Raw genomic sequence first — 71,244 nt, 5'->3', positions numbered from 1 at the left:
CTGTACCTCGCAGACTCGCCATTCTCTCATCTCTATCGCACTCTATCTATACTGAAATATTTCAACATTTTAAAACAGCCGAATGAATGAATAAGTGAACGGTTAAATGTCTTTGTGTTCCAGACGATGCTCAGCCATCACGTGTGCAGGATTCTCAGCACACCTCCTGTCCACCGTTCTGACGAGGACATCAGGCATGGGACCTCTTCGGGAAGAAAGTTGGGTCCCTAGCGGGTTTTGGAAGAGGGACCCTAAGGGGACCTTGTAGGGAATTCCCACGTGTTCCCATGTTTTCCCACGAAAGACCCATCCACCTTCCCACGAAAACACCATTGCATACCCACCGATCGCCCATGAAAAGTCGTGTTTTCCCATCAACTTCCCCACTCCCACACCCCTCTTGCTGCATCCCTCACCGTATCTCACTTTTACTTACACTGGTACACAGGCTTGCACACCATGAAGAAAACATTCAACAGCTTTTCAAAATCTCGTTTCCTCACAACCCACAAATAGTAGGCAAGAAATATCATTAAACAATTTTATTATTTACAACAAGAAACATTTTTAACAGTTTACATTATTTAAAGCATTAAAGTTGTTTTTGAACATAAGCATTCATCCAATTATTTACATAAAAATTGCAGTCAATAATTTTTACCCCATGAAAGTTATTTTTGAAATAATTATTTATAACATAAAGTCAAACAATTTACATAAAAGATAGAAAAATATGACACCAAAAATCGATCCATGAGTGGTGGAATCCCTATAGAAGAAAAGAAAAAAGTTACAATGTATTTACATATTTTGATTTTTGCTATGTAAGTAGAACTAACCTCTCACATAGATGAAAGCTTTACTCTTTCTTTATGCACTCAACACGGGTGGCCGATTTTTCCCCGCTCACTTGTTACACAGTATTCACATTGGGCTGATGCATTGTTGTATTATGCAAAGTCACTGAACTGGGGATGAGAAGGGACTACGAAGACAACGAGTTACGTGGAATGGTCAGATGCCTCCCAGCACTTGCCTATGTATGTGAGGAAGACATTGTTGATTCCTTCGAATTGCTTGCAGAGTCAATGCCACAACATGATCGCATGCCGGAACTTCTATCCTACTTCGAGCATAAGTATATACTGTATATATTGTTAAAGAACATTAAATTTACTAGCTTATATAAACTTTAACTAATGTTGTAGATGCTCAAATGACGTTGAAGTTAAAAGCATGATTTGAATTTGAATTTCAATTAAATTTTTCGCTGACTTCATAATTTTTTTAGTTAAGGACTTAGTTTAGGGATTAAGTGTCTGGGGATTAAGTGCTTAGGGATTAAAAGTCTAGGGGATGAAGTGTTGGGGATTAAATGTCGGGGATGAAGTGTCTGGGGATTAAGTGACTGGTAACCATGGCCGCTCACTTGTTACGCAGTATACACATAGGGCTGATGCATTGTTGTAATTTTTTTAGGCCATTACAGCTTGTGGTTTAAAAGAAAAACTTAATAAATAAGATAGTTTAGGCCTTTATGAACACAATTATCTCCCTTACATGACGAAGGATGTATGTTTGAACGAAAGTCTCGCCGATATTCTACACTACCTGTCCTTTTCGATGGTACACATTGTGAACATCATGCATCTGAAACGTCGAATAACATCCCAGAGAATATTCCTGCTTCAGATGAAGGAGAATTTGACCACGAATGGTGTAAAAATGGTTTTCATCTGCTCCCGAATTTTTTGTTTGAAATGTGTAAAAAAAAAAATTTTCCAAACTTCACATAATATACTTAATTTTGGTTGGATTATCATAAAAGTGAGTTCACAAGCAAGATTAAGGTAAATTGTTCCACTTCGACACATTTTGATCTGTCATAATCAATTTAAATTGCTGTTCTATCTTGTTTAGTTATTTTTTAATAATTTTTGGAAAAAGGGTAAATTCATGCGTACAGGGGATTTCACCGCCTTTAGCCTTGCATAAAGAAAGAGTTAAAGCTTTCATAAATCTACTAATTACTAGTGACATTACAAGAACTTGAACAAGAGTCGAATAAAAAGATTTTTAAACGGTAATGTCTTGATGGCCATTTGTGTGTATAAGAAGTTTTGGATAATATCTGAAAGTAACAAATTAATCTTTAGTACAAAAAGTAATGTAAATAGGCCTACTGAATAAATCCACAAAGAATAAAACAATGCTCACATTAATAATTTTAACTTGACAAACTCATTTGTAATTCCACTCACCATTACATGGCATCACCCTTCGAATCATTCCTCAATCCATGTCTCTTGGACTGCGGCTGTGCACAAATAGAAATTGTAAGGTAGACTTAAATGCTATTGTACACAATAATAAATTTGTAAATGTAGAGAAAATAATACTTAGATTCACTATTTTTTATAATTGTTCGGAAACTTTGTCCTTTTAAGTTCATATTGATGTACACCTCAAAGAAATCAAAACCAAACAAAAACTAAGCACCAATTAATGTACTTCTCAGCTGAAGTGACTGGAAACTTTTTCCCCTTTGGTTCCACTGAGCCAACTCTGAAGAAAGCAGCCGTTTTAAAATTCTCCGTGCACGAGAGGTGCTGAGCCTGTTAAAAAAAATCTTTAGTTCTTTCCACCATGTAAAATATTACAATACAAATACACAATAAATTAATTCACTGGATTGGGTAAGTTTAAGATATAATGCTGAACCCTACTCCACTGATGAGGGATCAATGGTTGCATGATGAATATAGCTACAAACCAGACCCAGTCTCTTAAATAAACCCTAGTGGGACTTCAGAGAAAATAATGGCATTAAGTGACTCAAATCACCAAGTTAATTAAGAGTTTAATCAAAGCTATTCTTTATGAAAGTAGAACAATTTTAGTGGTCATAGTTAATAGACACACAGACTGCTCATTTTGACACCATGAAAAGCAAGTGACAGAATTATTTTATAAATAAAATCTATGCATATAAAATACTACATTATTTTGTACTTCATAAAATGTGTATTATTTGTTAATACAAATATTATACTGACCACACATTCTTGTCAGGAGAGTTAACCTGTAAGCCGATGCTACGCCTGCCTGTTTGTTAAATGGTTTATCAAGACTGTAAAGCATAACATATATATATTAACTGATATATTAGCTAAAGCTAAAGGTAACATTTAAAAAAGTCTCTAGTACTAACACATGATACTTAAATGACATACTACTTTTGTTCTAGATCCTTTCTTCATCAGCTCCTCTTTTCCCATATTTTGAAGAAGCAGGGTGACCTGATTCAGTTTGTGAACTACATTCTGTAGTGCTTTGGTCTGCTCATCAACTTTGCTGAGAACTCTGTTCAAAAATGTATTTGAAATCAAAATATTACTTTTAGTCTTTAAAGTAATGACAAAACAAAACTATAGATGTAAGTCTCTTGACAATTTTTTTAATTAACAAAAAATGTTTAGATGGATATAATAAGGATGTGCATGTAGACCACTAAAAACACAAAACCTGTGCTTGTATAGTGATCCTCATGAAATCAAAGAAGGAGAGCAAATAAACTTACTGGTAAAATTCACTGAGCCAGACCTACAGTCAGTGTGATCTGCAATTAAAGATTGTTATAATTAGTTCTTTTTGTAAATCATGTAAAATAAAATGAAAAAATGGCATGCAGCATTTTAAGAGAATAGAAAATATATGTGATCACATACGTGATTGTTAGAAAAATGACAGTCTTTGACAAAGTTCATTGCATAGCATTGGATTTCATACATTTTGTTTTAATTTTAAAGTGTATAAGTACAAAAATAAAATTCTTTCTTCTGCTTTGCAATAATTTTCCAAAATTTTAGTTGTTCAGAAAGCAATGTGATTGTCTTGTTGCTTTCCCCTAGAATGCACCAAGACGTTTGGTAATCGCAGCACCACTGTTATTGAGAAAGCAGACGACGAATTTCAAGCATGACTCAATGAGTTCATGTCATAACCCATCATGCACTGTCACCTTGCTTCCGCCAATCGTATTCGCGCTCAACATTTCATTTCTGTAATTAGTAAATAAGTGCAATTAGTAGGCAAGAGATACGATTAAGCAATTTGATTATTTACAACAAGAAGGATATGGTTAAACCATTTAAATTATTTACAGCACATATAGAAGACAGCGTCATGTAAAAGCGACTTGCTAGCGATGTATGTGTGAGACCTGCCGGGTACAACACGTGAAACATTTCACAAAAAGCACTACAATACTTATATATGATCATAAATTATTCATGACTATCCACTGTTATAAAGTACAGTTGTTTTAATGGCATCTTTCACTTAACTTTATTAAGACTTACTTAATGTCTGCGCGCAGGTCAAAGCGAGGCCGGCCGGTGTGACGTCGCAGCTACACGCGGGGAGGGGGAACAGAGGGGGGGGAGGGAAACAGCGGGTGGAGGGATGCGACACGATCACGTGGCTACCAAATCGAGCTCGGCTGAAGCAAAAAAGCGTGATGGACGCGTCATGCAGTTTAGGATCGAATTACACGCTTCCCTCCTAAAAGTCTCACTTCCCTATAGGGGCCGTTCAAATACCCAAAGCCCTTGCACGCTGGGTTGCTTCCTTCAAACTGTAATCTGTATTTGTTGCTGTTCACGTGCATTGAGCTCATTGCCAAGTGGGGGTAAACCCTGGTTGTTATTGTATTTGCAATTAGATTAATCAACCACATAGTTTCTTTCAGTAAGACTTGGATAGTCTCTATCAGCTGTAAGTAATTCTGATTGGTCAAAGCTAAGGGGCCCTGTTTAGGTTTCATTTCCTTCCCATTCATGTGGCTCTTGATTGAGAGTCCATGAGGCAACACTTGAATTCCTAACTCTGTGTGTGTGTAACCAAGCACGTGCTGATGTGTGAGGTCTGCATGACTTCTGATCCATTATGTCGAGATAATGTTTCCTGTCTCACGCCCGCGGACGTAACTGCAGTCGGCGCCATCGAAAGAAACCATCGCAATTCCCTTCCGTGAGAAAGTCGCGGGGAAACTTCTCACGGCGCTGCCCACGTCAACAACATCTTCACCTCTCTGTTAACCCCTCGGAAAGTATTCCAAGCCCAGCGCCCTCGTTTTGGGTGAAAGGTGCGCGACATTCCAGAGAGTCCGTCTCCACCAGTGACGGTTACTGTGTTCCCGGGAGGACAACATGTGACGTCACAGCGCTTCCTGCGCCATGGTGACGTTCGTCGCAGTTTTGACCAAAACAATGTCACGAAGGTCACCCAGCAATGTTTCGAGTCTGTTTTATCATTCATTGGAAGACGTGTAAAGGAAAACATCTTAGAATGTGTAATGTTCCACAGAAAGAAAAAATATCGAGAGAAAAAAAAATCAACATTCGTTATGGTTGGTTGTCCGGAGTTCAGATCTCATCTCGGGCACGCTGTTCTTTCTCTGGATGTGTCATCTGTTTACAAGGAAGTGAACATCCTAGCAGTGCCAGTGTGTCTGTTCTACATTCAATCATCGTTATAAAAATATAATTTTCTGAAAAACCGAAGACAGACATATGTACTGACAAATTTGTTTGGCTTAACCATCTTGCTGACAAAACATTGCATTTATTTAAGCAAATAGAAAAGACTTTGTAATGTTGTAAAGGTTTTTAATTTATAGACATAATTTAGAAATGTGTCATAGCACAATAAATAATAATGAGGACATGTGATTTACTGTGACAGTCATACACTCAGCTAAAGACATAAACACGAAAAGTAGAAGCTGTAATGTAACCCTAACCCTGTAATGTCGTTACTGGTTCTCTCACACTCTCTCTCTCCCCTCCTTTTATTTCCCTACTTTTCTTTTTTTCTGTGTGCTCAATGAAGGTGCCTCAAGACCTCAATTTGTTTTGAATGAATGTGTCAATAATGAGAGGTCAGTATTGAATGAATGTATGTAAAGAATGAAAGACGATTCAAGTGTCACATAAACTGTATTGTCTGCAGTGAATAAAAAGACTTCGTTACAGGTAAGCAAAACTTTATTGCAAAGCGCGATACACCGCGACATCAGCACAGTAAGTGTCACAGGGAGGCCACGCTCGCGGTCTTGTCACGTGACAGACGTGTCCAATCACGGCTGTGTGCCAGCAGCAGTGGCTGTGCAGTGGTCTGGGATGACAGTCGAGATATAGTCCTTGTCTTCTGCATCCAACCTGTCCCACGGAGTGTTTTGATCGCAAAGTCCGGTCCAGAATATTCCATCGTAGCCGTAGACTGCAATGAGAATGTCAAAGCAGTGACCGGCATGCACCTTGACCCTGCTGAGTTCTCATTCTTCATATTTCTCTACATTTAAATAACAAAGGACAAGACGACTTTCGGTCGGTGAAGAATGACATGTCTATCTGAACACTTCTTACTATGGCATTGCGGCAAAGCAGACTATTTTATTCTTCAAAAAATCTTAAAGACAGACGGACTGACAGATAAGGGGAGGACAACTCACCAAAGAAGACATAGGGAATATCGAGTGCAAAGCGAATGCCGCACAGACTTTCGGCAACAGCTGTCTTGACTGTTATTGTTGTCAAGTTCGCGAATTCCTGTTTGGCCTGCAAAAGAGTGTCATCGCCAAACTTCACGAACAAATAAATACAAAATTCTGCTGCGAACGAAACTTCTACAAACTTCTCTCTGCATCCAAAGTAAAAGAATGGGAGGAACGTGTAAAAAGCATTAAAAGAATTGATTGGTTGATTAATTGATTGATTATTTGGTTGGTTAGTTGGTAAAGACAACTAGAATACTATATTAAGAAGAAAATATCATTGTACCCAGAAGACTTGGTCCACTTGTATGGTGTAAATCCAGTCAGAAAACTGATCCAACACAAAGGAGTCTGCTATATCTGTTGTCGGACCTTCCTTGAATTCTGACACGGCTGTTCCTTTAATTACTGAAAATACAACAAAAACAGATTAGTCTGCACTTGCATGGTTCAAACATTTCAACAGACAGTTCCCCCGCGGCGTCCGTGCTGATGCGCATATCCAGCTTTTGCAGATCCAACCCGACTACCTACTACTTAGAAAAACCTATCGTAATACCCATTCAGCCAAGAATGTTCACATTAAGAAACTGAAATGTTCAAGCTCATGAGACACAAGTGAACTATGGGGCGGGACATCTCCAGTAGAGTCACCGCTGTACACAGCCCTGACGAAAGATAGGTTTGTGACAGAAATTTAAATAAATTGATTATAAAAATTGATTATATTATATATAAAATATAGATAAAATATACTTTATATATATATATATAAATATACTTTATTGATTATATTATACATAAAAATATATATTTAAATTCAACTGACTCTACTCGGGTGTTTGTTTCGTAAACGTTTCACCACTCTAGTTACCTGATGATGCGATCGTGAATTATCTAAGTGCTCTCTGGCTCAAAGTTCCTAAGTTACTAAGATGAGCACAAAACATTTGATATAACCAAATGAAGTCAGTGTTGTTGTCCCTGCACTTTGCTGAAGTTTTCTTTGTGCACAAGTGCGGAAATTTTTCAGACTTCAGGAAAGAGGAGGAAAGGTGAGGCCGACAGGTGTTCCCGTCCATCCAGGTGTCCGCCACGACCAGCCCCCTAACGCCCCTCATCCCCGCCCTCCATCACTTCGCTGGTTAGTTTGTCACGTGACATCTTAACGCCCTCAGATGATGTAATACATGTGACACATTCACTGAGAAACTCGAGTGGTCAAGTCAACCTAAAAGCAGAGGAATGGTCAGATACTCACTCATGTCTTTCTGGCAATACATGTGGAGAGGAACCTCTGAGATACAGCTGCAGCCATCGCTGATGGTCACCGAGGCCCACAGAACGACCACCACAGAGACCAGCACTCTAGTCATGGCTGCTTGTCCAGCTGCTGTCTCCCACTCTGTGAAAGCAATGTAAGGAGAGATGAGATAACAAAGGCAACGGTTTGTCAGTAAAAAATATTTTCGCTTGGTGGATGCTGTGGAAAGGCTCAGACCCAGGCTGGCGACAGCTGCAGGTTATATAGCATCGGATGTCCGGGGAGCCTCCTTCTGGTGCTACAGACTAATTACTTTCGTGTAATTGTCACTCGTGTTGATGTGAGTTTGTGGGGGAGAGCAGAGTAAAACAATTTTCTCCCCCGTTCCCTTCGCCGTAAAGGGCAACAATCAGCAAAGTAAGAGTTATCTCCCGCAGAGATCTTTAGGGACCTCAGCATCCTACACGTGGGTGTACATGTATAACACTGTTACGTGGGGAGGCTACGTTGGACGTACACAGTAGATAAGTCACGTGATACTTTTACGTTTTGGGCTTCAGGGGGATTTGATAAACAGAAGGAAAGGAGAAGAGATGAGAGGACAGGGATGAGAGAGGCTGTGAACACTGGTGAGCGCCGTGTAGGCTGCCAAGACTTGTTGTTATGACCTTTGACGTGTGTTGTGACCCTATGCACTCAAGAAATATTGCTTTCTCTTCCATCCCATCATGTGTGCACCAGACTTAAAGATTCTTGTCTTTGTCATTGATTTTGTTTTTGTCACCCGTTTCGCGTCTGTCAAATAAAAAAAAAAAAATCCATGTTGTTACTGTTCCATGCTTATGAAGAAAATGTTTACCTGCTGTAGAAGTGAGCCTATTTTTGTCTTGTAAGTGTGTGTGCGTGCGTGCGTGCGTGCGTTAGAGAGAGAGAGATTGCGTCACGACTTGCTGTCTGCGGCAATCATACGTCGTGAGTTCGTTTCCTGTCTCACGCATCTAGACATAACGAGACTTCGCGTACAGGAAGAAGCTCGTACATTTGTCTTTCGTGAGAAATTCGTCAACAACAAAGCATCGGTCTGCACACACCCACGGACAATCTCACCAACAGACATTTCATGCCCTTCCCCACCTTGCGAGGTGTGTGGCCTACCGTGGCAAAGGGAGGAGGCGGCTGTAAGGCGGGGGGAGAAGGGACAAGTAGTGTTTGGTTTGTAGCCCGATGAAGTTGGTGGCATGTCGTGCGGGATGGTTGCTGTTCGAATCCTCGCAAACACGCCGGCTGTGTAAGTATTCTGCTGTTTCTTTCACATTTCTTGGTCTATGGAATACTTATGTCACAACGTCCATCGTAAACAGTAGTGACTGAGTATGACTAAAACATCTCGTATATTTTTCGTGTTTACAAGAGAGTGGTAGACACTAATACCCACTTTACCACAAGTCTCTCACGTTCAAACGAGTGTTAATTATTCTAATCATTTTACATTAGTATATAAACTCAGATATCTATCTTTCAAGCAGCATTACCAATCATTAGTCGATTAATTCTATTTGTAGAAGATAATAACCCTAGTGATAGTTAACCGTGGTGTACTGTAAGAAAGGTCAAAGTTATTATGCTTGGCATGTCCTGTTATGTCTCTCCTGAGCTTGAAAATGCAGGCTTGTATTTCAATATAGCAACAGAAAAGTCATATTTTATGATTTAATATGAATGTTAACTGACATTACCGTGAACATCGTTAATAAATACCTCTCGTGCTCTAGAGAGCTGATAAAGTCAGGACACGATTAGTCTTTGATAATGAATGCGACCCTCCCACCACCTTTAACCTCTGCGTGCCGAGCTTGACGTAATTGCCATGGTGACATTACAGAGCGCAATGGGCGGCAAAAGATCATCCTCGGGAAATCAACTCCAAGTTGTTCGCAGTGGAGTGTACCGACGGGCAACCCACACTGAGCGGACATTTACAAGCGTGACATTCAGCCTCAGTAGTTCCGTCCTCAGAGACAGACAAGTCGCAGGATCCGGTTTGGCAGGAAGTGCGCAGAACGTCGAGATCCTGGTCGCGTAGGGCAATATTTGTATTTCTAACTTTTGAGAAAGGATTCGATGGCGTCTAAAAAAAAAAAAAAAAAAACAACAAAAAAAAAAAAAATACCGCATCTGATACAATTGTCATTGGTCACGTGGTTTTAAAAAGTAAGAGGTTGGTCTTTACGCCCATTGTTACTCGTTATTTCGTACACTGCTCAGCTCTCTAAGTTGAGCAATCAGTTCCATTTGTATGAACTGAGCGAGAGAGGGGTGTCTGTGAGATGGGAGGGAGGTAAAATGTACAAATGGAACTTTATTAGTCATGATGAAAAAAAAACCAAAAAGAAAACAAGGAGCGTGGAGTAAAAGTGGTTGAACTGGATGGTTGAAAGTTTGGGTTGGATTGTTGGCTGGACGGCTGATCAGACAATTGGACTGTTGATTGAACGATTGGATGGTCGATTTGATAACTGGATGGCTAACTGGATATTTGGATGGCTGGTTAGATTGTTGTGTGGTTTATTGAATAAATAAATAGAAAGCACAACAAATTCGAGAAGGTTAGGATGCGTCCCTCTTAAGAATAGCCAGTTAATACAATCCTATTTATTTCAGAAATTCTTCTTTGACGTAAACAAACAAATAAATAAACAAACACACCATCAACCGTCTGCAATGTCTCTGTTCCCTTTACAAAGAACAAAAACGGAAATATGTGTAAAGTGTCTTTTAATCAAACTGCAGTGTAACCGTTTATTCAGACAGCAGCGGAAGCTCACAGCAGCCCTCGTGCGTACATGCGTGACGTCACACGAGGTACGAAGACGTCACGAGTTCTTGATACCGTTTCAGGCACGTGACGTCAGGACGCCGACTTTGCATCCTAGTTGCCATGGCTACTAATGTTTATCTCGAGGCTGTGTACGCCCCGGGCGAGATTTCCAACACTTCCCGCTGCCGCACTCATCGTTGAGTATTCCGAAGATGACCTTAAAAAGAGAAACGCCGGCACCCGCACATCACACCGTGAACACCACGAAGAAAAAGAAAAATCTTGTGTCATTGCTGACACTCGAAAGGGTAAGAACAGAGAGTCTGTCTGTCTGTCTGTCTGTCTGTCTGTCTGTCTGTCTGTCTGTCTGTCTGTCTGTCTGTCTGTCTGCCTGTCTGCCTGTCTGTCTCTCTGCCTGCCTGCCTGCCTGCCTGTCTGTCTGTCTGTCTGCCTGCCTGTCTGTCTGTTGAAGTTTCCGTCTGTTAAGAACGATCCACAGTGAAAGTTTCTTGTCCTCTGTGTTCAGGTCAAGCGCCGCTGGCAAAAGGCTGTACAGGTCGTCATCACAGTTCAAAGGGTGGCCGGGATTGCAGAGGCGTTGAGGTAACAACATGTCTTTTAACCTGCCTGTCATTATGTTCACTTGTTTATCTCATAATGGTTCTATTGTTTCTGCAGATTTATCTCATCATCATTAATTAATTAACAGAGCGCACAGAACCTTTATTCACCCGGGGTAGACATTGCTGATGGTCCGCCGCCATTTTCTAAGTTTTCTTTCCCGGTAAAATAAGTATACTTAAAGATGCCTGTGACAGGTGCGTGTGTGGAGGATGAATATACTTTTATAAGGCTTTCCTGAACTGATGTTCCTCTCGTTTTCCTCTTTCTTACTCCTCTTCTACCTTTTTGGTTGTCGTTTTTAAACTGTCTGCTGCTAAGAAAGTGTTCCTTGTAACTAAACAGACATCCGGACCATGCCAAAACATTCATCGACATCACGGAAGAGGAGTACTCCCGGTACAGACAAACTGTCATGGGCACCGCATTCTCTAGTGGTTTGACCCTGAAAGAGGTACATCATCATCATCATCGTCGTCGCCATCGTCATTGTTGTTGTTCTTCTTTATCCTCTTCTTATCCTTCTACAATGTTTTCTTCTTTAATCACCATCTCTTTTTCTTGAAAGTGTCGCTTAGTCTTTACTAGAGTCAATTTGTCTGACTGTACCTCGCTGACTCGCCTTTCTCTCATCTCTATCGCACTCTCTACTCAAATATTTTAACTTTTTAAAACAGCCCAATGAATGAATAAGTGAACGGTTAAATGTCTTTGTGTTCCAGACGATGCTCAGCCATCACGTGTGCAGGATCCTCAGCACACCTCCTGTCCACCGTTCTGACGAGGACATCAGGAAGGTGAGTCCTCGCCCTGCAGTCGCCCCTGGAACTCATCGCAGTCTTGCTGCTGCCTCAGTAAACCAAACAGACTCCAGAGAGAGCTGAAAAGACTTACTGCAGCCTTTGTAATAAGTTTCCAACATTTCCATGAACTTGGTGACGGTAGCCCAGGTGACCAATTACAAACTAAGACGACAGTGACGATGAACTGCTCACAATAATTTTTCCTCTAAAATAATTCTAAATAATAAGGTCAGTATCAAGCGGCAGTACATCACAGAATAGTTTATATATATATATATGTTTCTCTCCTCTTTCCTTGTAATAATCCTTAGACATGGTAGAAAAGAAGTCTTCAGCCCACATCCTGGTCACGAAGGATCAAATGAAATCTTCACATTTTTGAAGGCGGCCTACGAGCCTCATTCAACCAGCGCTGTTTTGTTTTTTTTTTTTTTTTTGCTAAGGTGTAGGATGTTCGCTGCCGATTGCGTGGGTTGTTGTTGTTGTTGTTGTTTCAGAAGGTATGCAGTCGTGCTTTTGAAGAGGTGAACATTTTGCATGTCATGAACTTTTCTTTCAGGTGGTGAACGGTTTACGTTTCATCCGGGAATTCACTGCCTATCCTCCACACGTGCAGACACAGCTGGCCAGAATTGGCTGGTACTGCAAGTAAGCCTCACTGTTCATCAAAGCCTTTACCATCTCATTTCTAGCTTTGTCCTTCCTTTTTTATACCTCTTACACCTTTCGTCTCTTATTTTACACGTCAGCTTTTTTATTGTCTTTCTGTGTGTGTGTGTGTGTGTCTCGCATAACTCGTTTCATAGTTTTATTATTGAATTATACATAATTGTGTTTATATCGCAGTGTTCTCAAGTGCCTGTCACGTGCACTTACAAACGAACTATCGCACCAGAGAATCCTCCTTCTCATCTTTGTCGTTAACAAAAATATTTCTTTGAAAAAAAAAAAAACTGGTAACTACGTTCATTTTTCTGTTGTTCTGTTTTTCGAGTTTCGGCAAAATATAAACGAATAAAGAGTAGAATACGACTACAGAGAGGGAATCATCAAAAAGAACAGATAAATCATGCAACACTAAGCTTGTCTTGTTCACTTGTTGGCAGAGTGCAGCCAAACAGGATTATTATTCGCCAAGGACAACCACCCGATGCTTGCTACTTCATCCTTGGAGGGCAAGGTAGGCTATGTTATTACACACACACATACACACTTTGTACGAAGTACGGTTGCCACACTCGCAGGACACTAGGAACCCTGCTTACAACAGTCAAACACAGTCAGCTGGTGTGGTTTGGCCACGTGACTCTGCACGACACTTTGTCCAAGACTGTCGTCCTTCGAGGTTGAAGCAAGGGTAACCTGAGAAAGAGCGGACTAACGAACGTGGGGTAGACAGGTAGTCCTGTGTAGGACCTCCTCCCTATCGACCAAGACCAAAACCGGTACGAGCAGCGAGCCTTGTCGGGTGGCTAATCTATCCGTGTGGTCCGCACCCTCACAGACGCACATACACACCCGCGCACCCACACACACCCGCATTCATCAGAAAATTCTTACTCCTCTTTACATAGACAGATGCGCACTCACACACACAGAACACATACAAAGACGTATAGGTATATTAAACGAAGAGAAACTGTAAACAACAAGTTTTAAGTATGAAAACATTTCTGTGTGTGACTGTGAAAAACATCCTGGACGCCACGTTCTTTCCTGGCCAGCCCTGGTCAAGAAGATGAAGCGGGACTCCACTGCTCGAGTGGAGACCATCCTGCACCAAGGAGCTTGCTTTGGGGTATGAACCAAGCACGAATGTACCATACACAGACAGCCAGACAGACATCCAGACAGACAGCGATATCTCTCTTCCACTTGTCTGCCCTTTAGATGCTCTCTTTCTCGTGACTGAGCTTTGTTCTTTACCCTTGTTCGTTGTGTCGTGCGAGTTCCGATGGTGCCATGCGGTGCTGTCGCAGGAGCTGGCTCTGCTGTACAACAGTCGGCGGGCACGCACTGTGGCGTCGAGAACAACGGTCCACATGTTGTGGGTACTTGGCGAGGACTTCCTCGACATCTTCCGGGGCCCCAGGACAGTTCACAACACCATCCCAGACCATATCAAGTATCTGGGGTACTGTTTCTGAACCGATAAAGATTGTAAAATCTCTAGTGTTCAATACATCATTGCATTGATAAAGACTGTTTCAGCTTAACTAAATGTTTTATAAAGAAATATCAAAAATTGCGCAGCATTGTGCTTGTATTTGTGCTTAATTATTTTTACTTAACATTATACTATCCTTCATAAAATGAGTTTTCCCCCTCCTGACTTTCCCTTATCTGTAACTTTTTGAAAGAAGTGGCCAGAAAATAAACAAAGTTAAAAACGAGAGAAATATTAAGGTTGTGTAGCTTTGAGATGTCTTGACAGTGATAAACTTTTGCCCAAATCACTCCCATTTAGCTCTTGAATTGCAAGTAATGAGTAATGAGCAAGTAGTGAGCTTATTGAACTTCAACAGTCTGCGTCGAGTGATTCGCCCTACTGTTGTCATGCTGCAGGAAGTTGACCTGATGAAAGGTTGGCCCATGTCTGAACTTTACGACAATCCTAGCTACTGTCGGACACTTTACTTCCGGTATGCTAGGTTATTCTAATAAGGAATATCCTAATTACAGTGTTCCTCTCAATTCATCAAAAAGCATGCTATTCGAATGTGAAACTATTAGAAATATTTTGTGAGGCGTAAACTGTGATATTTTTATTTTAAATAAATAAATGTTTGTGATGCTGTACTCTTAGAAAAACTTTACTCGGTAAGCTTTCGTTTTTAACTTAAGAATTGATTTATTAATTATCCTTATTTGATTCCCGTTCAAAACATTTGCCCTTCATGAAAATTTGAGGAGTTGCGACAAGACAAAAAGACATTTTTGAAATTTTGTGTATGCGGGCTTTTATGATGCCATGATATTGTCAAAAAAAAAAAAAAAACAAGTCTTACTAAACAATTTGACACTATTTAACAAGGTAATACTGAACGATTTTTTTTTACAATAAGAAGGTATTATCTCCTGGGAATTGAACTAATGTGAGCTCTGTGTTCAGTAAACGACCGTCCAGTGTTCAAATCCTCTCATCTCCAGGAACGATACGGTTATCGTAAGAGACAGCAACAGACTCCCAGTGGCTCTACATCGTTGCGGTCGGTGGGTTATCTATCCTGTTGTTCTCATGGTCACATCCATAATACCTCATTCTTCTCAGCTAATCTTGGTTTCATCGCTTCATCTCTGCCTTTGTCCAGTGTTGTTACAGTATATCAAACATGCGAACTCTTGATGAGTAGATAGAACATTTCTGTTAACCAGAACAAGAGTATTTTATTTGTTTATTTTATTTACTTGCCAGGAACGTGCGATTGGTCGCAATGCTCGTGCCACAAATGAAGCTCACCGAAAGAGATTTCTATCGCGCGCTTAGACAGATGAGAAGGTTGAGCGAGACAACGAGCTGCAGGATCCTTGCTTTGACTGGGAATAGGAAGTGGACGGGTGAGCAAGTCTGCTATAATTAACACATTATAAAAATTATAACCTGTATAACAAATTGATACATACCAACAATTCTTCTGATAACCTAACACCTTTAAACCATTCACAAGAGCAAGACCGAGAGAGAAAGAGAGAGAAGTGTGTTGTATGTGTGAAAGACGAGAGAATGTTATTATTTATTTGCGAGGCTGATTGGACAAATGGTTTGCTGTACTTCTTTATGAGAAATTCGAAAAGTGTGCTGAACTATATGACTGCTATGGTAAAAAGAGAAACAGTCAAAATAACACAATGATTTATCTTTTATTAAACGAGAATAGTTCAATCAACAGAGAGAGAGAGAGAGAAGCAACAGGAGACAAGTGGAAAACAACCAGAAAATGTGTTGTAGACACTTGTGTGTCGCTAGTGGAATCATACGTACGTGTTGTACATCCGGAGTGGGGTAGACGGTTTAGACGTGAAACTTACTTAACATGTTGTGCGCGTGGTGCATCCTCGTGTTCCTGTTTCTGACAGACACCCAGAGTGAGTTCGTGCAGTCAGCCACGACATGCGAGCGGTAGGAGAGGGTCTGGCAGACTAGGTGAGGTCCCGCGACATCAGAGAACCAACTGAAAGTCAGTCACGGAGCTACTTCGCCGAAGGGTGAGCCTACCTCCGTCAGTAACATAATGTCTTTGTGGGCAGAGTAGCGCCCTTTTTGTCAGTTGTATTTTAATGCATGGATAGTGCTGGTGATGATAGACGATGGCGACGATGATGAACATTCAGTGATGACGAAATAGTAATGATGTTAAACGAATGTGTAATAATCATTACCATCAGAAATAATAAAGAAATCGATTTAATTTTTATTACCGCGTGGAACATACTGCTAGTAGAGTAACTCCGTGCTGTAACTAACATCTGGTTTAATTAGCATATCTCTATGAAAACGCGGTAATTGTAATCTTTATTCTACATTGTAATTATTTATCAGCTGTCCTTTGTTCTTTTTTTACAGAAATCAATTTCCATGGCACAAAAGAACAACCATTGTTTTCGAACCCGAACGTGATCCCTCCCTCCTTCATACAAACTGCTGTGCACCAGTGTCCGACAGTTGTCTCTCCTCGAACGACCTCTTCACAGCCTGCCTCCTATTGCTACCCAATCGTTTGTGAAAGAAGGTCACGGACTATGCAGCTTCTTATTAAAGGCTTTGTGACTGATCGAATTTTTAATGGTTTTCTTAATCTTTGACGGACTTTGAAGACTATAATAAGGACGTCCGCACTGTCCACAAGCATATATTTTCAGCCAATCAGAAAATTGCACTTAATTTAATCTTGTGTCTTACAACTCTTTAATGTAGGTGTGTGTGTGTGCGCTAGGGGGGTCGGGTGGGATAGGTGGTCGCCCATACACCTCTTTACCAACAAGAAAAAATGCACTTCTTGTTTCCTCAGCCTAAAGATGATAAAGACAAATTTACTGTTCTCTAAAACAAAGGACTACATTGACATCACTTCGAGCTTTTGGAATCACATGTTTTTGGACATCACATTTTTCGAATTATTATTTTTAAACGAGTTTACAGATCTTGAAGAAAAAAATACACTCGGGTAAACTTCCCTTTAACGGAAATTCCCGCTCTATGGTGGTCGGTTAGGTAACTGCACCTCCTCTTTGCCTCATGATTCGGTAGTTAGTTTGTCTTTCGGAGGGATAAACTTAACCAACTGTTCCGTATCCAAGTTAGACAACATTATCGGAGGGTAAACTGCCCCAGTCAATGAATATGAGCACAGATGGAAAAGGGTGATAGCTTGCTTTAGAGTAACATCTCTATAATGGCGGAACCAAACGGAACCCTCATTGAGGTACTTGAACTGTCCATGCTTAGATTAAATCTTGACTTCAAGTGCTCCAGAAGTCTCATGCTTGCATGCCAGATTGCATTTTATTAAATTGTAATGCTGAAGTGAATCTGATTTTCTTACTTAGCACTTCCACGCTTCCTCACCGGGTGCCCCCGAAGAGACAAAACGCATTCTCCGCCGGTGGCATAAGGTGGTTTCCATGCGCCGCAAATCGTGGCATTCTCGGAACATGGACAAAACAGAAACAGCACGTTTGTCATCTAATGACAGACAGCAACCTCCAGTCGTCCCTACCTGGCTCCACACCACACACTTCCGAAGTCAAGATGTCCTGTTAGACACCCATCCACTCTTCCTGCGATATTCAAACTGCATCCATCGCGGCAAGAACGTTTAAGTCAGAACATTTATGCGTCAAATGTCAACAGAAAGCATTCAACACCCATTTCACGTGAGCCTTGTATGAAGCCATCACCCTGCAAGACCCGCAGTCGCAGTCTGTGTCCTAACCGTCGTACCCCAGTGTCTGTGAAACCCGCTATCCACTCATCTCTTTTCAGTCCCCCGAGTCTGTCCCACCCAGTTCGCCAGTCCTGACAATGACCAGATGCATTAGCGATTTCGACTCTAGTATGTCACTGGTCAGCCATCCGGAAACCGTCAAAACCCGACAAAGTCTTTCATTTTCTTCTTCGATTGACTTCAAGACCGACGAATTCAGTACGTGTCGCTGCAGGAACTACACAGGGGGACGTCTTGTGATAACATGCATAAATTTCAAGGCTATTCGGTTTTTAGTATAATTACACCTGTTATGCAGTTTTGAGGTTAAAATAATTATTTTTGTGTCAAATGCAGAGTTTTTGATGTAACGATCGATTAACAATTCTTGACGAACTCCCGCTCCCTCTCTCTTTCTTTTTTGAAAAGCATTTATAGAGTAATAAAACATCGAGTGGCGGCCTCTAGTTTTGATATGCGAGACATTTTGCAGTCGATACTTTGCTTTGCAATTCTCAGAGATTCAGATACTCACATTATATGTCACGCTCATGTCAGGTCATGTATCTATGAAAGGGTGCCTCTTCAAATTATATCACCTTGACAAGTTACATGGACTTGTTCTTGATTTGATACTTCATGTTTTCTTTACTGCGCTATAAGTACAAATATGTTACCCAACAGCACTTACAATACTCTATTTTTAAAAACTGTGACTATCATTTTTCCTTTTATCCCCTTTAGTTCATTTGAAATTCTTGGTTATAGAGAGGAGAGTGGCTTGCTAACAAACCCCACTATTTCAAACAGTCGAACTGAAATGTGTGCGGTCAAGTTGGTTGTCCAAACTGTTTACAGGATTAGACAGATGCCACTACCCTTATATCTGGGGGCACCCGTCATTTCTCCCAGCACCTGCCTCGTGAGTATTGGTAATTGTCTCCCAGAGACACTTCATTCAACCTCCCGTTATGGTCAGATATAACGATTAGTTTACTGATATACAACCGTGTATGTCACGTGTAGGAAGTTACACATGTCGTGGGTGGGTTCATTGCCGTCTGTCCTTCCTGATAAGCAAAGTATCACCGGTGTCAAGTTAAAGTAACAGCTCGCTTGACATGCAAAAGCCTCTTTTACTCGATCTTAACTGCAAAATACATATTGGTCCTCCTCATAATAAAATTTAAATGATTTACTTGCCTTTCGGAGACGAATTTATTACACGATCGTCACTAGAGGTATGTTTGATGAGCTCAAGCCAGCTTGAATGGACATGCTTCCACTCAAGCGAAGAAACCATCAGACCAGAACCAGCCTCGGCTGCAAGAGGTGTAACGGGATGAAACTTCCTCGCAGGACTAAACTTCTCAGTATAGTCTGCGCATGCGCATGAAGCGAAAGTTCACTTCGTTATCACTGCATAGCCATTTTTTTTTTTTCTTCGCCGAGTTAATAAGTAAAATAGTAAAAGTAAAAATGTTATAGTAAATCGGCGAAGAAAAGAAAAGAAAAAAATGGCTACGCAACGATAACGAAGTGAACTTTCGCTTCATGCGCATGCGCAGACTATACTGAGAAGTTTAGTCCTGCTAGGAAGTTTCATCCCGTTACAGAGGTAGGCTACTGATAACTCGGTGTGAGATTTTCTCCTGGCGCTTTTGTCATCAACCGTCGTGCATGCGCGCCATATTCTCCACGAGGCCAAATACTAGACGAAAGTTCTCATGAGAGTAGGAGAAATTTTACTAAAAATGATCTCAACAGATGCTCAACTGTATAACAGCATTACATTAGCATAAGTCTATGTAAGCCGCGTCCCTGTACCTCAGCTGGTTCAAGTCCCTCTGAACGCGACATTTTTTGTATTACAATACAACTTTATTAATCCACAAGGGTACTTACAATGGTTATCATGGTTTTTTTTTTTGTTTTTTTTTTTTGAACCATCTGGTTATGTTCCCATTCGTGTTATCAGATCAGCAGGGGTGCGGAGTGCGTGTTGATGCACAAGTCATTCTACGCGGAGCACGCACCCGATCTCCTGCGTGCACAGCTGGCCTCCAACAGTTTTGAATACCCGCACCCCGAGCTGGTTGCGCATTACCTACACCAAGCTCAGTTCAACAGGCTCGTCCTAAAGGACCTGCTGCACAGGATGTGCTACAAGAATGGATTTGCTCGTCGACGATGATAGTGAGACTTGTGGCAAGGGAGATTAAACGTGCTACACAGGCGTCCACTGAGATGCTGTAGCTGCTGCCCTGTTTCTCCTCACAACCCAGTGTCTGGTCAGCATTACACTTGGAATTGAACCTTCCTACCTTTGAACCTCCCAAAACCAAATGCTGACGTTTTCATCGATTTTCACTAGTTAGGAGGCTGATGATAATAGTAAATAATAATGAATCATCTCCCTTTAAACAACAATTATAAAGTCGCACAACCTACTGCAATCCAACCCTCGGATTTTAAATATATTGATGTTTTGTTTAGTATTGTCCCTTTGCTTGTGTTTTTGTTGTTGTTTTCGTATGGTTGGTTGGTGTCGATTGACTTTTGTGAGCAGCACACTGAGCGTGTATACACACAAAGAAATTAATGCGCTTCACAAATTTTGTTATTATTAGTATTCCTTCTCCGTCAGAACCATTCATTAATCCCTAAGCTGGTACCAATGGACAAACGATTGCGCTGTACCGCCGGAGCTGGTCGCCATGGAAAACAACTAAACAGACACGACTGACAAATCCTCTAATTTTGTACCGGTCTTAATGAACGTGTGGCATGGAATGACTCCATGTCTTCAAGCAAGCTCTACATGTCTCAGCGCCCACAGTGTCCTAAGCCGGATCACCTAGCATCATCATTGCTTCTGCTTCCTCGTCGTTTCAGGAAATAATCCGGAAATGTCTGCTCTGATATCTTCGTTCCCGATGGCTCGTAATTAGCATCGTTGCAAAAGCTGAATGACATCAACCGACACACTGAAATTGCAGCGTTTAGCAGAAAACTAAGATTGGACATTCAGCGAAATGGAATTTAAAGAAGAAATCACCCACTAAAAATTGGTCAACTAGTTAGAGGATCGGACTTTCTAGATTTTTTCGTGTTAAAAATAGAAAATTCGTAGGGGTCTCTGGTGGCGACTGTAGTCAGGGCCGGCGCTAGGCTGTGTTGCGCCCTAGGCGAAAGAAAAATTCTGCGCCCCCCCCCCCCCCACCTCACAAAAAGTGAACCATGTTATATCATTCATTTTGCAATTTATTTAGTCCTGGTCATTGAAATTGATGCTTAAAACCTCATTTTTCTTGCTTTTTGCTGTGCAAAACGAGTTATCATTCCTTCAGATTGAGTGCATTTGCCAAGTCAATGCTCAATAGATATGTTGCCAGCCCAGTCAGTCTCTCTTGCAATATTGTTGATCTCATATGGTTTTTAATTAATTTAATTTGAGAAACTCCCTCTGCACTGCAACAGAAATTGGAAGGATCAATAAAATTCTGAGAGACACTACAAACATTCGGCACAATATCAAATAGCTTATGTTGGATTATGAATGTTAAGACTTCTTTGGGGTTCATTTAGGTTTTAGAAGTCTTCTAGCCACAACCTGTCATTCAGAACAGAGTTCCTCCGCGTCGATGTCTTTGCTGTCTCTGTGCATTAGTGCCTTTGCCAAGACCTCGCAAGATAGTAGAATGTCCTTCGTTGGTTTTTCAGAAATGCTTTGGATATCATAAAGAAATCCAAATAATGCACTGTGCTCCTGAATCTGTTTAAATCTGTCTTCAATGGACGCAGTTCAAACAAGAAAGCTAGGCTTAAATATCACCAGTAATGACTGCGGCGATCTGTCTCAGAACTCAACGCGACTGTGATGTGCTAAAGACCACCAGACTGTCACGGACCCTTTTGTGCAATGAACAGTTTTGCAAAAAGTTACACCAGCGCTATCGCAACCCGTTGCATCCACACAATCAAAATAAGCACTATAAGAAATAAGGAAATGAAATTAATGTGAAGAAAGACAAAAATCGTGTTAATAAACTATATACAGCTATGTCACAGTGTATAAAATTCATGCGAACTTATCTGTACAAACTTTCGTGAAGTGGCTGTAGACAGCAGCACTGTTCAGTCTGGCACGGCTAAATGCAGTTCACAACCTTTACTGATTCAACTGTGGAAGGATGATCGCTCCAAAACAGACGATTACAAAGTAAATTCAAACAGCAGCACGAGATATCAGCAGCCGCTCAGAAAAGTGAGGTTTTGACATCGTCCTGTGGGTTTTAAGTTCAAAGTTACAACTACCTCTTCCCCACTCGGCTGTCCAGCCCTGGTAATGTGATCTGACTTTCTTTACAGTGGTAGAGATTTATCTCTTCCCTTCTCCACTAAGCCACCCCACTGAGGTCCTTTCAGTCTTTCTCTCTCCTCTTTTTCTCATCTCACGGACAACTATCAAGTAACATCGCACCACCTTCTTTGTCCAGTCTTCTAGTCTGATCCGACTGGTCATTAACTGTGACAGATTTATCGCTACCTGTGGGCCTGTCCACCTAAAACCTCCATCGGCAAGTCCTTTCAATGGTTCTCTTCTTTCTCATCTTACAGATGAACTAACAAGTAACACCGAACTGACTACATGTTTGCTGCTTAAAAATAGTAGAAAAGTGGTTTTCTACAAGAACTCATTACGACCAGAGGCGTTTAACCCAGAGTGTCAAAGAATGGCTTATTAAAATTAAATCTTTTTCGAGAATTTGCTGTCAGATTTGATTAATAACTTTATAAGTAAGAACTACTTTTTGTCAAGAAAAAGTACGTCTGTTTTTCAATTGCAGGCGTGCATCATACACACATGGATGCTTGCATGCCTCCCAATCAGACCTCCACTTATGAGTAGGGGATTTCAAACACTCGTGTAAAAGGTTTTATGGAGTGCACACTGATGGATGACAAGAAATGTGTAGCACCTTGCCCTCTGCCGTCTTATTTTGCTGTGTGGTCTAAAACTCAAGCTATCACAGCTTCCAGCCTCTAGACCACCCTGATAGCAGCTACTTGTTTCCCATCCAAGTCACACCTCACAGGGTCGGAGTCCGGGCAATGAAAAGAGTCTGTCAAGAGAGAGTTTTCTGAGACAGCTAACAATGCAAAGTTGTAAATCATGGTGTCAGGCAGCTCCCCACACAGTCCAGTTGATCAACACTGCGTGGTGTCCAGCATAGGTTTTGTTGAAAACAAGAGAAGTATATAGACTGTAGGTCTTAGTACGCATTATCTCTTAATAACCAATTTTCAAATATTCTGTCAATGGAGCATAAACAACAAGCTAGCCATTCAAACTGTAGACAAACAGATGCACTCTTAGATAATAAAAATAAACATTACAAGTTGACAACTAAATTAAGCGTAATACACCAATCGAACAGAAATTTAATAATTAATAAGAAAGTTAAATATTCACGACCATGAGTCACAACAGTAAGTACAAGACTATAGGACATCAGTGTCAGTAAATAGATATGCTATAAACTTCAAACGGCTCTACCTTGATGTTTGTCTGCTAAAGACTTTAATACTCTTATTAACTAAGAAAGCGTTGGTGACATTAGCTAAGTTCCTTCGGGTTGAAAGTTCGTAAGTGTAAACAATATTGAGCATAAAAACAGTTGTCATAACACAGAGAAACTCGCGTAGCAAACTCAAGTCTATTTTGTGTTGTTGTCCCTGATATCAGCTGCAGTGTTTTCAATGCATAAGTGTGGAACCTCTTCAATAGTAAGATAGAGGAAAGAAAGGTGAGCTTGTATTAGTGGAATGTTGGTCCACTCCATCGTAGGGGTCCGCACTGACCAGGCCCCATCCACAACCGCCCTCCGCTGTCTATTCTCCGAGCCCTCCGCCCTCTTCTTCCCGCTGGTTAGCTGGTCACTTCAAGTGCGGCCAGTAATAATGGGTTTTCCTGTACTACATCACTACATGAACTGAGAAACTCGGTGGTGAAGTCAACCTACAAGCAGAGGAAAAAGGTGCCTTCCACCAACGCCGCCCTTCCCCGCCCTCTCCCGCCCTCACTTGCCTGCTGGTTAGCTGTGGTCACTGCAGGTGCGCCCTGGGATAATGCGATAGTGGGGTTTTCCTGTCATACATGTACTGAGAAACTAGCGTCGATGGTCAGTCTACAAGCAGATGGAAAGTGTCCTGCTAATATCATTTTGTGAAAATGACATTTTTCCCTAAAATTATTCATTAAAAAAAAAAAAAAGCAGGCCATTTTTTCCGCCCCCCTCGGTCGCTGCGCCCTAGGCGATTGCCTAGTTCGCCTAATAGGTAGAACCGGGCCTGACTGTAGTAAAGGTTTGGCGTTTTTGTAGGCCGGGACTTTCTCACCCCTCCCATTGTTCTACCCAGTCTGAGTGCTGCGATCCTAATGCCGTCACCGGTGCTTTTACGGGGAAAACCTTTGCCAAGTGATGGATAACATGGGTTCCCTTCATGGTTCTCTTAGCCAGTCCCAGTATTATCCACTGAAACACTTGATAGGTACATCAAGGCGCGCCTCCTCTGTAGTTATAAGCAGTGTCGAGACTAGCTTGACATGTTAAATCAGTGGCAGATCCGTTGGGCAACAAAATGTCCGAACTAATGTCTTCGTGATACAGCGACTTGCTTGGAGTCCACTAAAATAATATGCATAACATCAGCACTTAATGAAGTGCTTGAAAAATATATAGACCACATGCACGTTTATTTGTAACTAAGCAAAGCCAGCAGCATTCAAAATTGACAAAGAACGCTTAAATATTTCAGTGCATGGCTCATCTGGGTGTGTATGTTGCAAATGTTTCACTACTATATGACCAAATATCGCAGGCTAATTTTTAAACTGTACCACCAGCAAAAGTTTAGAAGCAATATGATAATTCCACTTAATAAGTAGCAGCGAGCTTATTAAAAAAAAAAGAAAAAAAAATGCATGCTAGAAAAGCAAGCAACCACATCCACGCAACAAATGAAACGAAAAGTAATTTGTGAAATTTTACTATTTTTTTCAGTCTATTTTTGAACATTTTTTAAAAGTCTTCATTTCCCGAGTCTTATCATAACAACGTTGAAAAGATGGTGCAACTTTTGTGTCAACTATACCACTCCAGCAGATAGTAAAATCCAAGTATTTGTTGCTTAACACATCTAAAGTTTTAATAGGTACTTACTTTCAGCTTTTATTATTTTTTGAGTAATTATTTTTAAAGGAACACTTTTCTGTTTTTTTTGGGGCAGCAAGTTTCCTCCAGAATAAAAGATATTCCTAAACAGTTCATGAACGTACAATGTATATACAATACACATAGGTCAATAAGTAAAATACTAAAGAACACAATAAAAGCATATAACCTAGCTTACAAAAAATGCTACAATCCAAATGTACATAATGCTATCAGCAATGTTACAGATGTTGCCTAGTACAGCTGAAGGTATCATGTAAACCCTACACCAACCTAGACTTTAAAAAAAAAAATAAAACCTCAAATTAGTACGTAAACAAAATGATAAGTACAAATGTCTAAATGAAATTGTTAAAAAGAACAAAATAGGTATTGCTGTCTTTAATTTTTTTCTTTTTTTTTTTTTTTTTGTTGATGAAAAGTGGGAAGTACTGGATGGAGGCGAGACAGAACCCCCTAATGGAGCCACAGTTACTCCCCAATATGCCACAACTGAGATGGTAAAAGACCCTGCCAAGCATGGAAACCCCCACAAAAAATGACAGAGCAAGCATGGCATAAAAAACCAAATGCATTGAGTACACTTTGCACGTGCAGCTCAAGAGCGCAAGCAAACAACACATCTATTGAGACAAAGTTATGTCTTTTCTAGGTTGGCCCCCACAGCTACAAATGACATTATGAAGAAATATCTTTTCTTCCATGTCTTTGAACTGCAAGAGGTGAAGGACCAAAGTAATGCGCAAGTCCACACTGAACCAACGCAGATGAAGCAAGAATTAAAAGCAGTGCCTCCTGGTGTGCAGTCACCAGCGACGTAGTTTACTCCTTCTTAGCTGCAGCTGCAGCCTGGCGGCAGCCGCTGCTTCCTTAGCTTGGTGAGCCTGCAGCACAGCAACCGCCTCCTCCACCTTAGCCTTGAGTGACTCATGAGACTCCAACATGTGAAGCACTCCGAGTTGTCAATTTCAAGCAGCTACCTGTAATCTTGCCTGCCATATCTGGATACATGCGCTGGATCAGAGGAACAAACGCTCGCCCAGCATCTGTTAATGAAAAAATTAATGCAATAATACAAAATACACTATACCAACAATAGCCTGAAATGACATGAAAACATGATGGGATGAAACTATGAAAATCACTGAAAACTGATGAAGCTTTAAGTTTCTGTAGAAACCTTCCACTAGCTTACCTGTTTCTGCTCCTGTGGAGGGGCAGCAGCAAGCATAGTGGCAGTCAGTGGCTCCTGGCCAGGTATGACTACTGACTGTGGAGGAGCTTGCATTACATTTCCCTGGACTGCAGCCTGAGGGTTTCTAATCTGACCCGTGAACTTAAATCGGTTCTGAAACAGCATAACATAAACAATGTCAGTAATACCTAAAACATTTGATAAAAAATCAAGATGATATATTTGAACATGTACTAATTTCTCATACAATCAATGAAATGCATTTACTCTTCAAAAGAAATCCAAAATCTTCTGCATATTTTTTTTTAGACAGGGTAACACCGATTCTTGCATAAAAAAATAAAAAAAAAAAGACCAAAGCTCAAGCCTTATCTTATGACATATAGCTGTACCTGTGTTTGCATGGTTGGACCTGGACGACCGACACCACCTGGACCAAGTGGGGCACGAGGTCCAGTAGGCGCTCCAGCAGCAACAGCAGGCTGACCAGTAATAGGCCGTGCACTGACCGCTGATCGGGCGGCACCTGGCTGGTTACCACCAGCAGGACCTCTTGGCCGCACCTGAGCAGGGGGAACACCTTGGAAGCCTGTTGCCTGTTGAGTTGGAGCAACCTAGTGGCAAAGTGATAAAAAAATGTTAGCAAAAAGCTATTGAACATCACACATCTTACTAACTACTCAAGTCGGTTCAATAAATGCCCCTGGTATTTGCACCTGAAACAGATGAGCTGATCCAACACCTTTGGCCCTTAAACAGAACCAGCATGAAAGCAAAAAACTCGCCACTGATGAAAGAAATATACTGAATTATCCCTTTCACTATAAAGATGCAGACTATTGCTTTAAAGCAAATAAACAAAACTTATAGGATTCTTTGAATCACGACTACCCTTTCCAGTTGGGCTTGTATTCATGGACCAACGGCACTAATACACTGCCTGCCTATAAACCTAGACAACATCTGCAAAGAAGAGGGTGGCATGGCCTGTTCTCTCCCAAAATAAAGGACTTGATCTATAGCTCTACAACAAGAATTATACTTTGAAGATAAAGAAAAAGAAGCAAAACTTTTTGAAAATATCTTCCAAAACCAGTACTATTTGCCTGTAGGAAAATTCTGGCGATAAACAGAACACTCATAAGTACTTACATGTTGTGTCTGCCACCGTGGGTTTGCACGCATCTGGGGCATCTGGGTTGGTGCAAAGAACCGCTGCTGAGCCTGGGGTAAGGCAGGCAAGTAGAAGCCAGCCCCAGCACCTGGCTGAAACATCTGACTGAACTGGGCTGTCTGTTGTTGACGCATTGTTGCCATATGCTGCATGTAACGTGAAGCAAGTTGAGCACGCCTATCTTCCTTGCGCTGAGCAAGAGCAACGTAAAGTGGTTTGGCCACGATGATGCGCCCATTCATTTCTGTGACAGCCTTTGTAGCCTCTTCTGGCGAGCTTTAGTAAAAAAACAAACCCATCAATATACTTAAGTCAGTAAAAATGTAAAAAGCTGATGGGATGACATTTTAACAATTGGAAAAAAAAAATCAATGCAATGAGCCCTAAACCCTCAAAATACAGCCATTAAAAAATATTTGTGCTCAAAATGGTTACATCATAACCAGAAATTAAAAGACTTTAAATCTCTAAAATTTTGCCATTAACAAGAGGCTCTCACCTGAAGCAGACAAAGCCGAAACCTTTGGAACGACCACCTTCTGTCATGACTTTAGCACTTGTGATGGTGCCAAACTGAGAAAATTCCTTACGAAGACGCTCATCATCTACTGTGTCATCCAGATTTTTTACATACAGGTTGACACCCTGGTATCGGTTGATGCGTTCCATTTTAATCTTCTCAAATCTCTCCTTTAGTTCAGCCTGGCGCTCAGCCCTCTTTTGAGCTCGTCCGCAATAGACTGTGCGGCCCCCAACATCGCTGCCATTTATGGTATCCACAGCCTTTTCTGCACCTTCGGGCTCTTCAAAGCTGACAAAACCAAACCCTTTAGACTTTCCATTTTTTGTCCGTCATCACTTTAGCAGAAATTATTTTACCATAGGGTGCAAACAGGTCCCGAAGTTTGTCATCATCAAGCTCTTCACCAAAATTCTTGACATACACATTATTGAAACGTTTCAGCTTGTCTCCCATCATCAATATCCGTTCCTTGCGGGGATAAATCTGCCTACATACACCTGCACATACAACATACAAGTGCAAGACTGGGAAAAAATCGACATGAGAAAATATAACCCACAATGCTCAACAAATTCCCCCTTAGCACAGAACTCCTGCTAACTGTCCCTTAAAGGCTGGTTAATTTTACGCAGCAAATAAGGCCACAATAATAGAATCCCTTAAGGGTACTTCTCACAACATAGCTAACAACTCACCTTCTTGCCATTAAGCAACATCCATTAACTTTGTCAATGGCTTGCTTGGCTGCTTCCTCTGTTTCAAAATGAACAAAGCCATATCCTTTTGATCCATGTTCATCACAAGCAATTTTGCAGGACAAAATGTTGCCAAAAGCAGAGAATGTGTCATACAAGGCCTTGTTGTCGATGCTTTTGTCAAGATTTTTAATGAAGACATTTCCCACGCCAGATTTTCTTACGAGGGATCACGCTGGGACCACATAATTCTGATAGGGCGCCCTTAAACAAACAAAAATTTAAAAAAAAAATCAAAATTATGTGCTAAGTTGCAACCTTTAAATTGTTAAATAAACCATGACTACAAAGTGACTGAGAATGAAGCATTTTCTTTAAAAAAAAAAAGAAAAAAAAAAAGGCAGGCATAAACATTACTTTGAAAGACCACAATATATTACAGCATTTTCTAATATTAAGTGCACAGACTGAAACCGAAGGAGAAAAGCTGCATACCTTTAACGGCATCAAAATTCATAGTGTCGAGGGCACGTTCTGCATCAGCTGGTTGCTGAAAGTTCACATAGGCATAACCCAGAGAACGGCGTGTGATCATATCACGACAGACACGGATGGACAAAACAGGTCCAGCAGTTGAAAACTTCTCAAAAAGCATGGCTTCTGTGACATCAGGATGCAGATCCCCCACATACAGGGAGGCCATAGGATAGGATGGTGTGGCATTCATCTTGATTTCTTTAACTGCAATGGTAAGGTAGAAAGAAATATATAATACTCTATACATAATGATAATCTACAAATACCAATTGATTTGGGTTGTGGGAAATTAATGTTTAACACTCAGCCAGCTATTAAAGCTATAACATGGCAAGGTAGCGAGGCGGCGGGGGGGGGGGGGGGGGAATATTAGTGTTTTACGCCGTGTCAGCAACTAAGACTATATTACGGCAAGCAGCCGGCCCTGTAAACAGATGCCACGTGCAGAGAAACAGCGTGCCCCAGCTGAACCCATGACAGTCCAACCTCACACTGCACTGGCAAGGGGTTCTAACCATTGCGTCTCCGGACCATCCTAATAAAGGAGCCCATATACAAAAGTGCATCAACCTGTACTATGTATGTAACTGTCACGGACCACTCCATGCCTCTGTGTTTTTTAGACTATTTAACCCTTTCGTGGCTCATGGACTAAAATATATGTTGAATGTATAAAAACATTACATAGCAAAGGGTTTACTGAGACAGAAAGTGTTTGGTGAAGACAGTTCACCAGCAGGTTTTGTCGGTAACGAGCTGTGGAAATATACTCAGGACCGGGATACCAAGAGATGTGCCCGAGTCATAAGTTGTAAATCTCCCTAGTTGAGTATTGTTGATCGACGCGGAATGCGGCGCGGTACTGACCTGTTGTAGGATTAACCTCGCATGTACGACATTTTTTTCTGTTATTTCTTGTGAAATTGAAATAAAACTTTTGTAGAACTTAGAACTTTTGTATGTACGTTACTGGATTCTAGTTGGCAGGACATGTGGTGAGCGACAACCCTAGGAGGAACGAGGAACTGTTTGTAACGTACTCAACAATTGCTAGAGTGGTCATAAGTGAGAAAACAGAACTAGAACCTTGTTACTGGAAGAGAGTGCGGGGAGTGTAATATTCATACTGGGATTGTATGATTGGACTATGTTGTGAATGATTGGGGAAGTACCCCAGATGTAAACATTGCATCCATCATTAGACGATGTCGCCTTTAGGGTATAGTGTTGTGGCGAGATGTTATTAATGTGTACATGTCTTGCAGTCTGTAAAGCCCTGAGCCATTCAACAACGAAATTAAAATGATTAAGGCGGCCTCAGGTAATCGTTTTGTTTTCAAAGAATGCGAATTTGTCTGGTGCAAGGGTGTTGTTAGGCCACCCATGCCGTGACAGTAACATTCACTTAGTTTGATGACACCAATAAGCCTACAATCAAAACCAGACGAATTCTAACCATAAAGTGGAAATGTAGAAACTGAATGTTTGAAAATGTGGCATTTTTTTGTGTCCCAGGTGCTATTTTAGGTTGAAGACATAGTCAACAACCCTCGTTTCTTCCTGTATCAGTGTTGCAACACTCGTCATCCCAACAGGCACATAGCCATATTGGGATAATTTTAATGTTGCAAGAGTTTCCCTTAATGCAATCCATGCATTATATGAAGCACGTATTAAGAGGACTAGTCAGAAACTAAGGTTATGTCAAAGAACAGCGAAATGCTAATGGCAAATAAATTTAGTCCTTGTTACTCCTCGAGGAGCATAGGGTTGCTATGGCAATCCCAAGTGCTTCACACAGTGTGCGTGCGCAGGGGTCACAGGTAACATATACGCAGACATTTTATTATGATCTTGTTAACATAAACTGCACAAGCTTTAATTTGCATTTGTAGCTATGCAATGCAATACCCATTTTCTTTGTCAAGTCAAATATACAAGTGTGTGCGTGTGCGCGCATGTTACATGTGACCCATACGCACTAAAACTTTATGCAGGAAAAACTTTTGGGAGCAGTGACGTAAAAAGATAACAAGTATCGACTGCATCTATCATATCCATTAAGCATATTAACCCAGCTTGGACAGGGTAAATTGGCTAAATGTGGAAAGCAACCAGAACCACATTTATAGACTTGGTCCAGGCCCACCCAAATCAATGTACAGGTGGTCCTCGACTTACGTCGTTCCATTCCTACGTTGCATCATAAACTGATTGTCGCTGTAAGTCAGAACATATGCACATACTGTACGTAAATAACATACTTTAAGCACTTATCCTAACATAGTAATTATCAAAAAACATTATAAAATATGCTTAATGATGAAATGAAATGTCACCAAACAAAGTAAGCATTACAAAGTAAAACCACTGAAGTCTAAACAAGGGTTTATACAGTGAATGGAGATTGGGGGGGGGGGGCATTGGTATTTTACGCCGTGCCAGCAACTAAGGCTATATTACGGCAAGCAGTCAGCCCTGTAAACAGATGCCACGTGCAGAGAAAGAACAGCGTGCCCGAGACAAGAAATGAACTCTGGGCAGCCAACCTTCACTGTATTGGTGACAGGCGCTAACAGCGCTAACCGTTGCGCCACCGGGCCGCTTGAATGGGAGATGTGTCGTAACCACACAACATCGTAACTCTGCTGATGTAACCCGAGGACCGCCTGTAATAAATATCCAGTGAGTTATAGGATTAATTTTTCATTAGCACCTTGCTCTCACGTATAGTAAATATAGCAGAGATCATTAAATCAACATGTGAGTATAGGATCAGCAAATTCCTACTGTTGGCCATGACATAATATGACTCAGGAACTTGCATGCCCATTAGTATAACTAGCTAGCCCCCTACTACAGCCATGGAAATAAAAGCCTTGCTGTCGCCGATCACTATTCAATGCATGTAGCTAGTTGTGATCAAACTGCATACAGAAGATTTGTAACATATTTTAAGCTTTGACCAATTTCTATAAGGGGAGGAAAAAAAAAAAAAAGAAAAAACCAAACAAATCACAGAAATAACGTCTCACAAGGGTATTACTATTCCAATGTAAGTTATACTATTTGTTTTAAAGTTCGGTTCACTGGATCGTCTATAGATTGATAATTCTAGCCACAAATGGTAAAAACCCTATAATACTGGTAACTGGTTTGCCAAAAACACAAAACTGGATGCAGAAAATACAATGAAAGGGAAAATTTACTAAAAGTTTTCATGCCTATAGCCACGTTAAAATGGACGGTGCACATTCATAAAACGCACCTGTCTAGCACACACGTGTTTAGGCAACAGAATGACCAAAAGATTTGATACTGACACTATGGCCTTGCAGATACAATTTTCTACTACTCTTTACAATGAAACCACAACAGACAAAATTTAACGATAGACTACAGCATATTTTGAGTCATCTACTACTCACGTGACTGCGCTAAACTAGGTATTACTCAGGCACCAAGGAACAACCAGACCGCAATTAAAACTTAATCATCATATAGTTGAAATATGTATAGATAACTTAAAGCCAACAATGTCTTATGTGAACAGAAAGACAAAACGATTAATATTAAGTAAAGGGATATGAAATGATCCATATGCAAAAATCCTTCAGCTCACCTTAGAACGTGGAAATGGCGGTGCTTCGTCGGATTGCTCTGCTCAATAGGCGTTTACGTCTCTTTTTTTGAGAGATTTTAAGTTATTTTGCGATTTTTACAAAGTTTTTATCGTTATTTAAAAGCTTGGACGTTAAAACCTAGACTCTGAGAGAGGATATTGCCACAAAAAAATTATATGTTGCAACCTCTCTCACACGTGCTGTTATGGCAATGCGAGCTCGGGTGAAGAGAATTCGGGAAGGCGCATGCGTGTCACGGAAGCGATTGCGCATTCCCTTTCCCTCGGATATGATTGGACAGAATTGATGTGACGTTTACTAAAGTTATTTTTTTTCCCTCCAAGAGACGAGAAGTACGGTGGTGCAGTGCAGCGTTAGTCGAAATCATAAAATATATTATATAGTTTCTATAATAATGATTCAGAGACATCCAAGAAAACTAGAAGTATGTAATAAATGAATAAATGACGTGGAGCTTTTTGCATTAAATAAACCAACAATCGAGTCGCCTGGGACTTTATTAGAGTTTACCGACCGTTTGAGCAAGACGACAAGAACATTGGTCTACGTCATTTTTCGGGAACTAAAATTTAAAATTAGGAAGACATAAGCTGCGCTGATGTTTAAAATCACAGTCGGGTGAAGTATTTTTGACGAGTTTTAAACAATTACAGGCTGACTGTACAGGGCATCTCGATCGTCAGTCTTTGCACTTTTTCTCCTGTTGAATCAATTAAAGTGAAAATGAAATTGCATTAACATTCGTAATCATTTAGCAGGGTAGAACACAAACACCGGCCTCTTTTAGTGCGTGTGTGTGTGTACATCCAATTGTGGCCTCATGCAGTGAAATAGGAGCCTAGCTCTTTGATGCAGTTAGCCGGGTTACTTAGAAACGGGGGAAACCAGTTCTGTTAGCATCGATGCCTTGTGATTGTAGTAATGCCATCATGAACGTGTATTTAAGTTAAAATCGCATCACTGAAAAAAAAGGAAATTAACAATTTACATCGGTGATTGAGCAATTTTATACCCAAGAGTTCATACCATGAAGAGATGCGAAAAAAAAACCTCCGCCCCAACAACGAAATTCAGTTCTATCCAGTTATCTTTTCCGTATAAACTCTCCTTTACGCACACATTGTTACTAAGCAGGTCTGGGGAAAAAATGAAACAAATGATCAGTGTAGGTTGATTTTTTGAAAAAAAGGGTAAAGTTTGATCTGATCACAAACTATTATCATGAACGTGTGTTATTATCTATCCATGATCTGATGCAGCTGCAGCTCCAGTATTTCAGCCAATCGGAGAAGACCTATATGTTTGTGCGGGTCTGTAACATGCCATAACCCATAGCATGACGGACATGTAGAGCGTTATGTTGACATAGACTCTAACTGCTTATGTGGGCAGAAGAGCAAATGGGCCTTTGAATTTTTTTTTTCAGTGACTCTTTCGCCGGTGCTACCAAACAAGAAAATACACCATGCCGGTAGGCATAATTTATTTTGACTTGTGTTCGTTAAGCTTTGATATTGTTTCTGGTATTTTTTAGTTTTAATTGCAAACACATTGATATACTCGACTGTAATTTCTGCGATTATGTCAACATATTCGTTTCTGTAACAGCAAGGCCGCTGCAGCAATATTAATATGTTTTTATTTCAGGAAAACAAAAGTATGAAAGAGACGGACAATGTCCGTGTTGCTGTCCGTTGCCGACCTTTAAATGACAAGGAGGGTACACAGGGATGCAAGGAAGTGGTAAAGGTAAGTGATTTTCAACAAAATCTCAGACATAGGACAAACTTTGCTCCTACGTGCGCACACCCCCAACAGAGGCTTTCTCCCACACTCTCTCCTCAACACATGCATGTGTGTGTTTTCATGCATATAAGAATGATGTGGGGTCTTGAGTGTTACTTATTCAAGGCTGTATACTGACTTATCACCTTTCCCTTCACTGTTTTATTTTGTTGTGTTTCAAATATATTGCTGCTGCTTATCTGAATATATATATAAGGATGACTCTATGAATACTTACTGTTATTTGTGTTGGTATATTAATTATCTTCAACTGGATTTATTTTGGTCAGACACATTGGCACTTCTGATATATGCATTGCTGTAATGTCAGTGGATTAGATAGGTTTCATCAGTGTTATTATGTTCAGGTGGACCAGATGAGAGGTACTCTTACAGTCAACAACCCAAATGGTACATCAGGGGAACCTCCAAAGACATTCACATTTGACATTGTTTATGGGTCAGACTGCAAGCAGCTTGATGTTTACAATGAAATTGCCAGGCCTGTGGTAGACTGCGTCCTTGAAGGATACAATGGTTGGTTCAATTCACTCTTGCACATGCACAAAATGCTGAACGTGCCAAAGAGCTGTTCCATGCATATTTGCATGGTAGAAACCATCATATGGTGTGAGATTGTATGTCCTCCTAAGGGAGGAAACCCCAATATCCTTCAGGAATTATTTTGTCATGAATTTTCCATTCAGCAATATTTGTTTTAAATGTTATGCCTCTTGAGCCATTTTCCCCTTAAATTCATGACTGCAGAGTTTAAATTATTCGTTTACACTAACCTACCCAGATTGATTACAAGAAAACAAAGGAAAAAGATTTATGGAGATGTCATACTTCCAGAAATGCTTTTTTATTTGGTGTTTTAATTTAAGTAGTGTTAATTGATTTATTGTAAGTTTATAGTTGTTTTTTTTTTGTCTTTGTAAAGATTTTTTTCATTAAAGCTGTTCCATTTTGAGGTAAGATGGCTTATCAATCCATTAGTCTTTATTGTCTGCATAAAGACACAAGCCTAGAACAAAAGTTAGTCTTTGGCTTAAACAAGAACATTTACAAAGAAAGACAACTAGTCACATTTATTATACATATAATCACACACACATCTGCACATATGATGATGTTGCAAAAGGATTAATTCATCTGAAAGTAGCACATTTGAGCTATCTTTCTACTGTTGTGTTCTAACCTCAATACTTGCAGTTTACTCTTGCCTGTATTACAAACCATTCTAAAGTCAAAAGAAAGTATCAATATATAATATAGTTTAAGTTTTTTAGAGTATGTTTCGATATATTCTTTCAGCAAGGTAGATGATACTGAAACATATTGATTAGGTGATAAATTGGAGAGTGCATATCAATATAAAAAAAAAAAGTTTAAAAAAATGGAGGTATGTGTTGACCTAGCAGTAAAGCTTGCCTTGAGTGCCTTTGATATTTATTTATTTGTATTTGCTTTGATGTGGTGTTTAGACTGTTCTATAATGTTGTCTTTGGCAGGCACAATTTTTGCCTATGGTCAAACAGGCACAGGTAAAACATTTACCATGGAGGGGATCCGATCCATTCCAGAAAAGCGAGGTATCATCCCAAACTCATTTGCCCATGTATTTGGCCACATTGCAAAAGCTGAAGAAGATATAAGGTGAGTCAACTTATAAACAGGTCTTTCATAAGGGGCTTTAATAAGTTGTTTAGATGTCTTCTTAAAGATCTCCGTCAGAAGTTAAAAATCTCAATGAGACAATCTTATGAAACCTAGTATGTAGATATAAAACTGTATCACTGTTTGCGTCATCAAGACTTGTTCTCTTTTCAGATTTCTTGTGCGAGTTTCCTATTTAGAGATTTACAATGAAGAAGTACGGGACCTTCTGGGCAAAGATCAGACGCAGCATCTAGAGGTCAGCAGTATTTACCATGGGGAAGTACTGAAAGATCAAATAGTGCAATACATTTTTTTAAAGTTTAGTTTCTTGTGATGTGTTTGTTAAAGGCCAATATTAACACATTAGCTTAATATACGAAGTTAAGTAAACATATATTTACTGACTATTGGGGATATAGTGTCATTTATCATTAGTAAAGTTGTTATCATTTAAACGGACTTTGAGCGTGAAATGCTGATTTAAAAAAAATTGATCAGCATCACTATTCCGGATTGCTTTTGGCACAGTGAAAGGGGGTGATGCAGACATATAACTTGCAGTGCAGAATGCTGAATGTGCTGATTTGCTATACAGGGCACTTTTGTTTTTTTTTGCTTTACAGGTCAAAGAGAGACCGGATGTTGGTGTCTATGTTAAAGATCTATCAGCATTTGTTGTAAACAATGCTGATGATATGGATCGCATAATGACATTGGGAAATAAGAATAGTGAGTCCTTTGTGCATATAATCTTGATATAAACTGTTCTACTATGGAGGGAAAGGGGATCACGATAGTAAAAGAATGATAAAATGTGTGAATGTGTCATTTTGTATGTCCTATACAGAAAGGGAATAAGAGCGAAGAATTAGGTGGGTCATGAGCAGGAGAGAGAGAACATGTAGTAAGCAGGAAAAAGAGAAAGGTGTGAAGAGGAAAGATTCATTCTTAAAGCTTTGTGTACATTCTCTTTTTGAAAAAGATGATGTATAAAAAATGCATTACCAAGAATGGTTAATAATTATCTCACCTAATATTCAGTAGTATAAAACTTGCACATCAACATCATTTGACGATAGTCTGATAATAACTGAGAACAGGGATTGTGTGTGTAGGGGGTGGGAGAATAGGACTACCTGCGGGACAGCAATTATGTAGATGCAGAGTTTTAGAGGAAATAATAAATTGGACAAATGGTTCCAAATGTTACCTTCCTGCTGCAGGGTCTGTAGGGGCAACAAACATGAACCTTCACAGCTCAAGATCTCATGCTATATTTACTCTGACCATAGAGTGTAGCGAAAAAGGAGCAGATGGACAACAACATGTCCGCGTTGGCAAGCTGCATCTTGTTGATTTGGCAGTATGTCTCTTTTTCATCAGGCATTAAGTGAAGAGAGAACTTTTTTTGGTTCATTATTATTGAAACTGGCATAATAAGGGAGAAAAATGAAAAATTCAGGGAAGTATTAAATATACATTCAATTGTTTGCATTTTGGAAACTGATGTTAATAGTCTTCCTCAATATGGAAGTTCAAAATAACCTTTTTTGCTAGTTTTTTTTAAATGTAGTATTAAAAAAAGAAAACTCTTGTGTTTATGAAGGGTTCTGAACGGCAAGCCAAGACAGGCGCAACAGGTCAGAGGCTGAAGGAGGCAACCAAGATCAACCTGTCTCTCTCTACATTGGGCAATGTAATCTCCTCTTTGGTGGATGGCAAAAGCACGCACATTCCTTATCGTAATTCCAAACTGACACGACTTTTGCAGGATTCATTAGGTGGAAATTCCAAAACCTGCATGGTAGGTGCTTAATATTATTCCAGATAAATTGTTACCATTCTTAGAAGAATAGTAAAGATTCACTGTGAACATGATGAATTTTATATGAATATGAATTAAGATGAAGTGTAACCATTCTTGGTGGAATAATACGAATTTCTCCTAAATATGACACTCTGTGTGAGCAAAAAAGCTGCTAGATAAATTTAGTAGTCTTGTTTTCTTAATTTAAGACATGGTTGCAAGAAACAGTATTCAGGTTTCCATTTGGATTGTCACTTGATGTTTGTCTTGTACATATATATATATTGTATATGTTCATGGTGTAAAAAGATGTATGCTTGTCCACATTAATTACTCTTATCAGACGTAGACCTTAAATGTGAACCATTTGTAAAGTTGTGAACTTAGGAACAACTAATTACAGTAATCCCTTGCTATATTGCGGCTTCACTGTAGCAAAGGTTTGTTGTTTTTTTTTTTGTTTTTTTTAAAAACTAATTCTGTATCAGGGAACTTTTGCTATATCACAGGATTTTCAGGTTTTTATATAATAGTTATGAATCATTCAACTTGTAATATACTTCACTGGTTAATACCCATATAGAATTTTATATGTTGTTAAAATTATGTAGGTTTAAGTGCAGAAAGTGCATATGAAGTGTTTATAAGAGTGTGTGAGTGTGGGAAGGGTTTATAAAGCCTTAAAATATATATATATAAAATTAACATAATGCTGCTACTTCTCAGATTTTCACCTATTTCTGGAAGTTATAAAACCCCATGATAGGTGAGGGATTACTGTATTTACCATATGTTTGTCAAGATTTTCCTTTTCTGTATTTTTTTCTACAGATAGCCAACGTCGGACCAGCTGACTACAACTATGATGAGACCATTAGCACACTGCGCTATGCCAACCGTGCTAAGAACATAAAGAACAAAGCTAAGATTAATGAAGACCCTAAGGATGCCCTTCTGCGACAATTTCAGAAGGAAATTGAGGATCTTCGTAAGCAGCTTGAGGAGGGTAAGTGCATTATTGGGTCCTGTGTGAGAGTTTAAACTTCATGAAAGTTTATTAATCATTTTTACAATGATTCTTGAGTCTTAAGACTTGTTATATGCTTTAGGATATTTTTCCCTTTGGTGTTAACAAAAATAATATAGAGACTTGAAGGTGAATGAGACTTTTACCTGCTTCACTCTTATTTGAATAAAGACACAGCCTTTGAACAAAAGAAAAAAACTGGCACATGATAAATAGCAAATAGAGATCAAATGACTATCCTTTTAAAAATCCACAAAGGAGAGTATTCTTTAGAGATCTTTCACAATACAGAAAGTATTCACAATGAGTGCATGCATCTAGTCATAGAAATCTGTTAAGCAGTGCATTTAAAGAATGGTTAGAAAGAGATGTCCCTTCACCTTACTGGCTAGACGGTGGCTGCTTTTCTTCACTTTCATATTTGCCGGTTGATCTGCGTGAAGTTTTGTGTCAAATGTTCATCAGCACATCTGTTACGATATTTACTATGTTCCTGTGAGGATTTGTGTGTTTTCTGGATGGGTAGTCAGTGCAGAAAATGAAGGAGAAGAGTGACAGGGCTCTGTTTCATAGCTGTAAGCACCAGACGTGCAGCAGAGCTCAGTACTTTGTGAAGTTTATGGAGAAGGTATGGGGGCAGCCTGCAACCAATGCACAGAGACATCTGCATAAATAGCTATGTAGGAAGTGGCTCAGGGCTTCTGCTTACGCAAAAAATTGCGTACAGTACGCATTAAAAGTTCAGAGGACCCCTTCAATTTTCGTCAATGGGGTCCCATTCAAATTTGGGCGAAGAACAGGGACCCCTTAAAAATCTGAAGAAGGGGTCCCTGGGACCTCAAAGAATTTAGCCTTAGCATAAGCCCTGTGGCTTACAGCTGCTTTTGGTTGTAACCAGGACGTTGAGTATGCTGGTGTTATTTATATTAAGATATCAAACTGTAGGCCTGCGGTTCTCAAACAGTGGGGTGCGTCCCCCTGGGGGGCACGATGTGCTTACAAGGGGGGTGCAAAGGTGGTCATTTTTTAAAAGTTTCTTATACCGGTTTTAGTGAAATTAACTTACGTTGGTGGCTAAGGGGGCCGCGCGGACGTTGTTTGTCAGGGGGCCGTCACAAGTAAAAGGTTGAGAACCGCTGCTGTAGGCCGTATGAAACTGGCTTGGATGTATTCGCTGTGTATGTTCATAAAATGGCTGTAGACAGAAACCAATCATAATACTTAATGATTAGATAGGTGTTTTTTTTCCCCCTGACTGAACATGAAATTTTGTTTCCTGTTTCTGCAGGTGTTACTGATGAAGAAGGAGGGAGTGAAGAAGAAAGTGGTTCAGAGGAAGAAGTGGTTGGAGAAGATGGTGTGAGAAGAAAAGTGAAAAAAAAGAGAGGTAATAATTGCTTTAAAAATAGTTGCTTTGTCTGGAAATTTCAGACTATACGAGAGATATCTTTGTTTTCAAAATTCTGTCAAAAGCTCTGTGGCAGAATTACTTGACAAACCCTGAGATAATTATGTCTCGAGAGTTTCATGGGAGAGAATTAGATGATGTTCAGCTATAGTTTGCAAGAAAAATACACTGGCTTCTTTACAAGTAATTGGAGGTTGTTCTTTACTTTATGCTTTACGCAGAGTGGGTTAAATTGGATTTTTCTTTGCCTGTTTTTTTTTAAAGGAAAAGATAAGAAGTGGTAAATTGGGCTTAAATGATAGATACTAATGTTTGAATCTTTTTTTACCTGGATTTTAAGTTTCAAACAAACTGTTGACTAACAATCATACCTGTTGGAGGTCAGCATGCTTCTGTACTCTTTTCCAAAGGAAAACATAGCAACCCCTCCTGAGGTGAAAGACATTTTATTTTGCTGAACCCATCCGTGATGTGCAGATTTTTGTAATGACTCATTGGCATTTTCTCTAACACCTATTCTGTAATGTTATTACAGTTATGCTTTGACTTATTTTAATAATGTATGACCCATGTGTATAGTGGAACAGTGCTACTGAAGTGCTTGTGTAGCTATAGTGGATATTTTTGATTTTTTTTATTACAATGAACAACTTTAATATTTATTTACAACACTATTTCACGTGGGTCTTTTATTTGTAGTCTTAAAGATAATATGTAATGTCACGACTGACTTAGAAATGTTACTTAAACTTTCATTCACTAGTGTATAAACCTATTTATCAAAGCAGGATGGTTCAACAGTAGAACATTAAAAGTGCTTTTTACCTAGAGAGTGATGACCCTAAGTTCTTTGTTCAGATCTTATTATTATAACATGTAATATGTCTGGATACGGTACTTGTTTACAGGGCTTGACAAACCCTGGTAATACGCTTAATTGCTGAGTTGTCTTAAAACACCGTAAACATTACTCCATCCCCCCCCCCCCCCAAAAAAAAAAAATTAGGGACGAGGGGAGAAATGTAGATGGATTTGAAAATCAACTATATGTGCTTCTGAATTTTTTCTGAACAAAGAGCAAATGATCTGCTATTTATTTTTTAAAAAAACTTATAAAAGCTTATTGTTCATGATTATCAGCCTGTGGTATCTAGCTCTTTCCAATATCTTAGCAGGACGCAAGGTTTTTAAAATCTAAGAACAAGCTCTTATAAAAGGATTTCTTTTTCCATAATTTCTGACCACTTCATTTTGCTGCTGCCCACTGGTAGAATATGAAGCCATTTAATTGACCCCCAAATTCTAATATGAATGCTATTGAATGTACAGTAGTATCTGGTTAAAAAAAAAAAGTTATCCAATGCTATATGTTTGGAACAGGGAGTGACAGTGAGTATAATTACTACAGCTATGTTCGCAGAAAGCATGCAGGGCTATGAAGCATTTCTAATGTAAACTTGAAAAAAAATTCTATCTGTGGTTATTTTGGCTCCCTTTTGTGTTCTGTATTTTACTTTACCATCTGCTAAATATTTCTGCATTGATCAGATGTCCTCTTCCATCATGAAAAGTCATTTTGTAGTCACAAGCCAACAATTATACATGTGCATGCATGGACACATGCTTGCACGCTTAGGCACACAAAGAGTCATGTTGTGCTGAGAGCCACAATTGCATGCACTGGATGGCAGCTGTTAACTGTCTGCATGGTCATGGTCTTAAAAGCTTGATGAAGCTAGCAGGAGCCTTGAAGCTGTTTTCTTGGTTCTGCAACTGAAAATATTTTAAGTGTGGTACAAGATTTGGAAAAGTTGATTGCTGAAAATTTGCATACTTGCATTGCTCGGAAGTCTTAACTGGCAGTTTTTAGGAAGCTTTGTTTAATGTGTTGCATGCAAAATTTGAACTCACAGGTATGGGATTCTTGTTGCTTGTTTTTGTTTTCAAAAAATAAGGTTAAATAAGCAATTTTAAGCTAAAGTTATTAGAATCTGAGGTTGGTAGTTTTAACAGTTTTTAATCACAAAGCAGGTGGGGTGGACAGGGGGGCTTAAAGATGACGAGGGTGAGTGTGTGCACCTGAACATACTTGCCTGCTTGTTTATGTTTTGCTCTCTATAAACTGTACTTAATTACTTCTTATTTTTGTGTAAGAAGTATTTCTTTATTTCTTCTTAACTGTTTTTGAAAGTGTTTTCCTTCTGGAAATTTAAGTGGATGCAAAAAAGCTTGAAAAGATAATTTTAAATATGTTCGTGGGCATTGAGCTTTTGCTGGGGTGTTATGGTTATAACACTGGTGACAATGATCTCAAATTATAGTGCTTAGCATCACTTCTGTACTTTTAATTGTTAACACCCTTTGCATCACCAAACATTAATCTCCTGTTTTACATATAATAAACACAGAAATAAATGCTTGTTGTGACTTTGCCTGTCATAATATATAGCCAGACTTACTGGCTCTGTCCAAAAAAGCATAGTATTTAGTTTCTTATATCATGCTCCTGTTTTAAATAGGCTGGTTTTTTTTGGTTTTTTTTTTGTTGTTTATTTTTCTGATGTATCCTTGTTTGCTGTCATAAAACTGATGTATAAATTATGCCAGTGTCCTTGTCTGAATGTGACTGGAAGCATTTTATTTTTATGTGCTTCTGGCCATAAAGACATAAAGGGGAAAATAGTTCCATGAATGTCTATGTTGTGGTCTTGGCTACATTCTTTTTTGCATTTTTCATCAGTCCACAACTGAACCAGTGCCAGCAATGTTTGTGTGAAATTAAGTTATAGAACTAAGTTTAGTTCTGTAAATTAGTTGTTAATTTTCTTGTAATCAAGCGGTCTTAAGAAGCCTAAACAAAATCAGAATTAGGAAGAACTAGTGTGGAGTTTTCAGTCATGTGTATGCATGTTTCACCTCTGGCACATTTCATATTTACCAACAAGAACTGCTTGTGAAAATCCTTGGTTTTGTGCCCTTTTTTGACTCTGATTCTGAGTCTTCGAGGTTTGGTTACTGAATGTAAAACTCAGAGACTTTTTGCAAGATTTTGCTAAAGAGGAAGAGTTGATCAAATCTAGTACTAATGTAGCAAATACTATTGAGGTTTTCTGGTTATACCATAGTTTATCAATATATAGGTATAATCAGACAAAAGATAATTTTAATAACAAACTATTGAACTCTGTTCTGATCAAGCAGCAGAAGGAGAAGGTAAATAGCAATGAAGCAGTTGGATTATACTTTTGTTTGCTTAAAACCATGTTTGGTTGACACTGCATGTGTAAACAGATCAATTTAATTTTTACCATTTAGTTCTTTGATTTATGCTTTGTGAATTCCTGTTTTTTGTTTTTTTTTTTGTTTTTTTTTTTAAGAGAGAATCATTTGATTTTAATCCATACATCACTGGGTTTTTTTTTCAAACACCATGGAATGATGTTGGAGATGTTAACAGATGTATAGTTGAACTATATGTGAATAAATGCAAGTGAATATATATTTTCTGTTAATATATCCTTGCTATTTTTAAAGTTTAATTTTTCTTATAATTATCCATACATTGCAAATAAAAATGCAAAGCTATCATTAAGCTTTAATTTTAAAGTAAGTGAAAACAAATTCAGGTATAGTATTTGGACAATTGTAAGGAAATTTATGATCTAGTTTAGCTTTTATTTTATGATAGATTGCATTCTTATCTTCAAAGTGACAGTTGTGTGGATATTAGTAAAGGCTTTTGGTGAGATTACGACTTTGATATAGTCTTTCTTAGAATGTTTATTAGCATCTTCTCTTGAACTGTTCAGAGTTCCAGTATTCTGTACAGATCAAGATGTGATTAATTTAGAATTAGTGATCTCAGGATAACTTTAGGCCATAAATGCTTAACGTTATATGGATGGTTACTATTAAGAAAATCACCCTTTAGCTACATAATTATCCATCAAACATTACAGGTTAGGATCACAGGTCTTAACAGAAACCATATGTTACTGGTAAAAAGACACAGGTCATAAGTAGGCCTCCTGAAAATGATAGGACCAAATACTTTGATGATGCCCATCATCATGAAATTATCAGTGTTCAAAGCATCTCTTGAGTTGTTGAATATTTGAAACATTACCTATAGTAAATATATATATATTTAAATTTTGAATTTTTCACATGCATGACATGCACATATCTACCTTGCTAGCATGTATCGTAGATATTTGTGGAAGTGCACAATAAATTTAATTCCTTCTAGGTATAAGCACACATCATACAGTTCTTGGAATCTGATGACTGTAATTGGTTGGTAGAGTAGTATCTGTCCTGCATACCACAAAACATGCATATATCTTTGACACAACATGCCCAAGTTGTGTATTTGTTATATACTTGAGGCAGCCACTGAGATTGTGATATGCAGGACGAAAGATATTGGCTCGGTTGACCTATAAGTGGCTTAATTTGAGCTGAGTTTTTTCTGACATTTTTGTTTAAAATCCAAGGATGCTTTCATAGAGCCACATTATTTTCAGGTAAAAAAAAGATCTCCAAAGAAAAGATGGTTGAGATTCAGGCTAAGATTGATGCTGATCGGAAGGCACTAGAATCAAAGAAGGACATGGCAGAGGAGGAACGTAACAAGGTCAAAGCTGACCTTGATAAAAAGGAGAGCGAACTCAGAAAATTCAAGTGAGGGCTTATCATTTGTGTGTGTATGATTGTTGGTGTGTTTAAGTGTAGGTGTGCATATATGTTGTGAACGCATGTGACATGCAGTAAGAGAAAGTACAAGTATTAATTTCACAAGTTCTCTTTTTATCTTATGAAATCCATAAGTCAGTCTTTTAAATGCTTGCTTTTCACACTTTGTGCACTATAGTCAGTGGAAAAAAGAAAATGTTATCTCTTGCTTTTTGCAGAGAGGAGCAAGAGCAGCTAGAACACAAGCTTGCTGCAATTCAGCGCAAAATTATTGTAGGTGGAGAAAACCTCCTAGAAAAGGCAGAGGAGCAAGAACGGATGCTACAGGAAAGTGCAAAAGAACTAGAAGAGAGGAAGAAGAAAGAGGAGCTTTTACGCAAGCAACTTCAGGAAAAGGAGGTTTGGATTCTGGTTTGGTAGTTATCATTAGTGGTGACAGCAGTTTTGTAAGATTTTATGTAAAAATTCTTTTTATTTATTTTATGTTTGTTTCTTTGTGAAAGATCTCTAAAGAAAAGATAGTTGAGATTTAGGCTAAGACTGATACGGAGTGGAAGGAACTAGAATCAAAAAAGATGTGACAAAGGAGACAAGTTGACAGAGGAGTACAAGGTTAAAGTTTACCTTGATAAAGGTGAACATGTGGTCCCATTCTAAAAGTTAACACATCATTATATCTCAGCATTATCAGTGTTTTTCTGTAGCTGGTTATGCTCATTGTGGCTAATTTTTGTGGTCTGTGCATTTCAGCAAGAAAGACTTGACATTGAAGAGAAATACTCCAGTCTGCAAGAGGAAGTTGCTGGCAAGACCAAGAAGCTTAAGAAAGTATGGACCATGTATATGCAGGCTAAGTCAGAGGTGGGTGTTTGTCTCCTTAAGCAGAAGCTTTCAGGTAGTAGGCGTTGACATGACATCACAATCAGCTCAGTTTGGAATACCATCCTCCATTTGTTTGTAGTAACCTTTATTGCTGTATGTATCGTGTATACTTTTAGTAATCACCTATTCTTCTTATTATCACTTGGCACTTCATTCTTCCTATCATAATTGTGAATAGAATTTTAGGGAAAGAGAACAGCTTTGTCTGTTGTCTAACTGGCATTGGAAACCTCCAGAAATGAGTGAACTGTGTATAGGTTCTGTATAACTTTGATTACAATTTTTGCGTTGAGTAAATTAACATTTGTTTTGGCTTCAAAATACTATTTTAGAATGTTAGCTGATATTTGCAGTAAATACATCTGATTTGTTTTGTTTTGCTACTACTGCTCATATTTCTAGTTTTAAAAAAATGCTAATACACATGCTAAACAGATCAGAACACAGAAACTCAGTACAGAGAACACAGTGTGCCAAAAAATTCTAAGAATTGTGATTCAAGTTTCAAAAGCTAATTTTAGACTCTTTTCATTACTGTAAAAGTTAAACTACAAAGAAAAATATGCTACAGTAGCAGCAGCAGCAGTACAAAGTTAATGAGCAGAATACACTATTGAAAAGGATGACTTGCACTGTCCCTTTCCTTCCCCACTCCCTTTTTTTCTCTCAATCTTGCCTTGTGTAGCTGATACAGAAGTTGTTGATAAAAAGTGTAAAAGCAAATAGAAAACACTTTTACTCTGTAATACACTCCTGTCAAAAGATATTTACAGCAGACAACCACTTGTGTCTCATGGACAGAATTAACAAAAGGGTTGTTTACTGTCAAATAATTTCTGTTGTTGAGATTTTGATCATGAGACCTGCAATAGCAACTAGTTGAGGTTATTAGGCTGTTCATGATCACATGGATCTTGTTTTGCTTAAAATATGCACTTTTGTAAGCAGATGGCAGACATGCAGCAGGAGCATCAGAGGGAGATGGAAGGGCTGCTTGAAAATGTTCGGCAGCTAAGTCGTGAGCTAAAACTACAAATGCTGGTTATTGACAACTTCATTCCACCAGAGTACCAGGTAAAAGCAGGATTTCTTGGATGACATCCTATATTTTAAACACACTTTATAATTACTGCTAGCAAATTGATGCAGATTGTCATGCCTACATGACTTAAGTTACCAAACTCTATCAGGGTAAGTATCTTGTATCTTGTGAAATAAGTCTTCTTTGTGGTCTAGGTAAAAATACTGAAAAAGGAGCATATTTTAATAGGTTTGGCATAACCTTAAGCATTTGAATTGCTATATCAACAGGAAATGATAGAGCAGCATGTTCACTGGAATGAAGATATTGGGGAATGGCAGCTGCGATGTGTGGCGTACACTGGCAACAACATGCGTAAACAGTCCCCACAGCCTGAGAAAGATAAAGACAAGGTAGGAGAGGCTATTGCATGTTTTATTGTTGGGACTATTACACCTATAATTCATTGGCACCGTCATAATGCATATCATGCAGATACAGGGAACAGCATGGCTCATCCAAAAGGGGTCCCATTGCTACCAGACTGTTCGTACTTTAAAATGCTAAACTACTGTTATCTCCTATAATAGTTACCCTCCAGTGCTCCATGTGACTGCCATCATCACTTCCCCACTTCCCCAACCATGCCGGAGAGTGACAGCTGCACCTTAAGTGATGTATTCTGAGCACTGTCCCAGCCCAGTTACAGGTTTTATTTGATGACTGTTTGTTCACCTAGCTACACTGTCTATGCCAAACGGATGTTCTCTTATCCAAATGGCATCTACCTCTCACAGCTAGCCCAAGTTCTGATGTCATAGTCCTTGGAGTTTCTATGACAGCAGGTGGCAGTCTCGGTGTTCTGTTTTCACTGAATGGTTCTCTAATGCATGTGTCCATTTCTTCCAAGTCTTTGCTCTTCTGGCTCAAGTTACAGTCTTGAAGAAAGTCCCTTGGCATGAAAAGAAGGCTGAAAAGACATATTAACCTCTGCCTCAGAGAACTTGCCTTTGATGACATGCTGACAAGTGCCAGTGAAGTTCCTATACCCTTACTTGAACTTCATATATTCCTACACATGATGGACTGGAATGTCAGATGAACACACAACCAGCCCCTTTCAACCAGTCATCAATTAGTCACTGTGAACAGAGAAAAAAATCACATCTCCAGTGATATGCGACTAGCTTTAGCCACACCTTGCAGGTCGTTGATGAGGGGTAGGACTCAGGTGGGAAAGAAGATCCTTTCACCATCTGACCATGTATTGAATGTTTTTTGTCTGTACAACCGCCATTAATTGTTGGAGATTTTCATGTCCTAACTAAAATAATCAAATGATGCTATCTACCTGTTTCGTCTGTCATTAGTCTTTAGTCATCTTTGAATGAGGAATCAAAATATTTTATTGACAACCCTAACTGTACTTCACTTGTTAAAGATTTAGGTAAATTATGATACAGGTGAACAGGGTACGTAGTACTACACATTTTTTTCTTACACTAACTGTGTTGTACCACTAACTGCACTCTCTCAAAAACTGTTCAAGAATGATGCAGTAGACCTTTCCCACGTATACCTGGCCTACACAGCAGAAGGGGCAGAGGAAGCTCTTAGACCCAAGACATCCAAATCTTCCAAGTCTGGCCGACCTAAAACTGCTTCGAGGCCTAAGAGCTCCAAAAAGTGAGGATTTACTTTTATGGCTAAGTATTAAGAAGTGAAAGCCACATGCACTGCATTTTTTGAGTTGATGCAGTCATGAATGTTCCTAGTGAATGTGTCACCATGGCAACCATAACAGTAGGCTGCTGACTGATAAGGTGATGGTTGCCAGAGGGAGCTTCCAAACTTTCCATTTATACGTTTATTTGTCATTGGTTACAGGAGGCAATTTTAGAGAAATTAGCGCTCATTAGGCACAGTTGGCTTGCATCTTGTTTTCATACATCTTTAAACCTCCAATAAGACAACCATAATTCACACACCCTTTTAAATATTTCTTAAACTATTAAATATCATACTATTTATTAAAATATTACTTCATTTTTTGTACTAGATCTTAGTGAAGAAGGTAAGCAACTGGAACTGAGAGGTTTGATCATGAAGCACAAATTACACAGATGTGCATACACATGCATGAGGATACATGATGAGATACTAAGATTAACGTTGTGTGCATGAAGTTTTGCAAAAGAAGAAAATAAATATTTTAAAAAAGATATCTTTATCAGACTCAAAGACTAGTTTGTCTTACGCAGGAAAAGCAAGAACAATGACTTGGATTCACTGCTTCAGTGACTTCTGGCTTCAGCACTGGCCCTCTGTATCTTTAAATCCCTTGCTATCTGGCACCAGATGCATGAATTCTTCAATTCTCACTGACTACCTGAGACATGGTATAGGCAGACATTTAGCTTGCTCTAGGAATCCATCAGGTTGTAGTGGGAATCAGAAGCACAGGGAAGTGCTCGTTTACAAGACAGTGTTGGATGCTGAGAATGTCTGGTTTGCATTGCAATGTTGGCTGTTTGCAGATGCTAAATTTGTGAAACATCTCCTGGGCTTTCTCTCTTGGAATGCATTGATTTATCCATTCCTTTATTCATGGTAATTTCAAGTTGCACACATGCTTTTGGAAATTAATGTTACAAAAAGTTATACTGTCATATATTTATTAGTTAGATATTCCACTGGATGGAAGTCAATATGGAACTAACTGGTCACATGTATTAAACTAATCTTGACTAGGCTGCCAGCGCATTGTGTCTCATTTTGCCATGCATTCATGCCCATTACCATTTTAAATCTAGGAGCGTGTATATGTATGTAACAAAAATCTCACTGATGCTTGTGTCATGCAGGCCTACTCTTAATTTGTCAAGAGATACTGAAAATGGAAGAGAATATATTTGATGGTAATACATCAGCAAATAAAATATTGTTCAAGATCTGAAGACACATATCTCACTTTGCTGCTAACATGCTACTATACAATTCCTTTTTATTAACTCTTATTCAGCAAAACTAATAGTTTAAATTTTTTAAATGTTTGTTGATAACAACATTTTACTAAGAGTCGTGATCAACAGTTTAAAACAATAAACATTGATAAATTAAATAATGATGATAATAAGATGGGTAAATACAAGATATTCCAACAGGCTGAATTTGTTAAATAAGCTACATACTGTAACAAATCAATATTAACTGAAGTAAAAACACCTTACACCTTTTTCTTTCCTGTTCTCTTCTACCCTCCTTCTCAAACATTCACATATGCATACACACACTGTTTCAGTGTTTGTTATACCTTAAAAGTTGCAAAAGCTAAAGAAGTTTTGCCTATGAAAATTCTGCATGTGCTGGCACAGCAAAGCATCGAAGTGCATTTCTGTGTAGATGTGCAAGTGTGTGTGATATTCGACGCTTGCCTGTTTTGAATGTGATTGTAAACCCTGCTCCTTTCTGCCCCAAGTTGCTCATGACAGCAGTTGGTCAGCTTACAGCAGCACCACATTCTCAAATAAGTGCTTTGCTTTGAAATAAAATTTGTTGAGCAACAGCACTACTACATGGTTATTATATATATAAAGAAAATTATTACAGCTGTGATTACAATCTTATTTTCTGAAATTGTACATTATAGTGAAAAAAATACAACACTGTATTGAGTGTTTATATACATTTGTTCTTTATCCTCCATGATCAAATAGGTGTTCTCGAGGTATGTGAAAAAAAAAAAACAACTCAAGCCTTTTTGACTGTGGATGAATGATTTAAAAAAAAAAATTGGAGCATTATGCCATAGCTCATCTAATAAGAGGGTTTAGTTGTACCTCAAAGGTTGCGCTAATTTATTATCGAAGGTAATTTAAGTTTTGTGCTTAACATAGTTGTGATATGCAAAAATCTCCATTTATTATAAAGCAGATCCATTTTTTAAAATAGTCACTTTCTTTGTTAGCTTATCTTTTTGTGGATTAAATCCACAAGAAGAAGAAGAGCAAAATAGTCAATGGACTGATTTGCTAAGACAGTTCTTATAACTGAAAGTCATCTTCTAGTTAGGCAACCTAATCAGTGCAAAGTATCTAAGATTGCAGGAAGTCATCTGTTTCACTTCATACTCATAAGTTTTAGAATGACAACACCATTTCAAAATGTTCTACTGCTGCCCTGCCTATAAAACAGAAGGTATTTAATTGTATAATGCTGTGAACTTGCTATTTTATTAGAAAAGACAACTCCACAATTCAGCTGATTGTATGACTTAGCTCCCTTAGACTACTAGATGGATAAGGCCACTATCAATGTACTTTAATTTCCTCTGATCATTGTTGATAATAGATTCAGAAGTCGATTTTAAACAATTCTGGTATTACAAAATCAAACTTAGTATTTGAATGTCTATTTACAGCTCACATTTTAATCTTCTGCGAGGTTTTAATAGTTACCATCTGCTTTGTTTTTCTGTCCAGATTATTGATAACTGTTAATAATTATCCCTTTTTTTTAAAAAAAAAAAATGAGCATTTTTTTATGCTGTATTTTGATTTGTTATTTTTCTTTTGACATACAACCATGGTTTTTAGAGTTGTTAAGAGAATTTATTAGCTACGATAAAAATTATTACGCATATTTTGCATTTTTTGTGTTTTGAAGACTAAAAACCCACCCAAAAACTGAGTTGTGAAAGGCTTTGACAGCATGGCATTTGTATGTAATGCCACATTATTCATTTAATGTATGTGAACAGGATGTCATTTGGATTGTGATTGTGATACCTGCATTTGTCATCAACTGTAAATTTTCATTTGGTGTTGCAATCTCAGATTGCTCTTTACTCCCTTATAAGTCATCACCTTTTACACCTATATGATTCTCTCCCTCTTATTTTCAAAGTAGCAATTGGTGTAGAGAAAAGTAAGCACACATGAGACAGATGTTAATGTTCAGAGCTGGAGATTTTTTTTTTAAGAAGCTGCTGACAGCAAAGTTAAAAAATTAAAATTTAAAGCTGTAAATCAAAATCTCATTTAGTTGTCAGCTGTACAGTTTCAAAATTGTTGTGTACTGCACCTTAATACCTGTTAAAGCTGTGGGACATAGCTTCTGGGCTTATGTATATTTGTTGGTGTCTGTTGGTGAACCAATAAATCAGACAATTACTTCCTAATTGTAGCCTGTTTGGTGCATAATAAAAGGTTGAGTCTGTAAAATATGTCTGTATCAAGTAATATCAAAAAAAAATGGATAGCATGATGATGCACAGACAGAAATATGACAATTTTGTTAGTCTGAATAAAAATGAAGAAACACCCCTGGCAAGCGAATCATTGGTGTGCATTGAGTGTCCGTTTTTTGTGCACAATTCTTGTGACCAAGAGGATGAAAAAAGAATTATTAATTATTGAGTACTATTTATATTTATAAATACAACTTTATTTATCCACAAGGACAATTTAACTGTTATGTGAATATAGAAATGAGAGCTGGGGTGGTGTGTGTGTTTGCACATGATGCATTGATTGTACACATTGTCTTGTACATGTGAATGAGTTGGATATCTAAGTTTGTGCATGTGCATGTAGAATGTCTTAATGGTGGCATTCTTTCATCTGCCTACAGGTGAATCTCATTTTGATCTTTTTTATATGATGATAATTTGAGGTTAAGTTACCAGTTGTGGAGTTTGAGAGTTGTGTTCAGTTATTGATATATATTTAGAAGCTGACTGGAAGGTAAAAGTTCTCTAAACAGTTACCAAAAAAGTTTTATATAGCAAGATTTAATACAAATGTGTAACTGGCACCATTTTGTGCTTGCACTGAAAACGTTCACAAAATTTTGTATATGAAGGTAAGACATTCTTTGTAGACTGCGTATTTAAAGCATATTAATTTGTATCATTTTCTGTTGAACATATGCAGAATGCATTATAAGTGTAATACTCAGCAGTATTTGAAATAACCTAAGTACTTATAGTAAATGGTACTGAATTTTGGACAGAAATCCATCCGCTATTGTAGCTGATTGAGAATGTTACAGCCCACCTGCATTTGTCCAGCATTGCAACTAGTGTTATGGGGTGAATAGAAAGAAGAAATTGCTTACATTCCTGTGATTTTGGAGTATTATGCCGTCCATTTTTAAGTTTACTTATTTGGTTTCAGATTATTTAATGGTGTGCATGGTTTTTTTTTAATTTATTTTTGTAGGTAGGTGTACATATTTTATTCCAATTTTTTGTCACCTTTTGAAAAGGATTAAATCAATTTTTTTCCAGCTTTTGTTTCACGTTATTATATTTTTTCCACTTTGTTTTGCTTCTGGTGTTTGTTTTGCTTTTGTTTTGTTTTTTACTTTTCTGTATACTTCTTTGTAAACCTAGAAAAACATAGGGTTGGTAAGCAAAGTCTAAATATTCTATATGGCCCGCAATGTACACGACTTTGTTTTGGTATTAGTAAGAGTACAGTCGCTCCTTCTGTGCAAAATTTCCAATTGATAAGCAACCCTTTTTAGTTTACGCTCAAAACATCTCGATTAAGATGAATGGAAATCTTTTCTAACCCACAGTTAATTCGACTTCCATAACTTTGTTTCGCATTCAGTTTGATCCCTCGCACTTTTTGAGTCACTGTAGAAGAATGGAAATAGCTTATTGAAGCTGTAAATTCTTGAGGCAGTCACATTTGGTGCTGATGATCATCACATCCACACGCTTAAAGGGCGTAACAACGATAAACAGCTTTATTGGTTTGCTCGTGGACGTGTATAGGGATATTTGTGGTTTACAACTAAGCCAAGATACGCCACGTGAAACTTGACACGCCAAACGACTTCCTGTAGAATTGAAGGACTTCCGAGCATGCGCAGAGCGGCAACTTGAAGGTGTCGTCTGCCACTTTTGAGTTAGATTCGTGTGGTAGTCATGGTCTGATCTGTGGTTGTTCACAGAGCGATGTCTACATTTACATGGTTGTGTCTGATTTAATTAGAAGAAGCCACCATAAAGGAAGACTTTCTGTCTGCAAACTGACTACTTTCTACTCGTTTAATAATTCCGGCGGAAAGTTGTAATTTCGTACTCCCACTGGGACTATTGAATGCGTGGGTCATCGAGTTGTGATGGAACCCAGTCTTTGTCTGAAAAGTTAATACACTGTGTGAATACAGCAGACACATAATCTGCCGAGAGTAGGTGAGTAAAGGCAAGTGTGATTTATCGCAGCTTGAAGACCAACATTCATGGTTTGCGCTTAATTTTTTCCTCCCCCCCCCATATATCGGTAGATATAGGCGGTATAAACATTACCTGTACATTTCAGCCTCCAAAACCAATCTATTAATTAAAAAAAGCAAACCATTCAGGTTTGTCTTTAAGAAAGTGACCGTCCGTCAATGATCGTTTGTAACCAAAAGAACGCCATTCATGTTGCAAAAAGGTGTTTTTTTCCACTGAACAACATATATGGTAGCTCTAATAATTGCAATGATACCATAGCCATCAAGATAATGATTATTTTTATTTAGCCTTGTAAGTTTCTCATCTTTTCTGATCTCCACTAAATTCCTACAGTGTTCGTTAGATATTGAGTCCAAAAACGTTGTGGGACACATTGAGGGTTCGACTATCGGTTATTCTTTGGTCTCGAATAAATTCAACACCAACTATTAAACAGGAAATAGAAGTCGGGAAATTTCTTTTTTTTCACGCGGATCCGTCAATAGTGAACTACAGGAAGTTATAGAGTTAATTTTAAGTAGTAGTTTCTCAAAGTGAAATATCTATCAGCTGTCTTGACTCCGTTCCTTGTCCAACTCCTACTACGTCTGACCTAAAAAAGGAACTGGGACCGGCGAAGACTGCATTTCCGATTCAGTTATTTTCGGTGCCCCTTCCTACCCCAACAGGTCATCCGACCTTGTGTCGTGTCATTTTCTTTGCCCTTTACCCTCGAGTGAATCGACCTGACAGAGAGAGAAGTTCTTGTGCTCATTCTTTCCTTCTTCAGAGAGTGGGTGGCTGCTAAGATTTTGATTTCTTTCGAAGACTTTCGCCCACAAGGTCGCTTCCACCAGCCACCAGTCCGACTGACCTGTGTTTTGACTATAAATATAATTATTTGTGTATTGTAACAAAAAGAAATTATATTTGGAAACCTTTTGGGTTACCTCTTCGTGGCACATCTCTCATGGAAGTTAGGAGTCCCCTAAGAAATGGTTAAAAGGTTGCTTTTCTACCGGTTTCTGATTTCAAAGTGAAGGAGTTCCCTCCCTCTAGAAGGGGGAATAAAAAGAGTAGATGTTGTCTGCGAGTCCGTCATTTGCTTGTCGACGGTTGGGTGTCGGATTTGTCCATCGACGTCACTTAATTGGATATTCGAAGACTTATGATAAGACTTCTAAAAATTCCATTTATAGTCGTTCGTTCATTCGCATATAAAGAGATGTTATGTTGTAGGTATTTGTTTTTAATTTACAGTGGACCAGCCGTGAGAGACTGCCGTTTCACACAGCAAAATACATTTTATGTTGTTTGAGCCCGCCAGTCCCCATGGATTCTTTCGTGTGAATGTATTTTCTATTGTTCTGCATATCTATGTGCAAGTTCTATATTCTATATGTGTGTGTGTGTGTGGACAAAGAAGGAGAGCTACTGTATGGTAATTATTTTAAAGAAGCAATGGGATTTCATAACCCATTGGTATCCGAGCCGATCTCTGTTTTGGTTCCTTATCATTCTTCTTCTTGTTCCTAAACAGCCCTAGTGGAGCATAGGGCCGCAGCTACACCCCGCCATCAGATCCGGTTCTGGGCGTCCCTTTCCAGTTTGGACCATGTCACACCAGCTGCCTCCGCCTCTTTGTGGACTGATCTCCAATGTCTGTCTGGGTCTCCCAACTCTGCGCCTCCCCTGTGGGTTCCAGTCCAGAGCTTGTCTTGTTAAATAGTTGGCCTGCTTTCGCAAGGTGTGACCAATTCTGCCCCACTTCCACTTCTTGATGTCTTGGCTGGCTTGGTTTTTGTTTGGTTCTCTCTCACAGGTCTGTATTGGAGATCTTCTCGGGCCATCTGATGTTGATGATGTGGCGCAGATATCTGTTGATGAATGTCTGAATCTTGTTGGTGATGGTGTTTGTCACTCGCCATGTCTCAGATCCATACAGAAGGACTGACTTTACATTTGTGTTAAAGATGCGGATTTTGGTGTGTAGAGATATAGCCTTGGAGTTCCAGATAGGTCGTAGGGTGTGGAATACAGGCCTGGCTTTATTTATTCTGCTTCTTACATATTCATCTGCACCTCCATCTTTGCTGACTCTGCTGCCAAGGTAGGTGAAACGGCCAGACTCTAATATATTTCCCATGTAGTTGGAGTGGAGCTTCTTGCTTGTTGTTGACTCCCATACATCCTTTTTTTATGTTGATGGTCAGGCCAGTCATTGCTGCTGCTTCTGAGAGCCGAGTGAGCTTTGACTGTGCGTGTGTGCTTATGGGAGAACAGGCTGATGTCATCCGCAAAGTCGAGATCCTCATGTTGCCTGGACGAAGGTCCACTGAACGCCCGTGTTGCTGTTAGAGGTTCTTCTTCTCATGATCCAGTCTATGACGATCAGGAAGATTGTCGGCGAGGGCATACAACCTTGCCTCACTCCAGTCCTCACTGAGAAGGGGTCAGTCAGCTTTCCGTTGTGGGTCACCTGGCATGTCAAGTCCTCATACAGCTGCTGGATCAACTTCCAGATGGTTTCCCTGTCTAAGGAGCCAAAAGCCTTCTCAAAATCCACAAATGTCATATATAGTGGCGACTGCCATTCTATGGACTGTTCAATAATATTTCGTCCTTAGCATTATAGTTCAATGAAAACTTTTTATTTGGATTTATCTCGCTAACACATTTGAAAATGTACTTGAAGCCATGTTACCACCAACAGCAATAGCGTAAGCATTCTGGACTTGCTGACCAAGGGAGATATTAAAGATACCTCATGTGTGCATCTGCAATAGACAAAAAGAATCGACAATGGCAGAAACAGTTAGCAGACTATACTGAAGGTGGTGTCCGTTCTTTGTCGAGCGTGACAAGTGCACTGGTCCACGTGGAAAGCTTGCGTGTCGCGTCCTTCGTTACTGCCTGGTCATGTTACCACGGACACTGTTCAGTCTCGGGTCGTGAGCGAGCCACTGGCCACTCCTATCAGACTTTCAAATGTCAAACACGTCCCCAAGCGCGGCCCCAGTTTGCGTTTAATTGATGAGCCAAACACACCACGGTGTGAGTGCTCGAATTTTTCATTGTCTTCCGCGCAGCACGTGCATGCATGTGTCGAGGTACGCCCGGCAGCGTCAGCTGGTCCAAGCCTCAGCCGCGCGAGGAAGAAGCCCGGGGACGTCCCTTGCCTCTCGGCCAATGGGGACCGCCTCGCGCTGTTTCCTGTCCTTTGGCATTGAAGTTACAGCATGGTGCCAGCCCAAGCTGGGCGGCATGTCATGTCCTATGTCACTGCCGAGAGAAAAGGACAAATTCCACGTCATGTGTGAGATGTTGCAGTGCTGTTGATTTTGATTATTTTTTTAAAACTCTAAGATGTTTTGAGCGTGAAAATTTCGCACAACTGTTTAGGCACTGATCAATGCACACATATTTTCGAGTGATTTTATTGGATGAAGGACACTAAAGTGAGATGATGGTCATAAAAATCTTCCAAACTGTCGCGTATTCGACCGTAAACAATTTATGCACCCAGCTAAGAAGGCCCTTTACACAAGGTTTACACTATGTTAAAGGCCCAAATTTAGTACGCGCGTGAGCTCTCTTTATTCCCGAGTCAGCTAATTGTTTTTTTTAATACTGTTGAAGACCAGAGAGAGGAGAGAGAGAGCAGTTTTATTTGTATTTGAGCCAGAGCCAATTTTTAGGATGCCGTTCTATAGGACGCATGGGCTGCGCTCATCATTCCAACACAATGTCAGACAACGCACTCTCTTATTACTTATGCCTCACTTAACACCATGGCTTATTAACTGAAATAATGGACCAGAATTCAGAGAACAATCATAAACATTATGCGATTCGGCAGAATAAAGCATATTAGTCGATCGTTTTCATTATAGGCGATGGAGACTAAAGTATAATCGTTATGTAACCTGTGTGACGGAGGCAGCTGGGAGGTCAGAATGAGGAGGCACAGAAAGTCCACCAGAGAGAGTAAAAGGGTATTGTCTGCTGTTTATGCAGAGAAAGGGCCGATTTCATTGCAACGATTGCCAGCTTGACAGACTGACAGGGTCCACAACCCACGATGAAAGGGAGACAACTGAGCCCACAAGTAATGTCAGAGAGACCGAGTTGATAAAAGAGAAAGTTTATCAAACAATAACAGTCTCAACAAGAAAAACAAGACCGCAGAAGAGGTAGCCACGAACCATAGACATCTACAGCAAAATAAGCAACTGACCGAGGACGATCAGTGGCCAAGAAGGTGGCACTTAAGGTCATTATGAGCAGCTCACGAGGGCACGGAATAGGTCGATAGGTAATTATAAAGCAAGAGAATTAACAAGTACTCAGCATGTAGTGTCACGGACTAAGTAGGTTTAACAAATAATTAAACGTGTCATGAATGTCGGAAGTCTCAGTTTGGCAATCTATTTTGTAAGATAATAAAATATATTTAGCGCAGCAGAAACAGCAACGGAATAGGGAGATTTATCCCACTCCATCTCTTTAAAAAAATAGCCCCTCTACAAATGTTTAATATAAATGGACTGACTAACGAAGTGTTTCTAGGAGTGACCGTCCACTCCTGAAGCATCTTGCTTGTAAGCTATTTTTTCCACCACCCCACGAGCTACCGAATCGAGAGCAAACACTATAATTTCCTCTCACTTCTCACTAGCGCGATTTGTTATTAGAGCCATCGGAAGCATGTCCTGCACACAATCGGACCTTTTGTTGACAATATGGCTGCTAAATCCCAGGTCCTCTTCGCCCTGCACGCGCAGTCTGCCACTTACGCGCGAGCGCGTGATTTCAGCAACGGCTGTCAAATTTCACCTTTCAGTGGGCGTAAACTAAGACAAACTGAACATGTTGTTTGCGAAATTAATAAACTCTGCGGGTCTTTTTCGCTAGCTGCCAACACTAATCTTGTTTATTTATTTATAACAATGCGTAAATCACCTCTGTGACATTCGGGGCATTCCATTAATATGACTAGCCAAGAGAATGTTTTCAAGAAACGAACAAGCAAAGAAAACAGGTAAATAAGATGAAGTGGTTTAAAAATCTACGCAGGGAGAGAAGTGACATCATACGATCTCTGAAACAGTCATCCCACAGTTGTGATCCCAAGTTGTGTGCGGAAGCTGACATCTTGGATGCCAGTATGAGCATTTTTGTGTTTATTTCTGCTAATATTTTGTCCGTGTGTTGTGAACACATAAAGTAATATTCATCTCCGCTAGGCTTTCACCCCCAAAGCCCTCGGGGCATATTATTGATGTTACAGAGTAAACATGATAATTAAATTCTGTGGAGCAGGGAGGAAAGGGAGAAAGAGAGCATGTCAAGCAGCAAGCCAGGCAAGCCAGCCAACCAGTGAAAGGTTTGCAAATACGGTTTATCTTTAACTTCCTACGTTTGTCAGTGTGCAACGTTTGATCTTCATTGGAAAATTTGATTTCTTGGCCAGGGACCGTTGAGAAATTAGGAGAGCTGTGAGGTCAGAGGAGACAAACAGAATAAAAACGGCTTATTTTCATTAGTTGGAAGTAATCTTCTGATTACAAAAAGGACCTGTGTGCAGCAGAAGCCGGAAGGACAAGGAAGAGAACTGTAGCATGACTGATCAATGATGCGTGTCTCTGGTCACGGCCAAGGTCGCCCCGCTTAGTACGGCCGTTGTAGGTTAGCGGACATGCGTAATGGCAGAGGTGGTGACCCTGAGAATAGCAAGAGGGTGATGATGGATTCAACATTTTTAGATGATGTTGTGCATGTTGCTGACGGTGGCGTTCTTTTGATCGCATGGTCCTTGGCACGTCAAGTGTCCGGACAATAATCTCGACAATCAGCCTTACAAACAGGAGTCACATAGACAATCTTCCCCGAGACGAGATCTGAACCAAGGATTTCCACTTCTCGTGACCTGCGAGGCTTTTACTACTATAGTGGCGGTCGCTCCTGTGCGTTGTTAGATGACGAGTTTTAATTTCTCTTCCATGGCAGTTGTGTATGCATATCTTCGTGACAAACTTTTTCTATTGCAAGATAAAACTGGTCATTTTGTTCTCTCCTTATTCCCCATAGCTTGGACTCGCACCCAGCATTCACTTTAGAAATTCTTTGTGACTCCTCAAGTTTCTGGCTCACATACACAGCCTTCGCGAACTCTTTCCCTGATACATCTTGTGCTCTTTCACGTGTGCGCCTCTTAAATTTATTCCATTGCAGTGAGTGATGGCTAGTCTGTCTCACTTCCTAAACCACTTTTACTCCAGAAAGCGGAACAGTGTTGAGTACCGCAAGAGCGGATTCCTTGTTGCCAGGGTTACTGACGGTCACTGCAGCCTCCTTCAGTATTTAATCTATGATGTCTGGCTTCTTCTTTGGAAGGTTTTGAAGTACGAAGACTTCCTTGTAACGCCTTTTAGGCCATCCGGCCCATTTGCACCAAATGGCATCAGTTCTGTGAGGCTTACTGTCTATCTCTTTCAGAGATGTAAGGTCAACTGTTGTTCTCAATAAAATTGAAGCAAGACCGCCTACCTCCTTAGGGATAACGAGCCATAATCTTATAGCTCCAAAACGACATGGTATGTTTCTTTTATTTTTATTTTTGGTTTTTGCTGTTTGTGTTGGACATGGAATAAAGGAGGAAAGTTTCTAGGGAGAAATTTGGAGCTATGACTGTAAGTTACGAATAGACTGGATATCTCGACTCAAATGGGCATTAGGAGAACACAGACGAATAATTGCGAGGCCCGATCTGCCATGATGAATGCAAAACAAATATAGAGCTAAGTATCAAAACTGATGTTACTATTCCAAAATAACTTCCTCTGGTGATGTTTGTTAAAACTAAGGATTTTATTGCTTTTACCAGCATGTAAACGTGTATCTATCGTATTTCCCCGATCATAAGACCGGGTCTTATACTAATTTTTGTTCTAAATGAGGTATTAAGGCTTATTTGCAGGAGACGTCTTATTTTTTCATTTAATATAAATCGACATTTATGCAAGTACAAAAATATACATTTTATTCTAATACAGTCATGCTATCTTCTTTGAAACATCGTCATGACTCTCCAAGCCCGGCCTGAATTTCTTGCGACTACATTTCCCGTTAAATCGTTGTCCGTTGTAATTTATATTATCATTTTTAAAGAATTAATAAACTAAAATTATTTATTTATATATGAACATCATTACTTTATTATCCAATATGCCCCGTGTGTTTCAACGGACGAACGAAATCCGTCAGGGAACGTGTAACGACTGTAAGTACATATTATTTAATAACTCCCACGTGAAACCACATTGATTCAGTAATTTTCTGTGCACGGGACAAATAGAAGGTTAGGCTAGGTCAATGAACACTGAAGAAGAGAGATAGTGAGGACAACTAGCGATCGCAGCCTCCAGCTAACCACGTTTACGTCTGGCGCCCAATAACACGTGCAATGAGGAGTGACCAGAGGAAGAGAGGGCATGAGGGCTAAACTGAGACAAGTCTAATAGCCAAGACTTGGTCGGGGAAAGACAGTTAATGGACACCAGACTTTCCCATAATGACTCTTGATGAACTGAAGCCAGCCTTATACTGAATGTCTGTTTGTCGTCTCGTGTACAGGGCAAGCCATTTGGGTAATAAAAGTAACTTTCTTCTCCCCTTTAAATTGAACTAACATGACTTTGTATAGAGAGGGCGAAGCTAAGTGTTGTATTATAAAATATTATCGTGTCTAACCTGTCCCTCTTTCTCCCGTCTACCATCCTCCACCTCTCCCTCTCGTTTCGTCAAGCTGAAATCAGTATGAATCAGATATTAAGGTACTTGTGCGAGAATTCAAGCAGTTATTTCATAAAACTGAAAACTGAAAATTGATTTACCTTTGAGTATACGGCTTCGAAAATCCTCTGAAACATTAGGTGGAGTTTTAAAAGAAAAATGTCCGTGTTATCACTTGTTAAGCCTAATACTTCTTCCAAGATCCGGCTCAAATGGTTATCCTACGGGGACACAGTATCCGACACCTGGGTCATAAATACAGGGGACCCTCAGGTGTGAGTTTTGTTACCACTATTATTATGAATAATATACATTAATGAAATCAGACAAATTATTTTCAATCGTGCCCCCTCGTTGATTAAATCTGCAGACGAATATGGCTTTGGTTTCTCTTGTCAAGGACGAGGATGGACAGGCGACCTTTTTTCTTCAGGTTGAGAGATTAAATGTAGTTTTAAGGAAAGAGTTTTTGGCGCGCAATGATCCTAAAACTAAAGAACTGGTCCTGAAAAGTTATTTATAAAAACTGTTTCCGCTTCAGTGGCTTTTGGCAGTGAGATGGTAGAACAGGTGAACAGTTTTAGATAACTTGGACTAGCGCTAGACAACAAACTACCTTACCATGACAGCACTGACATCGTTTCTATGAGAGCACATCGGCACCTGTTCCTCAGAATATTGATGACTTTTGGGGTTCAGCAACCCTGTTCTTGACAGCAGCCCGAGGGAAGCACTTTAAGGTCCGATCTGTGTGTTTCGGCGTTCTCACTATCAAAGATAAAGCTTGTTTGATGAGGGTGGTCAAGACTGCTGGCAAGATTGTAGGCTTTCCACAAAGACTATTAGGTTAACTAATACACCAGGGCATTGAGGTTAAAAACTTACAGACCCCTCTCATCCGGAACATTATTTCTAAATGCTGTCCTTTGGGCGCAGATGGAAACAACTGGTTATCAAGAAGAGTGCTTTTGCCAAGTCCATTTTACCAAATGTAATAGCCTTCTTGAACAGGACTGACAGTTGTCTTATCCGTAGCATGTAATGCTAATTATGGTCTGCCCCTGACAATCGCTGAGTGGTGGAATATAAGCATAACCGAGTAAGTAATTGAGGGTGACTCGTGAGAGCTCCTAAGAACGAACAAATTCCATAATTGTTGTGGAGGTAAGTAGATGATAAACACGTGTTGTATTAGTTACACCATTTTAGTATAACAGCAAATACGGTATATTAATAAATGCGCTGTATTAATAATTACACTATATTCCTATGTATTCATATAACTGATACTTTTGCCGTTAATGAGTTCTTCCTTCTTTTTTAAAACCCACTGTGACGAAGAGACCGAGAGAGAGGAATGGGTGGTAGAATGACACATTACATTCTGCAAACATTTTGAAGGTGTATGCTATTTTACAGCTTTAAGCAAAAAATCATTACTTTATTAAGAAATATAAGCAATGTACCATAAGCAGTCAACAATAAAATTGCTTCCATGACTTTTATTCTGTTAGACATGACATTTCTCCGAGGGTATAACGAGTGATGAAGCAGGGCATTTGACCTAGCGGCTAACTGTGATGTTTTCAAGTAATTCAATACAAACACGCAGGGTAGTGACCAAGCTGCGGTCAGCTTGCTAAGACCCAGGAGATCCCGCGCGGGTTAAGAGGCACTTTCCTCCATCGACCCCCAGCTGCCCGCCAGACATTATTAACCCAATTATTTCGTTTCAGCGAAAAGCAAGACGGGCCTGAAATGGTGGGAATCCTTATTCAATATTCAGCACCACTGCTGTCGAACTGTCGATGTGCTCTGTGTCCAGCACACTTTTTTACTTTTATTTGTTGTGAATTATTTTGGAGCTGCAGTTCGCAATATCAACGAGTTATATTATTCGTTTTCATGGATATCCGTCAGCATTGTGTTTTACACTACACACTGCAGAAATAACAAAGAATCTCAATATATTGAATCCATTGTGACCAGAGAAAAAATTCGTTATATCGGATAGTTTGTTAAATCGAGATTCTCAAAATTCGGTGACCTTTCTGTGTGATTTTAGCTTTCTAACATAGTTTAATATTCTTTCTTCTTAATCTGAAATAGCAACGCATAACACGTGACACTTCATGGAAACATGTGAGTGGGTATCTGATTGCACCACTTTCTTTTTCAGTTTCAAGCAACAAACATTTCACAATTTCTACACGAAGCAGCTCTAGATTGAAAATCGAAACACCAACTCAGAAGTGTAATATACAGCATCTATAAGTAGTGTCTGCTTATTGTTTGCTAAATAAAGGGAAAAATCCACTGTTTGTTGGAAAAGTCAGTAATTGTTGGCTTCTTTATCAAGAGATATTGACGAGGACTTTCACGACGAGTTTCTGGTCTTCATGATTCTGATGGTACCAAGATCCAGTAGTTGGATGACAGTAGTCAATTCTGAGGCAGGTACTCCACCCTGATGTTTCCAGGCTGCGGGTAGAACAGTTGACAATCAGGAGGAGAATTCATTTCTCTTTCTGCTTTCGGATTTCAAGTCTTAGCAGTTATTTCTGAAAAAGCAGCTTGGTTATCTGAGCTTGCTTGCCTCATAGTCGCAGGTGAAGAACTTCATCTTCTTAAAACATTTTGGGTTCGTCGACTTTCCTGTGACCAGAAAATCGAGTTTATGCAGCACATCACCATCATCGGGGCTCAGATTTCTTTCTCCACAACAAAGATCTCCTCTCACAGTCAACGGGTAAACCGCTGGAAGAAATTCGCCATCAGCATTAACAATGTCCATCATTGTACGATTAGAGGATTTTCTTGGTTTCACCTGAGCACCTTCACTTTCCCACACGATACATCCACTTCCTCAACTCGAGTTACTTTCGCCGACATGTTGTACCTATCACAGACTCTTGTCACCCCGCCGATAATAGATGGAAAGACACTTTGTCTGAAAGATGCTGCAAGCTCTCGAGCCTTCTGGAAGAGTGAGGCCACTCACAGAAATGTTCCTTAACCGCCTATCTTGAAACCCAATTTTTTTTCAAGGTCTTTGTGAAGAGCTGTCTTCATCTTCTCGCGCTGTGGCCCCATGTGGTCTCAGACTTTCTTTGCTTCATTATTTTTACGGTTATGAAAATCGTCAACAGCGTGGATTGCGAAAGGCTGAACTTCTGTTACATCTTTCGTTCTCTTCTTTCCCTCTTCAACTGCATCGAGGACCTTAACTGGCGCCGTTTGTTTAAAACCATTCTACTTTTGTCCTCTCATTGGCTGATGATAGTTTCTCTCGCAGACGAGACTTCATCTCTATTTTACAAGTCTCTTTACGAAATGGAACTAAATCATCTCTTTGAAGCTTTGTGTCTTACACTCCCCGCTTCTCTGTAGACTGGACACTGCATGAACCCAATTCTCATGAATGCTTCACACTGTCCGTGACACCTGGCATACTAGCAAAATTTAGTTGGGATTTTTTAAAAATATTTTGGCCATGAATTTTAATTCCCACTATTGGCAAATTCGTTTGAATTGAACTTTTTAAGATTTATGATTCGTTATATCGAAAGTCTATCCGTATACATCACACAGTAAAAGGGTTTACCTGTCTAATGTTTCATGCAAGTAGTGATATTGAGCTGTATTCGATAATTCGTTAATAATAAGTCTTTTATGATAATATCTAGCTTTTTCAGGCGGGTGTGGAACATGATGCTTTTGTGACATTTTGCAAATAACCGTTATCGCCAGATATCCTCTGTTATTATTGTTGTGTTAACTGAATATGAAACCATGTCAAATATTCTTAACAGTTGTTATGTTCGCTACCACATTATTTCCTATATATGATCATACATTACATTTGGCGAAACCTTAGAACTTTTTACTCGAAAGAATTGACAGCGCAGAGATGTAACATATCATGCTTTTACGACTTCTATTTCATACGCTTCATAGTCTAAATTACGGCAGGTTAATATATATATATACAAGATTACTTTTTTCTGGAATTAGAACCACATAATTTTGAAGTGAGATTTTGTTAGGGCTACTACTCTACATAGTAATCCGAACTACGTATCACCATACTGCTGCCAAGCATCTTTAGAAAGATATAAACTTCTTTCCTGATAAATAAATGAAATTTTATTTCCATGATTTTGTAGTAGAAAAGTTGTCAGAACTTTGTGAAATAAAGAACTCACAGAAGACTTCCATGCAGGTAGCAGTGGCATAGAAGACCTTCACATCCTTGATACAGGACACATTAATTGACCTAGGGAGGCGGAGACAGAGTCAAACATTGATGACTTCTGAAGCAGGCAGAGCCCCAGTGGCTACTGAATGCGATTTTACGGAAATGATTGAAATTTGATCGGTGTTGTCACCGTTGGATTGGCCGCCAGTGTCTCTAGAGCCAGTGATGAATGCTCCAGTTTGGGGAAGGGGGACATTTTGGTCAGTCTCGATCTGCTCATGGGCAGTGAACTTTTTGCAGCGGGGTAGGGGTATAGACACCCATAAAACTGATATCTTTGCCTTATTATTCAGTATCGATTTTGTGACGTTCAATAATTTATCAAAATTAATCTATTCCCTGGAGCAAATCTGTGGACAAATGCAGTTGGCGCCATCTGAATAATTTTCTCTCCCCTGACAAACGAATATTTAAGAGCCCTTCTTCGAACGCATAACGCAATTTTTGAATTCTGCCTCAGGTCAAGAGTTAATTTTTATTTAGACAAATTTAATATCATGCACTCACTGTTTGATTTTTTTTTATATTTAGTTTGACTATTAAACATTTCTAAATGTAGTTAGTTTGGCGAAAACGCACATGCAGATGAAGATCAGTAGAATTCTTTGCAGGGAGAACAGTAGAAACTTTTGATATTGACTTAACTTTTTCATGTCAGATATTGTTCCAGCCATTAATTATTTTCGTGACTTTTATAGGTTGTTTCTTTTTTGTACATAGAATAAAGAGCAAAGATTTGTTATCTTTCCATAAAAATATACTTTTATTTGAATAAAATGCCGTGCGCTGAAGAACTAGCAAGATATTTTCTAGCTTCTGATCTTGGGATTGTCTAGTCCTCAACACACTTTATACATAATGGTTAGAGAGTAAAAGAAGTACAAACAGCAATGTTCACAGTTCCCCAAGAACAGAACTTGCAATTTTTAAACTTTTTTCCCTTCTGGGTGAAGCCCAGGAAGCACGAAGTGCGTTGTCTAGTCTGAAATCAGATGACGAAGAAGCACGCACTCTTCCACCCCTTAGTATGACTTCTGGTGATACCAGTAAACTGTATTGAAGACATAATGAAAGAAGCTGTGGAGCACACCCTTCAAGCACTGTTTTTCATAAAAAGTAAACATTTATCTCGTTCATTTTTAGGGTCATGTGTCATGTTCCCACACTAAAAAGAGATTCTTTTTACAGGTTTGGAGATTATTTTGGAAAAAGACTTCTTAACCTAACAACAGTGAAATCGAAAACTACCCTCGATAAAAAAAACAAAAAACAAAAACAAAAAAAAAATACAAACTGGAAAGTCCTATACGTCTCGAATCATTGAGTATACATCAGTGTCCAAACCCTCCCCTGGGAGACAGTGGCTTTGCCAGTCGTGATGAACATTGTCCGGCAGCGGGGAGCAGTCTGAAAATAATTGTTGCGTGTGTGAAAACTTTCTTCACATGGAGCACAGAAGACGCGGGGCGTAGCGTGTGGCAGACAGATTATTCTCTATCCTCAATTGTGCCGAATAAATTCATTTCTCGTCATTATAGGGCAAGTGGGCTTCATCAGATGGACCTCGTGGACCCTACTGGCATGGAAAGTCAATCTTTCCCCGGAGATTGGAAAGTTGTATCACTTGGTGGGCGAAAGGCATATGATTGTTAAAAAGTTGGTGCAGACTTGATCGACGATAATTCTAGTTCTTTATTGGAAGATCTATGGATGATGTCTCTCTCTCTCTATTTCACACACACACACGCACACACACATATGAGTTCAGGGAATACTGATGAGTGGGCCTAGTGCTCCAAATAAGTGGGTATTGCTGAAAGAAAGGAAAGCAGAAAAAAGGCAGACAGAGGATGTTGTAATCATTCATTCGATCTCTACTGTAATTTTTTTTCAGTCCTGCGGTCATAGGTGTTTCATCATGCTTGTCGTTGTTTTGGGGCTCAGAGACAGCTCTGACTAACCCTGGCTCGGCGTAGAACACCAATGCCCTCCCTTTTTCTAGGAAATGTACACATCAATGTGAATGTAGTTAATACGATCGCAGTTTGGTCCCTGATTTAAGATTGTGACATGTAAAACTGTCATTGACAAAATGTCAGCCTTCGTGTGTTTGGCATTTTACACAATGCCTTACCCATTGAGACCTTCGAGGCGAAACATTTATAGGTTTTCATACTCCACCACCCACACACCTCATCCTTCAACTCTAAATCGTTTACACTTCCTTTGAAAAATATTCTTTGATTATGCTTTGAAATTCTTTGTCGAGATTAATTTACTTCTACTCTCTACGAGATGGGAAACATTGTATACGATAGTAATCGGATTAAATAAGCATGTGGCAAAGGGCTCATGCATCTAATACTCTAAACATATGCCCTGGTTACTGCAATAGGAGGCACTTGGATATATAAAGTAACTCCTCAAAATGACCAGCCAGCAGGGTGTTTTGTCGAGTCGGTCCCGCCTCTGTCTACTGTAAACAGAAAATCCAACTCCAACTTCGCAAGTTCTCAGTTCTCCGGTTTCCTAGTCCTTACCTGCTTGTTTCAAAGTTCTATTCAGCTTTGATTCTCTCGTCCATTCTAATATTTTCCTTTTTGTTGCATCGTTAAGAACGACCCTCTTTTTCGAAGGCTTCGTAACATTGTAGCCTGTCTTCTGGGATTCGAGATTGGCGAAGCTTCTGATGCAAAGATAGCAGCATGTAGTCCTGCTTTTTTTCTTATCCCTCAGTCATCAAGGTCCTCAAACAACAACTGTTGCTATTTCTATGCGGTATCTGTAAGGGTCGTCGAAATAAATCAAAAGGAATTCTAAGTTTTCTCAGATCGGAGAAGATGTACTTTTATTAAATAGATAAGTACCTAGACTTTCACATTTATTTACTTCTCTACTATACACTTTGAAGTAAAAAAAGTGTTTTTCACAATATTCCATATGTGCTACAATACAATCTATTTGCAAGTAAAATCATTAAATATACAGCTGACGCAGATACTTATTGAACGATGATGGTTGTAATTCAATTTGGCCAAACTAGGCAACCCTGCAGCCTGGTCTGGCCGCTCAACTGCCGCGCGACCATTGGAGACATGGACCGAGTACAATTCGCTATTACAGCGAAACAGATGGTAAAGGTTATGCTCAACGACTTGAGTTGGGTTCAAAGAGGTCAGAGGACTGGATCTCTTGAGCTGTCAGTTCCGATGGCCCGTCTGTAGCAGTGGTCGCTGGCTGGCCGAATCAATCTGTGGCCAGAACGCCCGTGATGAGGTGAGCGTCCTCCTTTATGCCGTAGACCGTCCGACGAGCTGATGCAGTAACTTGATAACAGTACTTGGCAGACCAAGTCGTGAGGACTACAGCTGTGACTGTCACTGAGGCCGAGTGAACAGCTCCCTATCTCTTGACAAGGACATGCCGTTGGTGGATCATGGACTTGATGAGCGGATTTGGGGGTTGGAGGAGGGGCTGGGCAAATCAAAGAGGAAGGGCAAAGAGAAGTGGGTGAGTAGATTGACAAGATAAGGAGGACTTAGAGAAGAGGCAAAATGTGACAAATTCTGGTCTTGAGATTTTATTTTGTTCTTTCTATAACATACTGAAGAACATTTTCCACGCGTGTCCAAATGACCTTTAAAATTCGTCCTGCTATCAAAGAATGAAGAAGGGATCATTTGAGGATTTCTTGTGTTAAAAAGTGGCTGCAATTTTATATTTAGTATATTGATATCCTTAGTAAACCTGTTGAATGCTAACAGCTTTTGGACATGACTTATGTATCTCGATGACCACAAGAACATGTTAAATAACTCCACTTTGTCTTTATTGTATTTTTCCTTCCTGCGAAAAGAACTTTGTGCAACATTATATAAGCGTCATAGAGAAGTACAACATCCATTGAAATATACAACCTTCTAGTGTTAAGTTTTGATGCAGTTGGTTGCGTGAATTTATCACAAATTTATTGGTATTGCATTCATCATTAATTACTAAATTATCAAAAAATATCTGATTGGTTCAGCACTACCTGTTACTTCGTCTATGTCACTCTTTGTAAAAATATCTCACGGGTACTGAAATCGGTATAAATAATAGAAATTTGCTGAAAATATGACCTCGAAAAAAGTTGTAAAAATACAGAGAACACCGCTTGACTAAATTATTTCTGTCCCTTTTTTTTGAAACACAAGAGAGGGAAGCGTGTGTGGCTCACAGGGTCAGCAGAGGGTCAGGTTTAGCAGGAGAGCTCAGGCCCTCCAGATGGCAGATATCTTTTGCAAACAATCGTAAACTGAGGAGTTGGCAGTGGTGATGCATTAATTCCCGGCGCCTTGCGGATTGGACCCGGCGAAACATCGTAACTGTCAGACCCAGGCAGGGTTGTTTTATCTTGTTAAAGCACCGCTCATCAACGACACACTGTTATTCACCCTGTATTGGCAGCCGGAGAGTTCAGGTGCCTGATAAATACCGGATTTGCTACTACAACACCCTTCACTCCCCTCTCTCTTTATTGCATTTATTTCGTGCTTTGCATTTAACTTTTAACTTTTTATCTTCTAGATTTCTCCATAGGAGCATGTAGGATGATTTACAAATTCCTTTTTGCCGTTATTAATACAGATCACAAAGATCTTCAAATTCAATCACAGTTTTTATGGGTAATGCAACAGATT

General features: G+C 39.4%; 5 protein-coding genes and 1 long non-coding RNA gene across 19 annotated transcripts in view; 4 read left to right on the top strand and 2 right to left on the bottom strand.

Moving 5' to 3' along the window:
* Positions 1–459, top strand: part of LOC112560163 — a 4,284-nt gene extending 3,825 nt beyond the window's left edge. For all 3 annotated transcript variants that reach the window (XM_025231794.1, XM_025231791.1, XM_025231793.1), the window contains exon 4: positions 124–459. In XM_025231794.1, the coding sequence (XP_025087579.1) occupies positions 124–231 (108 nt within the window). In that variant the 3' untranslated portion in view covers positions 232–459. The remainder of the gene's footprint in view (positions 1–123) is intronic.
* LOC112560162 (metalloproteinase inhibitor 3-like) overlaps positions 1–8,085 on the bottom strand; it is a 14,057-nt gene extending 5,972 nt beyond the window's left edge. Inside the window, exons 1-4 of one of the 2 annotated variants that reach the window (XM_025231790.1) lie at positions 7,818–8,079; positions 6,843–6,964; positions 6,515–6,620; positions 6,030–6,282 (exon numbers count right to left, since the gene is read on the bottom strand). In XM_025231790.1, the coding sequence (XP_025087575.1) occupies positions 6,140–6,282; positions 6,515–6,620; positions 6,843–6,964; positions 7,818–7,932 (486 nt within the window). In that variant the 5' untranslated portion in view covers positions 7,933–8,079 and the 3' untranslated portion in view covers positions 6,030–6,139. Of the gene's footprint in view, positions 1–6,029; positions 6,283–6,514; positions 6,621–6,842; positions 6,965–7,817 lie in introns of those variants that run through there. The other variant, XM_025231789.1, reaches the window with a different exon arrangement.
* Positions 8,086–8,750: 665 nt separating this feature from the next.
* Positions 8,751–15,276, top strand: LOC112560160 (cyclic nucleotide-binding domain-containing protein 2-like). Of its 7 annotated transcripts, none has more exons than XM_025231786.1 (12): positions 8,758–9,108; positions 9,703–9,899; positions 10,719–10,946; positions 11,165–11,241; positions 11,605–11,713; positions 11,982–12,056; positions 12,622–12,710; positions 13,169–13,242; positions 13,787–13,860; positions 14,042–14,196; positions 14,628–14,704; positions 15,213–15,231. In XM_025231786.1, exons 3-11 carry the CDS (start codon positions 10,851–10,853, stop codon positions 14,638–14,640), a joined length of 762 nt encoding a protein of 253 aa, XP_025087571.1. In that variant the 5' UTR covers positions 8,758–9,108; positions 9,703–9,899; positions 10,719–10,850; the 3' UTR covers positions 14,641–14,704; positions 15,213–15,231. The 7 variants fall into 7 exon arrangements, with proteins under 7 accessions (XP_025087566.1, XP_025087567.1, XP_025087568.1 ...); XM_025231787.1 differs by lacking the exon at positions 15,213–15,231 and adding an exon at positions 15,175–15,193; XM_025231781.1 differs by lacking the exon at positions 13,787–13,860 and having other exon boundaries at positions 8,751–9,108; positions 15,175–15,276.
* A 3,547-nt stretch (positions 15,277–18,823) lies between these two features.
* LOC112559900 lies at positions 18,824–20,489 on the top strand. The gene is made up of 2 exons (XR_003098434.1): positions 18,824–18,908; positions 19,965–20,489. It is a non-coding gene; the product is annotated as an uncharacterized LOC112559900 (long non-coding RNA).
* A 5,146-nt stretch (positions 20,490–25,635) lies between these two features.
* Positions 25,636–33,218, bottom strand: LOC112558984 (polyadenylate-binding protein 4-like). The gene is given in 15 exon segments (XM_025229774.1): positions 25,636–26,176; positions 26,179–26,202; positions 26,205–26,252; positions 26,255–26,270; positions 26,420–26,572; positions 26,812–27,033; positions 27,572–27,869; positions 28,093–28,439; positions 28,441–28,592; positions 28,595–28,613; positions 28,812–28,831; positions 28,834–29,034; positions 29,037–29,075; positions 29,307–29,552; positions 32,971–33,218. Coding segments are annotated over 14 exon segments (1,917 nt in total). The 5' UTR covers positions 29,539–29,552; positions 32,971–33,218; the 3' UTR covers positions 25,636–26,030.
* A 1,067-nt stretch (positions 33,219–34,285) lies between these two features.
* Positions 34,286–53,568, top strand: LOC112558983 (kinesin-like protein KIF3A). Of its 5 annotated transcripts, XM_025229769.1 has the most exons (19): positions 34,286–34,463; positions 34,640–34,741; positions 35,146–35,314; positions 36,292–36,436; positions 36,611–36,695; positions 37,063–37,168; positions 37,663–37,802; positions 38,046–38,243; positions 39,078–39,252; positions 40,562–40,660; positions 42,062–42,070; positions 43,883–43,894; positions 45,208–45,364; positions 45,595–45,775; positions 46,127–46,237; positions 47,207–47,332; positions 47,570–47,692; positions 48,829–48,965; positions 49,541–53,568. In XM_025229769.1, exons 1-19 carry the CDS (start codon positions 34,458–34,460, stop codon positions 49,578–49,580), a joined length of 2,121 nt encoding a protein of 706 aa, XP_025085554.1. In that variant the 5' UTR covers positions 34,286–34,457; the 3' UTR covers positions 49,581–53,568. The 5 variants fall into 5 exon arrangements, with proteins under 5 accessions (XP_025085554.1, XP_025085556.1, XP_025085555.1 ...); XM_025229771.1 differs by lacking the exon at positions 42,062–42,070; XM_025229770.1 differs by lacking the exon at positions 42,062–42,070 and having other exon boundaries at positions 43,880–43,894.
* Positions 53,569–71,244: the final 17,676 nt, after the last annotated feature.

The sequence above is a fragment of the Pomacea canaliculata genome, linkage group LG3, assembly GCF_003073045.1.
Source record: "Pomacea canaliculata isolate SZHN2017 linkage group LG3, ASM307304v1, whole genome shotgun sequence".
Taxonomy (NCBI): Eukaryota; Metazoa; Mollusca; class Gastropoda; order Architaenioglossa; family Ampullariidae; genus Pomacea; species Pomacea canaliculata.
Note: the sequence above shows the minus strand (reverse complement) of the source record. Positions and strands in the feature narration are given on the sequence as shown.

Bases quoted from the DNA above. Each gene is read 5' to 3' on its own strand.
- LOC112560160 (XM_025231782.1), top strand. From the start codon at position 10,851: ATGACCTTAAAAAGAGAAACGCCGGCACCCGCACATCACACCGTGAAC. The intron at 10,947-11,164 runs GTAAGAACAGAG...CTCTGTGTTCAG, and splicing joins CATTGCTGACACTCGAAAGG to GTCAAGCGCCGCTGGCAAAA. The intron at 14,197-14,627 runs GTACTGTTTCTG...GTCATGCTGCAG, and splicing joins GACCATATCAAGTATCTGGG to GAAGTTGACCTGATGAAAGG.
- LOC112558983 (XM_025229769.1), top strand. The intron at 34,742-35,145 runs GTAAGTGATTTT...TATTATGTTCAG, and splicing joins GATGCAAGGAAGTGGTAAAG to GTGGACCAGATGAGAGGTAC. The intron at 36,696-37,062 runs GTCAGCAGTATT...TTTGCTTTACAG, and splicing joins ATCAGACGCAGCATCTAGAG to GTCAAAGAGAGACCGGATGT.